This window comes from Archocentrus centrarchus, chromosome 12 (genome assembly GCF_007364275.1).
Source record: "Archocentrus centrarchus isolate MPI-CPG fArcCen1 chromosome 12, fArcCen1, whole genome shotgun sequence".
Lineage (NCBI taxonomy): Eukaryota > Metazoa > Chordata > Actinopteri > Cichliformes > Cichlidae > Archocentrus > Archocentrus centrarchus.
Window position 1 is genome coordinate 9,155,785 of NC_044357.1, and position 70,150 is coordinate 9,225,934.

At 40.7% G+C, this 70,150-nt stretch overlaps 1 protein-coding gene and 1 pseudogene across 1 annotated transcript; both read right to left on the reverse strand.

Moving 5' to 3' along the window:
- Positions 1–23,206: 23,206 nt before the first annotated feature.
- LOC115789005 (uncharacterized) lies at positions 23,207–25,979 on the reverse strand. The gene is made up of 2 exons (XM_030742152.1): positions 24,253–25,979; positions 23,207–23,909 (listed from the first exon to the last, which is right to left on the reverse strand). The coding sequence occupies exon 1, from the start codon at positions 25,874–25,876 to the stop codon at positions 24,650–24,652; it is 1,227 nt and encodes a 408-aa protein (XP_030598012.1). The 5' UTR covers positions 25,877–25,979; the 3' UTR covers positions 23,207–23,909; positions 24,253–24,649.
- A 12,157-nt stretch (positions 25,980–38,136) lies between these two features.
- LOC115789576 (fibroblast growth factor 10-like) lies at positions 38,137–55,621 on the reverse strand (annotated as a pseudogene).
- Positions 55,622–70,150: the final 14,529 nt, after the last annotated feature.

The window sequence follows — 70,150 nt, forward strand, 5'->3', positions numbered from 1 at the left end:
TAAGTGCAATAATATACAGTAATAAAGTGATAAAGTGTCTGATCGTATAAGGACTATTGTGTGTCCATTCTAAGCATTATCTTATCACTCATTAAGAAGGATCCATCCTTGCTAGAGATCATCGCTCACAGTCAAATTTCTTGTCTTCTCCTCTTGGGCTGACAGATCTGAGGGCTATACCACAAAGAAAGTTCAGCACAGCCAGGTTTTCCTTGTGTTCGCTATCTCCCAGTCTGAGATATCACAACGGTGGTTATCAATGTTCTCTGTTAAGTTGGGCTTTTCTGCTCCAGGCTCTGTGCTGCCTACTCCAATCAGAGACATTATCAGATGATGTTGATAAAAGGGTGATTAAAAATCTATAAAGAACATAAACAAATATAAGAAAAAAAATGCAACAGTTGCAAATAAAACAGGATTAATGCTGCAGAAAATCTGCAGCATTTGTCACCTAAGTGGATTAAATTTTGGTAATGGGAGAAACACCTCCATGTTTTCATAGCTGTGGACGCTCCCACATGAATTTATGCCATTTAGACTACAAGGAGTTGTTCCAAATGCACGGCAGTCTTAGACTTTGCACATTAACCAAGCAGCAGCTGGTGCATTTGATGAATTTGGACATTTGGAAGACTTTTTCTAGCTTTGCTCCTTTGCCAATCATTTGTCCCATGACCAATCTATGACAACCTATGTCACTCCTTGAGCCAGCAGAGGCACAAAAAAATTTAACAGGACAGTGTAAATTCATAGTTTTCTATTAGGTGACATAGGTTGCAGCTTGCATTTGATCCAAAGTATGTTTAAATTATAATTTCTTTGAGCTTCACAGCCTCTTTATGTGTGTATACTGTTGGAGGCATGCTCACTATTTTATTTTAGATTTTAAATACATTTTAGATATGTGATGTCTGATTGCAAAAGAAGTTTGTTCAAAGCAATGCTTAAGTGTGTCAGGACATAAAATTTAATCCGATTTATGTAGTAAAAAATGGTGAGCCGTGAGCGTCTGTCTGTGAGCGATTTTGCTGTCTGAATGTGTGTGTTTTATCTTAAATGATGTGGCAGGTCCTTGTTGTACTCCAAAAGCAAACACCTCCACACATTTCCCCTGAGGTCCAAATAATAAAGTCACCTGCTAATACAAAGTTTATTAGTGCAGAGAGCCGCTGCAGACTCAGAATCTTTCACAAGTGATGTGTTATTGTTTTTAAAGCTCTGTTTACTCTGCACAGCCCCTCAAACCCAGCCTCTCACTGGGCTGTGACCCAAAGGCTTTATTAGCTAGATGAGCGGGTGGCCAAATCTCAGTGTGATTTTGTGTGAGTGCACGCATGCAGTGTAAGAAACTGTACAGCATTGCTCACTATCTATATATTTATGTGCTTCCCTGCTGTGTGTATTGTTATGTGTGTGCGTTTTACTGTGTGTTTTGGCCAGCTGCTGTGGCTGTTGGTGTGATTGAATTCATCTATTAAAATGCTTGTGGGGAGGTGATTATTGCACTATTTGTTTGTTCCTTTTACAGAGTCTGCAGTGAAAACTAGGCAAGTGTTTAGCTCGGCTAGCTATGCTCTGACCTGCTGACAGATGCAATGCAGCACTACATTAAAACATTTTGTTATTTTTAGGGCTTTAGGTGTTTTACCTTCTTAAAATAGTATATATTTTGAGAAAAAAAAACAGTCAAACACACATCAGAGAGTTGGAGACTAATATGGCAGGCATTCATGCTGTCTCCTGAACAAGTCAAAGCATAATCTAAGTCCTATTTGTTGGTTATATATTGAGCTGTTACAACAGTAGTGGGTTTTGATGAAAATGGTACAGCATTACAACTGCTTTTTGACATTTTTGCGCTGTAAAAAATGTCTGAAAGCTATTTTTAAGGAGTTGTTGTAACTCGATGACTACAGCAGTGTCACAAAGTTTCTGGTTGCAGTTGCAGTTTCACATCAGTACAACAAGTCCTCTAGCTGAATCCCTTCATATTCTGAAGTTTGATTGCACCATGTGATACGACCTTTCAGTAAATACAACCATTCCCACCTTTAAGGAACAACAAAGTCTCTGTTAGGAAGCAGGGTGTGAAGGTGTCCTAACACACTTGACTGTAAATTGGAAGACTGTGGTTTGTGATACACAATCTACCAGCTAGATTATCATCACTGCGCTGGTCATGATCACGTTGTGCATGAACAGTGATGTCATCATAGCCCTGTCACCGTTTATACTCGTGCTGGAGGCATGCCAGACTCACTGCAGTATTCTCCTGAGTTGTGCATGCATGAAACAGATCAGCTCTTAATCGGATGTGCAAGACTGAGTGGCAGGTCACTGTTCAGGGCTAAGAACGCTGATGCATGGCTAGCTGATTGTGCATCTGTCATTAAGGGATGAGTCCTACGCCAAGCCTATGCAGAGCTTTAGACTGCAATGTCAAAAATAATTTGAAACAGCCAGTCTGTATGCTACTTGTGTTTGTGCTGTTTTTGGTCCTTCAGTCACACATGGAGAAGAGCAGCTTTGGTCACTGTATACACAAGTGAGTACATCACTTTCTATAGTTAAATATTGTACTGTAATAGCCACATATATCCGACATATCCTACCTAAAAAGATTATGTAGGCAGAAGATTAATTTTTTCCTGCCAAAATTTGTGTATTGTGACCAAAGGGGTTATGACAAAGAACTGAAGTGTAACTGTTATTTGGAGTCAGTGTTAAGAACTAAAGAATTATAAGTGTCCACTGCAGCCACTTCTGCATAACATGCACATCCAAAATGCTTTTGGCTTTTTTGTAGCCAAATAATTGTACAGACACAAATGCACTATCATGAATCCCACGTTAGGATGAGATCATGGTTTGGGTTAACATCCAGTCTTTGAATGCTCCCGCCCGCTCTTCATGTGAGGACACTAGGGTACATTTTACATGCACTTAATCACACAGTTGTTTTACTTTAACGTGTCGCTGTAGGTCGTAGCAACAGCTTGTACAAGCAACCTCTGCTGTCGTTTGCACAGGGACGACTGTATCTGTGTTTTTACCCTGACGCATTTGCGTTATCCTGCAAAGAAATGGAGAAAAAAAAATAAAAAAACTTCCCAGGCTAGTTTGGAGGTTAGCCCAGAAGACATTCTTACTGAACTAGTATGGAATGCTTGATATAGAGATGAGGAAAGCAAGCAAGCTTTGGGACACAAGAAATGACTCAGTTTCTGGTGGTATTGTGGCCTCATCTGCAGTTTCTTCTTTGCAGACTTGTTTGTGACCAAGCAGGATTAGTTGTTTGCGTGTTACTTGTTCATTACTTGTTAAGTGTCTCATAAACTCAAATTGTTTCTCTGTACACAAACAAATACAATATGGACAAGTAATGGAACATAAAATGTTAAGAGACTTATTCCAGGATTCCCACCACCACCACCACCAACTTGTGATTAGCATGTTGCAGGTTTTCTTCTCTTAGACCTTACTAAAGGTTAAATGCTGAAATCAAATTCTCATAAATCTTGTGTGTGAAATAGTGAGTCAAGACTTGCAAACTTTAAGTCAACATTTGCTCCAATGACATAATGAAAAACGGATTTCACAGGCACCCACAGTACTGAGAGAAACTTTGAGTTATATGGGTAGGTTTGGGTTCATGTCAACACTGTAGTGAAATAAAGGTTGCAAAGTAAAGTTCAAACACAGAAACATTTGGCCTTCAGTTCTTTCTTAATTCATCTGGCTTCAGGCTTTGCAGAAATGTATTCGTGTTGACTATCTGAGCCGTGTAGGCCTTTCAGAATAACACACAGTAATTCTGTTTAGAGTGGTTTGTCTCTTCAGTGTGGAGCATGTCTAGAGTGATTAAGCTGATGTTGTGTTGAGTGATTTGTCTATATGAAGTCTCTTTTTAATGTTATAAAATAAATGTCACATATTTAGATTAAGATAGCACACAGTGACCTATTAGAAACTGACTAACATATTTAGAGTAATCTTACACCAGATCCAAACAGCTGCTATTTTTTTTCTGCTGTACCTAAGCAATTTTATGTCTCTCTCTGGATTTTTTCTCTTCTTAACCTCTCTTTCTAATGTCTCTCACCTTCCCTCCATCTTTGCATTTCTCTCTTTCATGCTCTTTTTCTCTGTTTAGTGGGTCAACATGTCCTGCCTCCTCTTCACATTAATTGTTGTCTTGCTGTATCACGCAACAATTCATCACAGCTGGGATTCATTAAACCTGTGTCTTTGTGTGTGTGTGTGTGTGTGTGTGTGTGTGTGTGTGTGTGTGTGTGTGTGTGTGTGTGTGTGTGTGTGTGTGTGTTCACCAGGCCAGGGTAATTCCCCTTCTGTTTTTGATGAGCAGGTTGGTCCAAGGCTCCAGGCTGAGTTCTGAAAGATGCTTCACACTTGGTTGATACGGTGATGTTTGTAGTTTTCCACACATTGCTTCTGTCTCACGTGCGTCGTGTCAACACTGCAGCTGGGAATGCTGGGAACTTGAGGAAACATGAATGTATGTTTGCTTGTTTGGTTTTTTTTGATGGCCTGTGGTTCATTTATTAGCAGCACAAGGAGACTGTCGTGTCACGGGACTGTCTTAAGGGTAATGGGGAAGAAAAAAAAAAACTGTATGTGTTGAAAATGTCTACATATTGTTTCACTTTTTTTTTTAAGTTTCATACAGCAGGATCTTCTCTGCTGTAGAAATGCACCAAACACAAAGCAGAGTTGCACCCAAACTGAGGACAGGCAAGAATAATAAGATTCAAATTTACCTGAACCAAAACAGACTACACTGACTTGAAATTCAGGCTCAACTTTCCATCTGTTTCCAGCTTCATTTCAGCTTAACATACACTATATGAACACAAGTATTGGGCCACACCATTTAATCTTTGACTTCAGGTGTTTTCAGTCCCATTGCCACAGGTGTATAAAATCAGGCACCTAGCCATGCAGTCTGCCTTTACAAACATTTATGAAAGAATGGGTCACTGACTGACTGACTGAATTCAAATGTGGTACTGTAATAGGATGCCATTATTGCAAGAAGTCAGATCATGATATTTCTTCCCGACATACCACAATCAACAGTAAGTGGTATTATTGCAAAATGGAAGCTTTGAGCAATCGCAGCAATTCAGCCACAAAGTGGACGAACATGTAAGGCTACCGAGCAGGTTTGCTGAGTGCTGTGGTGCATAGTGTGCAAAAGTCATCAACACAGTTACTGCAGAGTCCCAACCTCCTCTGGCATTCACATCAGCACAAAAAATGTGCGCCAGGAGCTTCATGGCATGCTTATTACTCCTCCGGTGTGAGGACTTGCTTCATTTTGTAACACTAATTTAGAGAAAATAAGACATTTGGAGTTGGCAAAATAATGACATTTTCAAAACAAACAATTTAATTAAAACTAATCTTTAGTTGCAGCCGTACATAAAATATAGGTACTTTATTATAGCTTAGAGCTAGCTAACCAAGAAAAAAAAAACAAAACACAATTACTAGCATGTTGCCTTCATGATCAAACTGTTAATTATTTTTTAGCTCATCCAGCTGAAGGACTAATAAGCTTATGCAATGGTGATTTGTCTGTGAGTCTGTCCATCAACAATTCACACAAATAAATTGCAAATAAAACTAAATTCAGCACAGAAAGTAAGGAAACTTGAATTTGGTCAATTATTTCTTTATTGTAACAATGCTTCTTGGCAATAAATCTTATACTTTTGGAAAGCCTGTTTATTTCCCCTTAAATGGTGCCACATTTGGAAGGAAAATGCATTTGTGGGCTGAGCAGCAGAGTCGAGTATGTGGGTTGAGCCCATGAAAAACTTGTCAAATCTTCTCTGCCAATGCCATTGAAAATTATACTATGGCTCATCTTTTGTACCCCTACCTATGGATCCCAAATACAAAAAGTAATCACAGAGGAAAACAGAGAATTTGGCAGTGCGTGCACAGGTTTGTTTGCTTTCACCACAAATGCTGCTGACTTAATATTATGCTTGACCTGTGGCTGGACATTTATCAAAATTAAGGTGAAAATGGCCTTTTACTACACTGCTCAATGGGGGGAATAAACATGCTCTCTCTTTACTGATATGGATTGGGTAATGTGTTGGGAACATTGTTTATCAGCCTACAGATGGCTGAATTCAAAGACACCCTGAAAATCAAAGGAAAAAAAAATATGTGGCAGTCTAGTCTATTTTGCTGAAATTTCACTGAACTCAAAATGGCACTCAGTAGTCTGTATGGACCCAACATACACATCTGTGAAAAGCACAGAGCACCAGTGGTGGACCTGCCAATTCTGGCATTATATGGCAAATGCCAAATGCCAGCATATTGATGGCATATGGGCACTGGCAATGGCACTTATTGATGTGCCATCCTGGAGGAGCTGGACTACCTGTACAAGCTCTGTAGGGTCCAAGTATCACCTCATGCTACCAGTAGTGACACTGACTCTAGATAAATGCAAAACAGCTGGTGTTAATTTCTTTAACACCAAAGCAGCTGAAACTGATTAACAACCTCTTCTGCTACTTAACTGACCAGATCAATATCCCCAAAGTTAAACTGACTTGATGCTTTACTCTGATTAAAAAGTATCTGTTGGGCTGCCAATTATTTTATGTATTATCAAATAGACTACTACTATGTTTGCACAAACACAGTTTATCTACAATGTCAAGGTCATATTTGTTGTTTTTATGGGCACTTTTTTTTTCTATTTTCACAAGAATCAGAGTAAGATTCATTTATTCTGAATGCGACTGTTTGTGCGCCTCTTGACTCCTCAGTGGTTTTAAATTCTCATTAGTTTATACAGTACAGATGGCTAGTTACAACAGAAATGATAACGTTTTGCTCGTAAAACATTACTGTAACCTTAAAATGTCATTGAATGCCATTGACATTCTGTTTTTTTTTCTTTCTTTTTTTTATCTGTTGATAAAAGTATTGCACCATTTGAATAAAGTAGGGTGTTAAATATTTATATGTTTGTAATGTACATTAAATTGGGTCTGAGCAGGATTACTATTGCAGCAACACATCATCAGTAGGGTAAAACTAACCTGTCTCACAACAGTCTAAATTAAATTATCCATTATCATTAAACGGATAACTGTAAATAATGATATTTAAAAAACAATACTTCTGGATAGGTGTAGTTAAATAATTATAGACTAATTTATAAAGGTAATATAAAAAAGGACTGTGTATTAGGAATATTTATTCATAACGTATGTAAAATGATCACATGTGAACATGATGGCTTTCACTGATTTCATGCTCATTTGTTTTTTTTAATGTATATTAACACTTGTCATGTATATGTTCAGATTTATATGTTGTTGGATTGTCATGGTCACTGGCTCCTCCTGTGCTGGCCTGCATTCTGTCGTTCTTCCCTGTGTATGTGTGTCAGTGGGTGTGTGACTTACCTGTTTCAGAGGTGTTCCAAGCTCTCACCTGCAAGAGATTCATTGATTAACTCACCTGTTCCTCATGTCATCCTCAAGGCTGCCTACTTAAGACTGAAGTGAGGCATCAGTCACTGCCAGATTGTTGCGTCAGTAATAGGTATTGAGGTCTGGTGCCAAGTTTGCGCTTTGAAAATTTGTGCGGACCACGCCTATTACACAATCCCTTCTGTGAGTTAGTGGAAAATGTGTGCCCAAGGACCCTCCTGGGTTTCTCCCCTGTCATTCTCTGGCCCTGTGATTGCTGCCCAAATTCTGTACCCTCCGAATCTGTGAATAAACTTGCTTGAATGTCTTTCTATGTTCCACCAGTGAGTACTCAATTCCACCAGTACATGACATTGATTGAGTGATCTCTTAGTCATCCTTTCATGTGCACTCAAGGGCTCAAGGGCCAAAACTATTACATTCATTCATCATTATCTTGTACAGGTGGAAGGTTGGAACTGCAAATATAAAACTCAGTTCAATCCAATTCTATTTATATAGTGCCAAATCACAACTGTCGCCTCAAGGTACTTTATGTTGTAAGACCCTACACTAATCACAGAGACAAGCCCAACAATCAAAACGACCCTCCTATGAGCAAGCACTTGGCATCAGCGGGGAGGAAAAACTCCCTTTTAACAGGAAGAAATCTCCGGCAGAACCAGGCTCAGGGAGAGGCAGTCATCTGCTGTGACTGGTTGGGGTTGAGGGGAGGGAGACAGGACAAAAGACATTCTATGGAAGAGAGCCAGAGATTAATAAGTAATGATTAAATGTAGAGTGGTGTATAAACAGAGACTGAAAAGTGGTGTGTAAAGAGGAAACACTCAGTGCATCATGGGAATCCCCCAGCAGCCTAGGCCTATTGCAGCGTAATTAAGAGAGGTTCAAGGTCACTTAATCAAAAAGGAAAGTTTTAAGCCTGATCTTAAAAATAAAGAGCATGTCTGTCTCCTGAATCCAAACTGGGAGCTGGTTCCATAGAAGAGAGGCCTGAAAGATGAAGACTCTGCCTCCCACTCCACTTTTAAAAACCCTAGGAACCACAAGTAAGCCAGCAGTCTGAGAGCAAAGTGCTATATAGGCGTGATGTGGTACTAGGAGGTCTTGAACATAAGATAGGACCTGATTATTCAAGATCTTGTATGTGAAGAGATGGATTTTAAATTCAATTCTGGATTTAACTGGGATCCAATGACAAGAAGCCAGTTTCTTGTCCCTGTACTCAATTTCTTATTTCATTTTGTTTTTGCACTGAGTAGGAACTGAATATGCAGCTGTATATCATTCACATTAGAAACCATGGTGGGCAGCACGGTGGCGCAGTGGTTAGCTCTGCTGCCTAACAGTTAGAATGTCATCTGGAAGGCCTAGGTTCAATTCCACCTTGGCCCAGGCCTTTCCCTCTCTCTGTGTGGAGTTTGCATGTTCTCCCCGTGCTTGCGTGGGTTTCCTTGGACAACAGTCCAAAGACATGCACTTACTGGGGTTAGGTTATTTGGCTACTCCAAATTGCCCATAGGTGTGAATGAGGTTGTGAAAGGTTGTTTGTCTCTCTGTGTTAGTCCTGTGACAGGCTAGCGACCTGTTCAGGGTGTACCCTGCCTCTCACCCTATGACAGCTGGGATAGCCTCCAGCCCCCCCCGCGACCCTGAACAGGATAAGCGAATGGATGGATGGATGGATGGATGGAAACCATGGTTGTGGTGCAGTTTACTGTGGCCATACACACTAGAATATTTATCTTCCTTAAACACAGCAGCAGTTTTGCCAGAATTACACAACATTTACCCTCCTCCAATTTCAATAAATTCTTGCTTTCCCTTCTTTTACCCTCCGTTCCAGTCCTACATCTATAAAGCCTTTTCTTGATAACCAACCTAAGGTTTCATTTAAACTCACACAGGTACTCGGACAGAAACAGATACATGAGATGAATTTTAATCAGAAAAAAATTCTTGGCCTCTACCAATTGGCGTTAACCATTGCACCGACCAGATGGTTCTCTAGATTTGCATATTATCACTGTCATTTTCTGCCAACAGACATCCATGTTACAGTCAGCCTGTGTGTGTGTGTGTGTGTGTGTGTGTGTGTGTGTGTGTGTGTGTGTGTGTGTGTGTGTGTGTGCGCGCGCTGCTTGGTGCACTAAAGAGATGCTGGATTTCAAAGGTTGAAAACGATACTTAATCAGGCCTGTAACCCTCATTATTCACAAGGATGGATGTGTTGTAAAATTTTCTACTGTACATGCAGCTGCAATTTGAGTATTTGTGTACTCAAGGCAATGCTTGCTGCAGGTGTGTGTGTGTGTGTGTGTGTGTGTGTGTGTGTGTGAGCCTAAACATACAAGAACTTCTCCACAACATGTTCAAATGTACCATATCGTCCAGCAGACAATCAGCATTTAGTGTTAAACTGATTATAAAATATTCAATCTTGAGCATAAAATGTGCACCAAAAGTCCACACTTAATCCATACAATAACATTTTGCACAGCAGTGTGCCAAGCAGTTGTGCTGGAGAACATTAACAGAGCTGCAACTGTCACTGAGGCATTCATCTGTTACTCCCATTTTCAGCTCTGCTTCCATTTCACTTGAACAACTTTTAAGCTTGTGTTCAAACAGGAATTAGGAGGAAGACCACATCAGAACCCTGTGGGGAGCTTCAGTGGTGCGGTGGTGGTTGGACATTTCATTCACCCAGCTTTGTTTAATTATAGGTCAAACACACCTAAAGGTTTGTGGCCACAAACAATTCAAAGGTGGAAACCCCCCGGAGGGTACCTCCTGCACTGTAAATAACAGAGCCTGAAAATTTTCTCTAGCTGCCCTTGTACATCTGTTTGTGAAGCACTGTAGTGAAACTTTTTTTTTTTCTGGCCCATACTTCCCAGCCCTAGCGCTGGTTCATTATCTTTATATGGTTCAGTTAGCACCACCATAGACAAAGGATGATGATGATGATGATGATGATGATGATGATGATGATGATGACTATTATTATTTTTATTTATTTATTTATTTTTTATCTGCAGTAATTTATATTTGGCAATGTAGTTCTGTTCTTGTACATACTTGCCCTTTAAATGTGCATACATTAACGATAATAGGTGTGGAGGGCAGCACCAAGCCAATATCATTGTCAACAAATATAAAATTAACTTAGTCACATTAGGGATGCACTAATCCAACTTCTTTCAGTTTCAATTTGATACCAATACCCTGGCTTCAGTTTTAATTCATGTCTATTTTAAAATTTGACAGGGCAAATGCTGCTTGCCTTGCTTGCCCTAACAGGACATCACTGGTGAAATAATATTAATCTAGTTGATGACAACATGTTATTGCTGCAGTAATATTGCAATAAAAGCCTCCCAGCAAGTGCCACACTCAACATAAGTGTGAGCTCGAGCTCAACTGATGAAATTCTTCCAAACTACTGAACCTCTACTGTTGGCTTCCCCATGCTATGTTAGCTATCCTGGTAGGAACCAGTGCACTGCTGCTGATGTACGGCGTAATAAACACAGAACAGCGTATTGAAAAGGATCTCTCTTTCTTTCATTCATTCATTCATTCATTCATTCATATGTGTGTAAAAGAGGATCAGCTCCTTTTAACCATTAAGTACCATTTTCAGTCACTGCTGTCAGTATCTTCTTAATCAGCTCAAAATAATTAATTCATTGTTATCATTCATGGAAACCATTTTTAAATGTGGTGTTTATTTACACTGCATTGCGTCATTCTTGGAAATCCTGGGAACTGGCCTGAGCCAACTGCAGCCCAGACTAAACTGTGATGTAACACACTGCATGTGGTAAGAAAGGAGCTTGAAGCTTTCATTTCATGGTTTAATTCCACCAAATGTAAAGTGAACATCTGCTGTAAAGCCCAACCCTGAACTTGTTAAGAACTTGACAGCAGCAGGAATATCTCTATACACTCATTGCCACTTTCTTAGGTGCACCTTGCTAGTACTGGGTTGGACCTCTTTTGCCTTCAGAACAGTCTTAATTCTTCAGGGCATAGATTCAACAAGGTGCTGGAAACATTCTTCAGAGATTTTGGACCATGTTGGCATGATAGCATCACACAGTTGCAGCTGATTTGTTGGCTGCATATCCATGATGCAAATCTGGTCCACCACATCCCAAATATGCTCTACTGGATTGAGATTTGGTGACTGTGAAGGCCATTTGAGTACAGTGAACTCATTGTCATGTTTAAGAAACCAGTTTGAGATGATTTGAGCTTTGTGACATGGTGCGTTATCCTGCTAGAAGCAGCCATCAAAAGATAGATATGCTGTGGTCATAAAGATGGACATGGTCAGCAACAATACTCAGGTAGGCTGTGGTGTTTCAGCGATGCTCAGTTGTTACTAAGGGTCAAATCTAACTGCCGTATAAGGGGCCCTTGGTTGTAACTGGTGGTTATTTGAGTTACTATTGCCTTCTAGCAGCTTGAAGCAGTCCTCTGACCTTTTGCCATTGAGGTACTTTTTGCCCTGAGATCTGCTGCTCGCTGTATTTCTTTTGTATGTATTTTCTCTTTCTCAGAACAGTCCCTGTAAACCCCAGAGGCGATTTTGTGAGGAAATCCTAGTAGATCAGCAGTTTCTGAAATACAGAGACCAATCTGTCTGGCACTAACAATCACTCTGCATTCACAGTCACTTAAATCCCCTTTCTTTCCCATTCTGATGCTGAGTTTGAACTTCAGCAGGTTGTCTTAACCATGTCTAAATACTTAAATTTAATTTCTATGTGATTGATTTGATACTTGGGTCAATGTTAGTTGAACAGGTGTATCTAATAGTGGTAAGTGAACAGTACACTAAATGGTTATGAATTCAGTAAGAGACTATTGAAAAACATCAGTAAAGACATCAAGAGTAGCACTTTTATTAGGTACTTAAAATAATGTGTTCTAGTTTTAAAATATACTGTAGGTAGTACAGTATGTTTAAAAAGGAGGGAGAGTTTACTCTTCTTGATAATTTTGGCAAGTAGCATCAGTGCAGCAAGTAAGTGCACACTAAAAAAAAATATTATCCTTAAGTATTCAGCCTTTACCTCTTTCTCCATGTCCTTCTCTCCCTGAGGTGCCTCATCTTCTTTTGAAGTCTTTTCTCAGTCCCTGACTCATATAGAAGAGCAGAGTTTTAAAGCCAAGGTAAGATAAACTCTGAATATAGAGTACATCTGGCTAGAAGAGCTTTGCTAGTAAAACAACAGGAGACAGAAAGAAGGAGAGAGCCAGTAAGATGTCAGGGCAAGGGCAGCTGCCAGCAGAGCAGGATGAGCAAGACAGGAAGCTGATTAGAAAAGTAGAGTATACAAAAGATGACTAGAACATCGAACGAAGGAGAAAATGGGAACTGGAAAAGTGAGCGTTTTAAACTTGCATCACATTGCTTTTAGATCAGATGCATATTATGTATCATGTTTTATATACAATCTTATTCATGGCGCCATGTCTAAGCTAAAATGAAACCTAGTAATGGGGATTTTTCTCCATATTCGGAGACAAACTGCCATCTGGTACACCATAGGAAACTGAAGCTTTGAACAAGCTGAACAACAATTTCCTCTGCATTTTAAATTTTAACATTTTGCTGACCAGGTACAGACTCAAATTTTAGTATGGTTTGGATGTGTCGGTATCTCCTTGTAGTTTAGTTGCAGAAGCAAATTTAACAGGTCTCCTTCAGTTTGCTTGACAGGTTATTCTTTTCCAATGAGGTTTCCAACCTTGCTGGGACATTCTGGTTAAATATATTTAAATAGAAATGGTGCGGTAATGTATCAGACTATATAACAATGAGTTATGCATGCAGCAGATGGACGGATGGATGGAGTTTTATATTCATGTTGATTTTTAAGAGAGGATAATTTGTTATGCCAGCTGTGAAGTTTAAAAAGCTTTTTTGTCAGTTCACTAAAATGCCTTTCAAATGAAAGTCATTTCATTATAAACATATATGTTAGGATGGCTGGATTAGTAGGGATAGACCTGCCTTCCCAGAGATGTATGGAAGTGGAACCGGCAAGCACTATTTGACTGAACGTCCTTTGTGTGTTTTGAATGCTAATTGCGTGTAATGGTATCTCCTTCTAGTTTCTTGTACATTTGCCAATAAATGACAGGATATAACTGTATGTGATATAATAACTGTGTGTGATCATTAGCTTTCTGATGCCTTTCATGCGAGAAAAGAGAGGCCCAATACTGTAGCGCCTGCCATATGGAGGTTGTTATGATGGAAAGCCAAGTAAAGGAGTCTGCTTGTGAACACAGGTTGCACATACTGGACTGTGCAGGAGAAGGAGCACACATGCACACGCACTCTCTCTCTAAGACACTAAGGATATTGGACAGTTACCAGAGAGAATCAGAGATAAGGAAATTGAAGAGTCTCTTTCCTCTGTCCCATTCGGTTTGTTTTCTCTCTAAACAAACAGCCAGCAGCAGCGCAGTATTTAGGAGCCCTTTATGAAATAGTCCTACATCCTTTATAGGACAAGCACACAAGTTTTTTGATAAAATCTATTCTGACACATTTGCAGCAGAGGTTAACTAATTCCAGCAAAATTACACTTCCTGCCAAATTCAGCAACTGCATACTCAAAACACTTAAGCTGCTGGAGGTCCCCAGCAGACGCCACCAAAGCCATGAGCTATCTGGAACTGAAGGTGACCGGAGGGGATAGACAAGAATGCCAATCTAAACCACCACTATTATTGCACCGTGAAGTGACAACAAAAAGTGGGTGGTTAGTTGTCCCACTGCAACTTGAGGTGATAGATTAGAGATAAAAATGCACACATGCTGTAAAAGCACAATTTTAGAACACACAGAAGTGCGTTTTTTTTTGGTTTTTTTTGCACTCGCTCATCCATGTACCCGCACAGAGTCTGGGCACAGTGTTGTGAGTGACATTGTGGTTGCCCCTCCTAGTCTTGTTCTGCCATAACCACTGTTTTAGCCGCAGGAAAAAAGTCTGCGAGGCCGACTGCACCAGACTCAGGCCGCAAAGTCTCCAGTGACTGTGGTTCCTATTAGCTGGTCATCATTTTTGACAGACTAATAAAGCCAAACCTTTCAGGAAGGGCTTTTCCTTTTGTTTTAAGCTTTAGGTTTGAAGTTAATGTCTGGTGCTATTGTCCACAGTTCCTAGAAAAATATGGGCTAGAATGTAGCGTGGAAGGGTTTTTATTTGTTAAAGCTGTGGCAGTAATGATTTGTGTGTCTGTCTGAATCAGGGTGCGAGATGAAGGCGACACCACGAGGGCATTAGCCAGTCAAGAACACAATATAGCTGTCAGCGAACACACCAGCTATGGTGAAGTCACCTGAATTGTCACTTTTTTAGAAAGGTTAATGTCTGACTGCTGTTAATGTAGGAAAACTGTTATGACATAGTAAGAATGATGGTATAAAAACTTCACTATAGTCATATCACAAGAAAAACTGAACTCATTACTCAGATCATACCAAACTGTTGCACATGACTTTGGTTAGGATTTCAAAATGTGTGATTAGCAGTGAATGATTGAGTCTCGTATAACCTAAAGGGCTGGAAAGCACCATACTAAAAAATTAAATATTATAAATGTTTGTTGGACACTCATCTTTGGACGCCCTGTATGATGGCTGGGATTGGGGACATGGGGCCAGAAGCTGTTTATTGCTTTCATATGGAGCCAACATGTGTTTCACATTTGCCACGATTTTTTTTTTTTTTTTAACTATGTACACTCACGGTACCACTGAGACATCATCACAGCACCTTTACAGCAATGTTATAATTTGACAGTAAAACTAACCATCAACTGCACTATATTGTTTCCTCCAGTATAAATTAATTACAGAGTTTTGTAACAAATAGGGGCAAATCAGCTTTTGATGCATGCAAAGAAAAAGCTGCAAGAAAGTCAAAGTGTAGCATTACAATGCAATGCATGTATCATCTACACAAAGATGGCTGTGGTTTCTTTATAATGCATAGGCTTCTTTTGATTAGCCTATTGTAATTTATAGTGTAGACAGTCTGTGGGATCTTTACATAGCTGAGATGATGCAGGGATGCACTAGCATGGAGCATGTGCAAACTATGACATCAATGAGACATCTTCTACTGTGCTGAAAGGCTAAGTGCATCGCTGAAAACCTCATCAAGGTTCCTGTGTGCCCTGCACTGGTGAGGCCACATCATTCATATGCGCACATGTGTGCACTCAAACACACCACAACCAAACCATCACAGAGCTCATCTTCTCCATGATTAGCCTTCTGTGAGGCCCAGGTTGGCATTGTTTTATTTTGAAGCTGGAGGGAGATAAATGGATTAAATTATTTTTCTCTGTGCCATGTTTCACTTAACTATGTGACATTAGTGGATTTACAAGTTAACTCAAGGCTCAACCCTGGCCTTTTGGTCTTGCGGTGGTGGTTTGTGTTGTAACAGATCATACAATTATGGTCACTGAATAACTAATCTGATTCCAAACTTTGAAGAATTTTAAAGAAATTAAATAAAATTTTAAAAAAATGATGATAACTGGGGCTGGACTGGGGCTGTGTCTGCAGTAGTACAGTCTCTATATCTCTATATCTTGTGATGAAGATTTAAGCGAGAAAGAAAGAAAGGCTGTTCATTTGCCAGTTGATCTACGTCCCTATCCTCAGCTATAGTCATGAGCTCTGAGTAGCAACCAGAAGAATGACACAAGAATTGTGGTGGAAATTAATTTCCTTCGAAGCATGGCTGGGCTCTGCCTTAGAGATCGGGTGAAAAGTGCAGTCATTTGGGAGAGACTCAGAGTAGAGCCACTACTCCTCTACACTGAAAAGAGCAAGTTGAGATGGTGCGGGTATCGGACTAGCATACCTCCTGGGCAAAGGGTTACTTGCACGTCCTACTGGGAGGGGGTCCAAGGGTAACCCAGGACAACCCAACACACACTGGAGAGATATCTTGGCTTGTGTGGGAACACCTCTGTGTTCCCCTGGATGAGCTGGAGGAGGAGGCTGGGGATAGGGAGGTCTTAGCTTCTCTTTTTAGACTGCTGCCCCTGCGACACAGTCTGGAGGAGCAGAGGATGGATGGATGGATGGGTGGACTGAAAAAAAAAAGCACGTATATCCATTAAGATCTGAATATGACATAAGAAATGTTGGGTAAAGTTACTTTTCAGTCTGGTCTGAAATGGCAGCAAACTGCCCTCACAAGTAATTTTACTTCAAATGCAGTTTGTAGAGCAGTGTTGATTAATCATGTTTGAAGAGCAAAAGAGGAAAAACTCAAAACAACCACTCTGTTTTTCCTTAGGATCAACTAATTGAATTTGAAATGAATTGAGGATTAAAGCCTGTCCTAGTGCTGCTAGCTTTGCTGCCGTCAGACTGATTGCCATGGTCATCTGTAGTTTCCATGGGAGACACTTGTCTGCAAACACTTGTTAACTACTGAGCGGTAGTGAAACTTGAAAAAGTGCAACACAAACTGGAAACAGAGTAAAATTTGTGCCTTACTGTTACAACCAACACATCTCAAAAGGTGTAATCTTTACTCCATTTCTGGTTTGGATTACACTTTTGACAGGTTTGCTATGGCTCGGCAAGTAGTTGGAGAGTGTTTGCAGACAAGTTGGCATCTTCCATGCAAACTGCTAGTGACCAAAGCAATCACAAGAAGGTTTTTGGTCCAGCATCCTCTTTGTGACCAAACAGCCTGCAACCTCCAGCAGCCACGTGCCAAACATTCAGGGAATAGAATTTTTTCTTAGCAGTCTCGTCTCTAGGCTTGTGCGATTGTGAATTTTACATGAATTAACACGTATTGTAGACTTTTCTGCAAGCAAAGCCATCTTTTATTCTCCCTTCTACTTACGCACTACTTGCGCTACTCTGCCCCTTCCCACTGATGACAGTGGCACTGTGCTGAAGTGAACTGTGGGCAAATGTATTGGAAACATCTTCATCTGTTTATTTTTCTTTAACACAAAAATTTGGCTTCATTATGCCATCCAAACACCTGAAATTGGGCAGCCAAATAGTCATATTCATACTAATAAACCATCTAACACTGTTTTACATCAAACAATTTTTATTCTGACTCTAAACCCAACTAAGACAAACTATCAAACTGGATCCTGGTTCAAGGGGACACTTGCACCTAACAGCCTGTGTAAATGATCATGTATGACAGGTTTCAAGAGTGTGCTGGACTCTCTTTTTTTCCAAATGTGTTGATTTTCTTGGCTCGTGTGCCATGAAAAACTTCAGGAGCCTCCAAGAATGAGCTCAATTGTAGCAACAGCCAAAGTGAACTTAGCTAAGGAGGGAGTAATTGAGAACAAACTAAAAAAAGAAATCACTTAAGACCCACCCTCACAGCCACAGAGATTTTCAAGTACATTATGTAATTTTTAGCACAGTTTGTGAGGAATTGTATATTGTCGGATTATTAGGTAATTATTAGTACCATTAGGTAATTATATATCCAGACTTAGTTTTTGAGCAGAACATCAAGAAAATATAAGAGAAAAATTGTGGATAACATTAGGGCAGAAGCATTTCCTTGGGATGCTGAGTAAAGGGAGGATATTGAACACAGACATTTCAAACTCAGAAGGGAAACAAAATGCATGAATATCAAGCCCCCTGTGGGGGACCGAGTCAGAAAACCAAGAGGAGTCACAGGAAATACTAGAAAAATAGGGTTTTTTATTTTAACCCAAAAAAAATCAAAGTTACAAAATGCTGAGCTCATAAAAGAGGTCAAAGAAACAAAACTGAAAAAAATGTGCACAAACAAATTCACTGCACAAACAAAACATAACTGACCCACCTAAGAAATGACACACAGGGGTATATATGCTGGCTGATCAGACCATTGACACACAATAGGTTTAACTAAACAGAATACACCAATTAAACCAAACACCACAGTACAGCTAAGCTTGTTAATAAACTAAACACCAAAAAAACACTAAAAGCAAAATCTTAAAGCTCCCATACACAAATTATTCACTTAAATGGAAAGCTTTATTTAGCTAAAGAAACTAAGTCCCTCCCCTCTACAAGAACTGGTGGTGCAGTCCAATTTATCCAGTGTGTACAGGTGTGGTCAGCCCTGGCCAACATCTTGTCAGGCAACTCCCCAGGATCAGAGCAGGTAGTACCGGTAAAGAAAAAACAAACTAATTATGAGCATAAACAAAAATGAACCATGGGTTGAGAAAAATACAAGTGAACTAAATGTGCGCGCTTACAAACAGAACAAATTCATTTAAACCAACCAATGTATTGCAAACTAAATAATGGTATTTGTATGAATAGTGCATAAGGGAGTTATCAACTTTGCTGGAGTGTGGCCATAGGTTTGGCCATCACACCCCTTATATATTTGTACAAAGTACAAAGTGAGATACTGTTTTTTGGAGAATACATGAATGCTGAAAATATTGGATCATCATACAAGTTCTAATTGTCCAGATTTGAATAAATGGATTTATGGCAACTAAGTGATGGACTGTTTTACATTTTACAGCAGTTGTTGGCCCATTCCACCTCACCACACTGCTACTAACTTGAAGTCCATTTCACTAGATGTAGACTTTTCAAAACCTTTTAGCAACTTTTTTCAAGAAAACGATAAACTGTACTGTGCAACATTTTTGCTCTTGCTGCATGCAAGTCTCTCCAGCTGCTCTGTTCTGCAAGGGAAAGAGCAGTCTATGGGTGGTGAGTGTTTTGATGGGTAGATGTACTGTATGAGACATGCTATCGCTCCTGGCTATTTCTGAGTGATACTTTTTCCATTTTTATACATAATCTACCATTCTCAGAGCCTCAAAAATATTCGGACAATTGACTGACAAGAGGTTTTGTGGCCAGGTGAGGTCTGTTTACATAATTCATGGCAAATGAAGCAAACAAAGTGTCTGAAACTGATTTGAAGTGTTGCTTCACAGTGCTGTTCACTGTAATTTTAAACACGACACCCAAGGAAATGTCGGTGTACGTGAGGGAGGCCATCATTTGGCTGAAAGAAAAAATCAACAATTTGGTACATTTTTGAATGAATGCAGTGAGCAGCTCAGTAGTGCCAAAAGCCTGAAAGACCACAGACAAGGGCATTAGGAAAGAATGACTTCCATGATTAAAAAACACAACTTTACAACATCTAACCAAGTCAAGAATACGCTTGAGGAGGTACATGTAGGTGAATCATTGCCAAGATATGCCTTCAAAATGGAAATGAAACAGACAGGAAAAAAAAAAACTGGTTACACTCGAGAACAAGAAGGCCAGATTAGACTTTGCCAGAAAACATCTAGAAGAGCCTGCACAGTTCTGGAGCCTCTCACAATAATGGCCTAAGTCATTTTTTAAAGAAGATTATTTTTTGCCCAAATCATAATATTTTCAGTGTTTGGTTCCGTTTTTTTGTGTTTTCTGAAAAACCTGAAAAAAATGACTTGGGCCATTATTTTAGGAGGGTGATGTGGAAGCAATGTTATGGCATGCACATGCATTGCTGCCAGTGGAACCAAGTCACTAGAGTTGATTGATGATGTGACTGCTGATAGAAGTAGCAGAATGAATTCAGATCTTCATGAAAAGTGTACAGGGACATACTCTCAGCTCAGATTCAGCCAAATGCTACAGAACTGATCAGACAGCGCATCACAGTGCAAATGGTTAATGACCCAAAAATACTGCAAAAGCAACCCAAGAGTTACTCAAAACAAAGAAATGTCTTCAATGGCCAAATCAGTCACCTGATCTCAACTCAACAGAGCATGTTTTCCATTAAAAAAAAAAAAAAAAAAAGTACAAAACTGATGACAGAGACCCACAAACAAGCAGCAGCTGAAGGCTGCAGTAAAGGCCTGGCAGAGCCTCTCATGGGGAAATACAGCATCTGGTGATGTCCATGGGTTCCACACTTCAGGCAGTCATTGACTGAAAAAGATTTTCATCCAAATATTAAAAACAATCCTCATATTTAAAATTATGTTAGTTTGTTCACTTATTTTTGAGCCTCTGAAGATGGGGAACTGTGTAAAAAAAAAAAAAAAAAAAAAAAAAGTTAATGCTAAATCTTTTGTTCAACCCCAGGATTAATCATCAAGACAATCATCTTGATTGTGTGACTTAAAAGTCTCTCTGGTGGTGTACAGAGGCAAAACTACAAAAATGTTGTCTTTGTCCAACAAATTACTGACCTAATTGTATGTTTAATACTGTGGTCTTTGTTTCATGTAGTAGATGATGAGGAACAGAGACAGCATTAGAAATACAGAGACCTTGTATATGTTTGCTATTATTGCTTTGTGAGTGTCTGGTATTGCGGTGTCAGATTGGATTAAACACATCCTACAAACTCCTCGAGTTCACATTTAGTTTGGAGGTCTGTGCAGGGGAAAACAAAGTGAGTGATATTGTGATTTTAAACCTTTTGAATGACACTTTTTTTACATGAATCGATAGCAGATGTTCAAGGCATTCTCTATCATAACAGCTTCAGATGCTATGTACCACAATCTTTCCCCCTACAATCCAAACATGACATTCAACTAAATCCTTCTTCAAAATCAGCAAATGCTTTCCAGTAGTAAAAAAAAAAATTGTTGCTAGTAACGTTGCCTTTAAATTAAACCAATATGATATTCACACAAATCACTTATGTAGCAGGTGTTGTGTAACAGTTCCCTAACAGACTGATAGGTTCTTTCACTGTTAAATTTAAAAGGCGTTTATAAAAAGGTATGAAACAAAAATCACAGTTTGAAACTTTCCCTCTTGTTTATGTAATCATTTCAACATATTTAACAAAAAAACAGGAAAAGCAATGGTTAATGTGGTTTTACCGTATACAACCAACCAATAAATTAGTCTTTATTTGATCCCATGTCAGGCCCTAATGCCCTGCATGTTGACTCGGCTGTCAGGCAGCCAGTGATCAAGGACTAATAGAGCCTTTCTGCTGCCATAGCTGCTTCCAGCGACCCTGGGTCTTAGGCTGAATCACGCCAGTGGAGTTTGAGGAGAGAAGGCCAACGAAAACAACAAATATATTTTCATTTGGGCTACAGGCATATTCCTCTGGAGAGCAGGGGGTGGGGGAGTGAAGGTGAGGAAAAGGGAGGAGAGGTAAAGCAGAGCAGAGAAAGTAGAAATAAAATGGATTAAGTGAGGTCGATCTAGAGGATGAAAGAAGAGGACAGGAGTATAATTTGGCCCTGTTCTGGCTCTAGCTCTGGAAAATGTTTCATAGGTTTATCAAAGCCGTGACTATTAATACAAAATATATGTTTACATTCTTGATTTTATCTTCATGTAGCAAATGCATTAAGATGAAACAAACTCTGCTTGGCATGACTCACATGTTAGGACTCTTGCGTCAAGATGATTTTTCCTAAATGTTTCTTGCTTCTGCTGACAGGCTTTAAGTTTATTTTTTTATTTTTTTTATTTCTGTCTTTCCCTTCGTCTACCTTTCCTCATGCTTTCTGATTTGATATACAGAGGCCTCACCTCAGCGCAGGCCAAGGCAAATGTTTGAGCCACCTGTTGCAGGAAACTTGAAGCCCTCAGGAGATTTTTAAGACGCTGGAGCTGAGGCTGCGATCCAGGTACAGGTCACCTCTGAACCTGCGAGTTTGTGTCAAGGAGCAAGAAAGGGGTAAATTAATGATGTGATGATGCATATGAATCACATTTACAAATAAGATGAAATTACAAATTTTGTCTTCTATAATTTAGACATCAGTTATTTATGCTATTAACTTAAAGTTTTGACGTGCTTTTCAACACTATCAAGTGTCTCTGCAGCTTGAAAAAAGGCAACTGGTCTTCTCGAAGACATTTCACCTCTCATCCAAAAGGTTTCTTCAGCTCTTGAATCAATCAGTTCTCGAAGGACAATCAAGTGTCCTTAAACAAAAAAACTAAATCAAGTCTGCAAATGTTGGCCGTACAGTACTTTAGTTTCTCTGTCGGTGCTCCTTTTTGCTTGGGGGACATGCCTATTGCTGTCTCCTGTAGGGAATGCCCTAAAGGCTTAAAACTTTCCTTAATGTTAAAGCTTATAATTAGGGCTAGATCAGGTGACCCTGAACCCTCCCTTAGCTACGTATGCTGCAATAGGCCTAGGCTGCTGGAAGAGGTTCTTGTGATGCACTGAGTGTTTCTTTTCATTCACCTCTTTTTACTCTGTTTATACCCCACTCTGCATTTATTCACTAGTTATTATTAATCTCTGTCTTCCACAGAATGTCTTTTCTCCTGTCTCTCTCCCCTCAGCCACAACTGGTCGTGGCAGATGGCTGCCCTTCTCTGAGCCTGGTTCTGTCGGAGGTTTCTTTCTGTTAAAAGGGAGTTTTTCCTTTCCACTGTCGCCAAGTGCTTGCTCGTAGGGGGTCGTTTTGACTGTTGGGTTTTCTCTGTGATTATTGTAGGGTCTATACCCACAATATAAACTGCCTTGAGGTGACTGTTTGTTGTGATTTGGCGCTATATAAATAAAATTGAATTGAAATGAAATGTGGATAAGAATCACATAGAATCCATCTTCATAGAAACTGAGTTTACCAAGGAAAAAACATTTTATTTTAAACATCATAAAGAAATATGTCAGATGTTTCCTGATAACTGCATACAAAATACTGAGATTAATAACTGCCGTTGTAGCACTTGTGTCACAATCAGACAGATGTATGAGCTACTGGACCAGTTCTAGGTTCGCTGGAGCAGTGGAGCAAAGCACAGTGAAGAGACCAGAACCAGGGACCCTTAAATGGAAAGCCGGCACTTTTAATAAAACAAAAAGCATTAAACAGGAACACTTACAATTAATGTCAAATAGATCGCACTCAACTCAGAATACCAATTGAGTATGAGTAGAACCCACTTTAACACAACAACAGCATGAAATATAACAGTATTCAATACAATAACTTGGATTCAGTTCAACAGTTTCAGATTAATTCAGTTCAGTTCAATAGTTCGATTCAGATTGATCCAGTTCAGTTCAATAGTTCGATTCAGATTGATCCAGTTCAGTTCAATAGTTCAATTCAGATTGATCCAGTTCAGTTCAATAGTTCAATTCAGATCAGAAAAGGGGAAATCCGGAATCCTGCTGCCATAAAGCAGCAAGCAGAAGCACACAAAATTGTCTCACTATATGAGCAATATCAAACCGTATTCTGTCGATCCGGTTGCTGTCAGTCTTTAAGCTCGAGTCTCATGGGTCAGGCTCGCCATCCAATATCCTGTGTGTGTGTGTGCGGGTCGTCTGCAGCCACCGCACGAAGAAAAGGGAGAGAGAGATCCAGGCCTCGTCCGACACCCAGAAAGCTCTTCCCGACAACTGAAGCACACACTAAAAACCTGGCCTGCATAACAGGCCATGCAGAAAACTTAATTTACTATATAGGAATCATTACAAGAACAGAATACACTCTTTCTGCCTCCTTGTGAGAAGAGAAAGGAAAGGAAAATGGCGGCAGCTTTTTTCCTCTCGCGGCTAACATCGTTTGCAATGAAACGCACACTTAAATCTTAACATAAGCTATACACATATTCACGTTTGGTTATGCACATTAACTCAAAACACAACGTTATCATTAAAGCGATCAGTTTTCCACTTTTACCGATTAACTTCGGGGTCTCGTTTACTCCATTTGCTCGTCTAAAACACACTTTTCTCAAATACAAAAGAAACATCATGAAACTCACCAAAACTTCTCTGGTTATTGTTCTTAGGCTCTCAATAGTCACTGATTTCCCTTTGGATCAGAAAACCTCCGTATTTCCAGGGAAAATGTTCTCGATCCACACAGCTACATCACCTCTCTGGTATCGCTAACTGTTTTTTCCTCCAACACTACGCTCACAGGAAGAGGGGGGAAGGGCACGTTAAAGGGGCATACCCACAACTCACTTTTTGTTTGGTGAGCTTAATACTAATGTTTCAACCTTCTTTTACAAGTTATCTGCAACATAAATTATATAATTAAAACTTAATATTTAATGTAATTTAGTGTGACGATTTTCTATTGCATTACTGCAATATTTGTAACCTGGGTTACATCCTCCCCTCCTTTTCCCATGCACGTCCCTGTGCATGACATAATTACACTGTCAACACTCTAGATTGTGTAGGCTCATTCAAAGAGTCTGTAATCACTGCACTTAAACTGTGGAATAATGATTGGACTACTGTGACCAATGGGTTCCCCAGCTCGGGATAAGTCAGTCTCTGTGCAGGTACTCTGCGTCTGGTAGATCTCCTTAAATAGTCATTGTCACAGTCTCCAGTATGATCAGTTTGTCTAGTTTCATCATGGTTTGTGTCTGGAGGAGTGCTAACTCGATCTTCCTCAGATTGGCTGTGTGTTTCAGCATCTTGGCCTGGGAAAGTCCTCTCGTCAGAGTCTGTTCCAAGTGTGTCGTTCTCGACTGGATTGGTTTCTGGTGGATTTACCTCCAAAGAACTCAGTTTGTGCAAGGTGCTATCCTCTAGGCTCACATTGGGTAGGTTAGTCACAGCAGTTGCTCTTGGAGTGGTGCAATGAGGAACTATGTCTGAGGCCTGTTCAACTACAGGCACATGAGGTGGTTCAGGTGTGCTGCCAACCATAAGTGATGGACCAACCACAGGGGTATGACGGGGGTCTGCAGTTTCCACCATTATATCCCTGTAACCATAGAGGAAAGGGTAGCTATCTCCTGAATCAGATTCTCGCTCCTCTGAGTGATCTGAATTGTCAGTCCTTGAGTACTGACGAGTCTTTGGTCGCCTGGGTTTTTCCTTTACAGGGTTCTCAATTTCAGCTGAGGTAGCAGAAAGGAATCCACAAGGTAATAACAAATCACGGTGGAGAGTTCTTAATGGGCCATCTTTAGTCTCAGGCCTCACAACATAGACTGGAATGTCACCTGACTGTCTCACTACAATATACACATCTGACTCCCACTTGTCAGCCAGCTTGTTCTTGCCTCTGAGCCGAACATTTCTAACCAAAACTCTGTCACCTGCTTCCAAAGTGGATTCGACAACCTGTTTGTCAAATCTTGCTTTATTGCGATCTGCCGTTTTCCTTGCCATTTCTGTTGCTACTCTGTAGCTCTCTTCGAGGTGTGATTTCAGACTGCGAACATATTGTGAGTGTGACACAGACTGATGAGTGACTGGTAGGCCGAAGGCCAAATCAACCGGCAATCTTGGTTGCCGCCCGAACATAAGTTCATAGGGGGTGAAGCCAGTGACCTCATTTTTAGTACAGTTATAAGCATGTACTAAAGGCTTGACATATTCCCGCCAATGGCTCTTTTTCTTGTTATCAAGCGTACCCAACATATTCAACAGGGTCCTGTTGAAACGCTCAACTGGATTCCCCCTTGGATGGTATGGTGTAGTACGTATCTTTTGAATACCAGCCAACTCACAAAGTTCCTTAATCATATGCGACTCAAAGTCTGGGCCTTGATCACTATGGAGTCTTTCTGGAATACCATAATGAACAACAAAGTGCTCCCACAAACACTTGGCAACAGTCTTTGCCTTTTGGTTCGGGGTAGGTATGGCCACTGCATATTTTGTAAAGTGGTCTGTGATGACCAGAATATCTTTGGTGTTACTTGAGTCTGGCTCTAAGGTGAGAAAGTCCATGCATACAAGCTCAAGGGGGCGTGTAGCTATGATGTTCAGAAGTGGGGCAGCCTTTTCTGGTGAAACCTTGCGCCGTATGCAGCGGTCGCAAGTTTTGATTTTGCTCTCTACTTCAATGGCCATCTTAGGCCAGTAAAACCGTTTGCGAACTAGGTCTATGGTTCGCTCTACACCCATGTGTCCCATGTCATCATGCAGACTCTTTAGGACTAAGGATCTCAACTCTTCAGGCAACACTAACTGATATTGTGTTGATGCGCCCTCTTGTCGCTTTCGGTACAGTACACCATCTCTGACTATAAGTCGATTCCACTCTCTCAATAGAAGACCCAGCTCAGGGGCTTCTGTTCTGAGGGATGGTGGAGGTCTCTCCCCCGACTCCATCTGGTTGAGCACTGTTCGGATGCACACGTCATCCTGCTGTTTGCTCCTCAATTCAGATGCTGTAAAGTGAGGGATGACAGGCAAGCCACCAAGCTGCTCTTCATCCTGAAAGCTTTCTGGAATGGCTTTCGGATGGTGAGCGAGTGATAAGACTAAAGAGGTGCTAGGCACTGGCTCTTCAGGCCTATCAGCCGAGAGATGATGGACTAGATGCTTCTCACATATGGCTTTGACTGCACTTTCACTAAGATGTCTCTTTGTGAACTGCTGTATTCTTTCTAGCTCTTTCTTTGACAGCATATCATCAGGTTGGATTTCATGGGGTCGTCTGGACAGCCCATCTGCATCCTGGTTTTGCTTTCCTGCTCTGTACTGCAACTGGAAATCGAACGTTGACAGAGCTGCTAACCATCTGTAGCTTGTAGCATCAAGCTTGGCAGAGGTGAGAATATATGTTAGCGGGTTGCTATCAGTGACAACCAGGAATGGACTGCCATAAAGGTAGTCTTGGAATTTTTCAGTTACTGCCCATTTAAGGGCAAGAAACTCCAACTTGTGGGCAGGGTACCTTGTTTCACATCTAGACAAACCCCGGCTTGCGTAGGCTATAACCCGCTTCTGGCCCTGTTGCTCCTGGTAAAGAGCGGCACCAAGACCTGAAACGCTAGCGTCTGTGTGCAGAACATAAGGCAGTTTAGGGTCAGCAAACCCTAGAACAGGAGCAGTAGTTAACTTCACAATAATGGAGTCAAATGCTTCTTGGCAAGCCAGAGTCCATCTATTCCCAAAAGAGTCTTTAGGATTGTGGTATTTCCCAGCTGCTGCATGGGCACCAGAGTGTTTTCGTGAGGGTGGGTAACCTGCAGTGAGTTCATTGAGGGGTTTCACGACCTTTGAATAGTCCTTGATGAATCTGCGGTAATAACCACAGAAGCCCAAGAATGTTCTCAACTCCTTCAGATTGTTTGGTTTTGGCCAGGTTTTTAAAGCTGCAATCTTTTCAGGATCTGTCTCAATGCCTTCTTCGGAGATAATGTGGCCTAAGTATTTCACTGAGCTCTGGAAAAACTTGCATTTTTCTGGAGACAGTTTCAGGCCATACTCCTTCAGACGGGAGAGAACCCGCAGCAGTCTTTCCTCATGCTCCTCCAATGTTGAGGAGAAGACAATGAGATCATCCAGAAAAACCAATGCTTGTTTCAAGTTCAGCTCCCCCATGCAACGCTCCATGAGCCTCTGGAAAGTGCTTGGGGCATTCGTGATCCCTTGAGGCATCCTATTGAATTCAAAGAATCCTAGGGGGCAGACAAACGCAGTTTTGTGCTTGTCTGATTCTTCCATTTCTATCTGGTAAAAACCAGATTTGAGGTCCAAAACAGAGAACCATTTGGACCCAGTCAATGCTGAAAAAGATTCCTCCAAGTTAGGCAGGGCATAAGAGTCCTTTACCGTTTGGAGATTCAGCTTTCGGTAGTCTATACAGAGTCTGACATCACCATTCTTTTTCTTGACCACCACAATTGGAGAAGAGAAGGGTGATTCAGATTCTCTGATGACTTCTGCATCAAGAAGTTGCTGTAGGTGGTTACGTACAGCCTCTATATCTTGAGGGTGGATTGGCCTTGCTCTGTGTTTAAAAGGTGTCTCATCGCAAAGATTTATGTGATGTTTTATTTTATTGGTGCGGCCAAAATCGAGATCGTGGTGTGAAAACACCTCTGGCATGGAATTCAATTTGTCAGTTATTCTCTCCTTCCACTCACTGGGTATGGGAGAGTTTCCAAAGTCAAAGTTCAACTTTGATTCGTGCTCAGGATTGGCAGAAAGGACTTTGCCTTGGTCAATAGACCGAACACTCTGAATGGCATGTATTTCTGCTATCACAGTCTTTGGTGAAAGAGTAATAGCATGGTCTGACTCATTTTTGAGGACCACTGGTATGCAGCATGGCAGTTTGGATGGCAGGGTTGCTAGCCCGTCAGTGACTAGTAAGCCGCCAGGTAGGGAGGTTGACCTTGGAGATTCGACCATCACCCACTTCCCAACATTTCGGATTCGGCAGCTTATTGACCCCTCCAAAACTGTTGTCTGACCAGCCTCAATGGTTTGAGGGTCCGTGCTACGCAGTTTCACTTCCGCCAGGCTACAGTCAGCCTGATGCCTTTTCCTGGCTTCCAAGGTCTTTAAGACCACTTTGTAGCCATAGGGAAGTAAATGATGGGTTTGGGAAGCAATGTTTGTGTACTGCTCATAAAAGACATCTAAGGCATTGGTGCCGATCAATGGTGATGAAAAACCTGGACGTACATCGGGTACGATCAGGGCTAGGGTTGGCACGTCAATGTCTGCACCCAATAAGCTCTTAGGAAACCGGACTGTTGTTTCAACGTACCCAAGATAAGGCACATTCTGACCATTTGCTCCCTCTACTTCTAGCAAGTCATTTAAGGGATGAATTGGTAATTTGGACAAGTTCTCCTGGTAGAACGATTTAGGGACGGTTGTGACTTGAGAACCTGTATCCAGTAGACAGCTAGATTCTTGATCTCCTATGATCACCTGTGCTGTACATTTTGCGCCAACCAATCCTTTTGGCAAAGTTACCAAATGTCTGTTGCTCTTAGAGCGCACACTAGATGAGCGTCGTCCTTTTTTGGGACATTTTACCTGTGCTTCAGTCTCCATTTGTCCCTCAATGGAAACTGCTTCTAGTTTAAAGTGTCACAATCTGTGATCCCTTTCCTAGTGTCCCATGCTAGTTGTCTTTCCTTCAGTTGCCTCCTTTTTAAAGCCACTAAAGAGGGATTTGGTTCACTTTCACATTGTGGTTTGATATGCCCATCTTCACCACACCTAAAGCAATACCAGGCTTTAGGTCGGTTTCTTGAGTTGTTTGTGACTTGGTCAGGGGCTTGGATCTTATGCAACCTTGAGCTGTCAAGCGGGGGTTTGACTGTTGTTGAGTTGGGAGCTTTTAGCTTGAGAGGTTGTGTCTTTTCAGCTCTTTCACTACTTTTCTGAGTGAACCGTGTGAGCTGAGACTGCAGATCAGCAATCTGCTTCTTTATTTGCTGGATTTCAGGTGTAGAGTGGTCTACTGAAAGTGACGGAGGGTATGTTTCTAGGCTACATGGAGCAACGCCTTGGTAGTGCGAAAGCACTCTTGGCCTTGAAGCACTTAAGTGCTGTTTCATGCGGGATGCTTTGGAAGCACGCTTATCTTCTGCAGTGCGAAGCAGGAGAAGCAGTCCTGCAAAGGTGGGTGGATTTTGCTTCTTTTGCTCCAGCTGTAGTTCAGCTATTAAATGATTGTCCCAACATCCTCTTATAAACTGCTTGAGAAGTTGTCTGTCAAGGTCTCCTGCACCTACACCTCCCCTCCTGAAGGTGGTATTCAACATCACCTGTAATCGCTGGAGGTAGGTTGAGGGCTCCTCACCATGATTTTGCATGGTATTGAGGTACTTTGCAAAGAGATCATCACCATCCTCAACTGTACCATAGGCAGAGTCGAGGATTTCTAAGTACACACTGGGAGGTGATTCGAATGTCAGATGTTTCACTATGTCAATAGCAGGGGACGACAGACTTTCCAAAAGTCGCCGTGCCTTCTGAAGATCTGGTTGTCTGGTATCTTTTAAAAGAAGTTCAACATTAGACCGCCAAGTCTCGTAATCTACTTCATTGCTGGGACGAGGGCACCGCCCAGAAAAAGGCCTGAGTCTTGGGGAGTTGTGCATCATCTGTGTAGCAGCATCTTCTGTCCGCACTATATGCTCCACTATTACCTTCTGTAGTTCAGGCGGACTGACATCAGCAAAGCTTAGAGCAGTTGTCCTTTTCTCGCTAGGCACTGGTGGTGGGGACCAACTCCACCCCGGTGGCTGAATCTGCTGTTCTGGAGCACCACAAGGTTGAGAACTAACTTGCACAGCAGCCACTGGGACATGTGAGTCTGGAGTGTCAGGTAGGTCTGGTTCCATGTGCTCTGCTTGGGTGTCTGTGTTGTCAGAGTCAACAGCTTTACCGATGGAAGTGAGTTCTTCTCTTAAAACAGTGGCAAAATCTTTACCAGTCTGTTTGGCTATGTCTCTTAGCTCTGCAAGGTAAGTCTGTGTAGCTGTCTTACTGACTACTGGTGTGTATACAGCAGGTAGGGCCTCAATAAGATACAGAACGTCTGTCAGTGTCTTAGATAACACCTTGTGTGGCAACAAAGATGATAATGACTGAACAGCTGTGCCATGTACATATTCCACGATGACCTGCTTACCTCGATCTGTACCTGGGGTGTTTACTGGTATTATTCTTTGTATGGAACCATACTGCTTGAGGAAATCAAACAGTTCTTCATCAGCTTCTGTACCAGACAACCCACTGACCATCACTGAATTGGGAATTTTCACATTACTCTGCTGCACGACTTCCATGTTTTACTCACTTTGAAGGTCTCTGATCTCTAGCACTGTACTCGCTGAACCGCTCCTGGCTGGCTCGCCACTTTATATGTAGCACTTGTGTCACAATCAGACAGATGTATGAGCTACTGGACCAGTTCTAGGTTCGCTGGAGCAGTGGAGCAAAGCACAGTGAAGAGACCAGAACCAGGGACCCTTAAATGGAAAGCCGGCACTTTTAATAAAACAAAAAGCATTAAACAGGAACACTTACAATTAATGTCAAATAGATCGCACTCAACTCAGAATACCAATTGAGTATGAGTAGAACCCACTTTAACACAACAACAGCATGAAATATAACAGTATTCAATACAATAACTTGGATTCAGTTCAACAGTTTCAGATTAATTCAGTTCAGTTCAATAGTTCGATTCAGATTGATCCAGTTCAGTTCAATAGTTCGATTCAGATTGATCCAGTTCAGTTCAATAGTTCAATTCAGATTGATCCAGTTCAGTTCAATAGTTCAATTCAGATCAGAAAAGGGGAAATCCGGAATCCTGCTGCCATAAAGCAGCAAGCAGAAGCACACAAAATTGTCTCACTATATGAGCAATATCAAACCGTATTCTGTCGATCCGGTTGCTGTCAGTCTTTAAGCTCGAGTCTCATGGGTCAGGCTCGCCATCCAATATCCTGTGTGTGTGTGTGCGGGTCGTCTGCAGCCACCGCACGAAGAAAAGGGAGAGAGAGATCCAGGCCTCGTCCGACACCCAGAAAGCTCTTCCCGACAACTGAAGCACACACTAAAAACCTGGCCTGCATAACAGGCCATGCAGAAAACTTAATTTACTATATAGGAATCATTACAAGAACAGAATACACTCTTTCTGCCTCCTTGTGAGAAGAGAAAGGAAAGGAAAATGGCGGCAGCTTTTTTCCTCTCGCGGCTAACATCGTTTGCAATGAAACGCACACTTAAATCTTAACATAAGCTATACACATATTCACGTTTGGTTATGCACATTAACTCAAAACACAACGTTATCATTAAAGCGATCAGTTTTCCACTTTTACCGATTAACTTCGGGGTCTCGTTTACTCCATTTGCTCGTCTAAAACACACTTTTCTCAAATACAAAAGAAACATCATGAAACTCACCAAAACTTCTCTGGTTATTGTTCTTAGGCTCTCAATAGTCACTGATTTCCCTTTGGATCAGAAAACCTCCGTATTTCCAGGGAAAATGTTCTCGATCCACACAGCTACATCACCTCTCTGGTATCGCTAACTGTTTTTTCCTCCAACACTACGCTCACAGGAAGAGGGGGGAAGGGCACGTTAAAGGGGCATACCCACAACTCACTTTTTGTTTGGTGAGCTTAATACTAATGTTTCAACCTTCTTTTACAAGTTATCTGCAACATAAATTATATAATTAAAACTTAATATTTAATGTAATTTAGTGTGACGATTTTCTATTGCATTACTGCAATATTTGTAACCTGGGTTACATCGTGTTTCACCAGCAAGACTAAAAACACCAATATCATCATGATATGGACTCATTGATTGAGGTTGAGGTTGTTGCATGCTCAACCTCTTGGCAACCACTTTCATTTGCAAGACAATGTGGACGAAGTGGTTAGCAACCTGACTCCAAGCAATCCTGGTCTGATTTGGACTGACTGCCCTCAGTCTAAGACAGATTGGCAAACGTTTGCAATTGCCACCTACTTTGCAAATGGAGACAGATTGCCAACATGTTGCAATCAGTCTTAGCCACTCTGTGCCTAAAAGCCCAACCCAAGCCAAAACTCTACAGCATGTAGCTCAGTGTGGATGACACTATGCACTGGTCAAACACTGATGGGTGGAAACGTGGATCCATCAAAGATAAAAATGAAAATAAAAACAGAATGAAAAGCACAGACAGTGGCTGCAGATGGACCAATCACAGCAAAATAGCCCACAGGCTGGTTGGTTGTTACACTGCTACCTGGTGAGATTAAACAGCTACAACATGCAGGTAACGGTGTGTAAAGCCATGTGAAGGTCATGTGTAGGACCAGCGCAGAAGAATGTTGGAGCCCTGAGTCGATCTTGTTGCCGTCTCCACATAAAATTGCTTTGAAGACAGCAACTGACTACTACTGGCCGCAGGTCAGGTCCATGTCTTCGAAGCAACCATTTCAGAGCCAACGAAATCCCAAGTTCATTGTACACAGTCATAATAATTTTGGTCATGTTGGTCTCCAACTGCAATTCTTTCCAAGTGTGACTGTAGCATAAAATATTGAACTGAGTTTGTCTGCATTTTCTCTCTGTCTTTTAAATAACTGTCTCAAACAAACAGGGTAACTATTCAGTTTTCAATTAACAAAAGGCTGCAAAGTTTGAGGTTTTTTTGTAATATACAGTAAGTCATGCATTTCACACTATTCCAGGTAATTGAATTAATTTATTTGCAAAATATTGTTTTGAATCAACGTGGATAAGGACCGAGTAGCTGAGGTTTAGAGGACTCAAAGACTGAAAGAAAGAAATGAGCTGAACATGAGCAGTGGAGAACTCCTGGTTTACCTTCTGAGTTCCAGGAACTCCCTTGGACTGCTTCCAATGATTGCCCCCAAACTCCTTTGCCCCCCCAGTCCTCTTTACGCCTGCAAAAACCCCTTCAAGTCACCCCCTACCACTGCTCTCCAGCTCCAAATTTTCTAGCAGCTCCTTCCTCTCACCCGCTCACCCCCTCTCCTCTCACCCTTTGGCATCCCGTTCAAACTGCTGCCCTCTCAGCAAACATCTCCCCTCCTCCTTCTTTCTCCCCCCCCTCGGCTGCTGTAAATGCCCCCAGGACTGAGGTTCTTTCAGTTATTCACCTCTCCTCCAAACCCACGTCTTTCCGAGCTTGCAACCTCTCTCTCCCTCCATCTCACCAGGATGTAAAATATTCACAGCTGCTGCTGCGGTCAGGTAGCACAGCCACAAGACTCTCTGAGCAAACAGAGGAGCTGTGAACGTGTGAAGCTGATGGTGTACGTTTCATTTGAGGTCCGACACAGGTCCGATAGATCCCGATGTAGTCAAAACAGAAACCGCATACTGAGCCTCACCACATGCCTCAACAAACCAAAACTCTAACCAAACATACCCAAGTACAACACTGAAAAAATGACACAGCAAACAGATTTCAGAAACATGTCAGGCGCACTGCAGAAATAGGAGAAACGATGCGTGGCTTGGTGCCGCTGAACACAGTAACTGAGATATCACTGAGGTTTATAATCAGTGTGAAACATCTGTCTTGAATAAATGCCTCGCTTTTAAAGTCGGGCCTCGTTATGCATTACGGGTAAAGGCAAGAGCGCATTAAGTCATGTTAGAGTTGCAATAAAAATACATCAAGCTCTTCCAAGAGGTCTACACGTGTTATATATGCAGACTTGATTCCAGGTTCTCTGAATGAAGAAGTGTACAAATTTGTCTCAGTTATCCAAGTTCCAATCCAGGTTTCCTTGTTCAAATATGGACTTAAATGAGATGTTTTACATCTCTGAAGCTGTACCACCAAATAATAAAGACATCTTGGCCTAGGAATGCCAGCCCTTGAACTTTATGAGGGAGGGCGAAAGGGGGAAAGAGGAGGGGTATCAGTGTCTTGAACACATTTCAAAGTAATTGTACTTGATATGTCGTTTACAGAACACCCAAGTAATCATATAAACAAAAGACTAGATGCCCTGGGAGGATGAAAAGGAAATTTGAATCTCCCACTGATGCATCATACTTACTCTTTTTTTTTTTTTTTTTTTTTTTTTTTTACATGAGTTTGACACAACGAGGGTTCCTGAGCACAATAAGAGGATCGCGGGTCTTTTTAGTAATAAGCACAGTGGAATGGACGGACTCTGGTGGATTTCATCATACTCAAAAATGAACTTACACACATAGAAACAGATGGTAGAGAGCTGAAAGTGATGGATGCAATGTACAAATTAGGACTGCTGCAGGCCTGGGCACAGGGAGACTGTGTGTGTGTGTGTGTGTGTGTGTGTGTGTGTTTGCTCTGTTTGATCCTGCACCTCAACCTTACAGAGACATGACATACATTTTAAAAAACATTAAAAAAAAAGTGACTATGAGGGAAACTGCAGAGCCCAGACAGCAACAACACGAGAGAACAAGTTAAGGAAAAAGAGAGGGAAAGCAAAAGAAGAATAAAGCAAACATGACGACATAGTTAATTAGAATCAGGTGATAAACAAAGGAGTGATATTTACGTTATACCATATGCCCCGCTCCATGTGTCTTTCTATCTCGAGGGGTACAGCAACAGGTTTCAGACACGTAAGGTCAAGGAGGAGGCTTTTCCCAGCTGCTAGACCACACTGATGCACACACACGCCCCTGCCCAGCCGCCCAAGTCTCCCGGCCATTTCTAAAGCCTGTTTTATCTTTGTTATCACATAAAAGACAGTGTTTATCCTCCAAGAAGCCATGTTTGCCATATGTACTTGTAAGAGAGAAGATTTTGCAGCTAGAAATGAAACCAATCAGGCAGGTTGTCTCCTGGGCGTCTCTTCAAATTCTAATCTGTTGCAGATTCCTGATTCACGCCTTGGATTTAAAAGTACTCCGGTGGCTTACTGTTGTTTGTTACAAACCCTGATTATTTTTGGCAGACTCAAGTCAAGTATTGTCTTACTTAGTCATGAAATGCCGCAATTCTTGATCTCTGAAATATCAATTAAAAAAAAAAATAAATCTCGTGATGATTTGTCAGCTTTGAAGCTTTCAGTGACAAACTTTCATCACTGAATGCTCCATTCATGTCGGCCACAGAGCACCATGTTTATCTTACTGTAACACAGCAAACCTGTCTATCTGCAGTCTCCTACACAATCAGGAGCTCAGCAACCCGGGCACATAGGAACTGCACATCTTGAGGACCTGAAGGTTCTTATCTACCTCAAATGTTATAATGCGATCATGTTGCCTAGCAACCACATACCAAAGGCCTAAAATCCTCAGTTTTTAGCATTTATGCACCTCATAAAAGCATATTTTTCTTTTCTACAACAATATCTAATTTATATCCACAAAACATGATTATGATTTCTATAATATGTCATCATGTTGCCTGGTCATGTCATTTTTGCCAGGTGCATGTTATTGACATGTATAGGTAAGCCATAAGGCATGTAAATATGGAGCCATAATGAAACTTAAGTTATTAAATCCTCTTCTGTGTGGGTGCATGTTTGATAGAACAATATCTTGCATACCAGTTTTTCACTATACACTTAATGGGGGTGGACAGTGTTTGGCTGATGAGTGCAGCAGTGCACTTTTATTTTAGGTAATGGATGACTAACATGGTCCCTTAATCACATATAGATGTAAATGCCTTCTGCTGTATATAAACATGCAATCAGTCCCACACTTGTCTTCTATTTATCCATATAAACATCTACCACCCCCATTTTTTTTTTTCATTTTTCTCAATGTGATTAAGTATAGGACGAACAGGCCAAAAAATACTGTAGCATTGGCGTGTACAAGTTTATAAAATGTATAATTTATTTAAACCCAGTGTTTTTCTTCCATTAAGCATCTTTATCTTACAACAATACATAAAAATGTCTGTCTTACTGTCTCCATTTCCTACATGACCAGGGGTTAGGCAGCCAAACTTGGCACACAGGTACAGCTTAGGCCCCTGAAGGGTCTTATCTGTATCACACATTATGATGTCCTCAAGTTGCCTAGCAACTACCTGCCAATGGGCTAAAATCACCCACTTGTAGCATTTATGTACCTATAATACCTTTTAAAAGCACTGTATAATTTTCTTTTCAGGACAATAACAAGTCATTTATATCTTGACTACTGACTAAATTGACTATTATGATATATATGATATGACTCCACATTCTTTATCAACAGACCAAATAATAAAGAAGCATGGGCATGCACCAGTGATCTGTCTGCCATCACATACGTATGAGCTTGAGTGACCTTCCATTCCATAGGATTTAATGTTGAACCACCCTTTTCAGTTATAACAGCTTCAACTCTCCTGGGAGGGCTGGGAGGAGTGTTTAAGGGAATTTTTAACCATCCTTCTAGAAGCAAGTTTGTGAGGTCAGACACTGATGTTGGATGAGAAGGCCTGGCTCACAGTCTCTGCTCCAGTTCATCCCGAAGGTGTTCTATTGGGTTGAGGTCAGGACTCTGTGCAAGCCAGTCAGGTTCTTCCACACAAACCATAATCCTCCTTCTACCAAACTTTTCACTTGTCACACTGCAGTCAGACTAGTACTGTTCTCCTGGCAACCACCAAACCCAGACACATCCATTGGATTGCCAGACAGAGAAGCGTGATTCATCACTCCAGAGAACGCGTCTCCACTGCTCTAGAGTCTAGTGGCAGCGTGCTTTACACCACTGCATCCAACACTTCGCATTGTGCTTGGTGATGTAAGGCTTGGATGCAGCTGCTCAGCCATGGAAACACATTCCATGAATCTCTCAACGCACTGTTCTTGAGCTAATCTGAAGGTCACATAAAGTTTGGAGGTCTGCAGCGACTGACTCTGCAGAAAGTTGGTGACTTCTCTGCACTATGTGCCTCAGCATCTACTGACCCTGCTCTGTGATTTTAGGTGGCCTACCACTTTGTTGCTGAGTTGCTGTTGTTCCAAATCTCTTCCACTTTGTTATAATACCACCAATAGCTGACTGTGAAATATTTAGTAGCGATGAAATTTCGCGACTGGACTTGTGCCCAGGTAACATCCTGTCACTGTACCACACTGGAATTCACTGAGCTCCTGAGAGCGACCCAGAAGCGGTCTGCATATCTAGATGTTTGATGTTTGGCCATGGAAGTGATTGGAACACCTGAATTCAAGGATTTGGATGGGTGAGTGAAAACTGATGTAATTTAGTTTATATGTTAAATGAAGTGTGCATTTATTTCTGTTTTTACCATGTTTCTGCAAAAGAACAAACAATGAAAATGAAAATAACCAAAGTCAGCCATACAGGTTAAAGACAAATATATTCTTTGTATTTATTCAGGTTTAAATGATTAGTATTCAAAAAGAGAAGCATACATGGTAAAAAAAAAAAAAAAAAAAGACAGGACTGTCTTTTTCGTATTTTTGTTGTTTTTTTGTTAAATATTACACAAAATAAATAAATTTGAAGAAAAAACATGATAGTGTTAGACTTGTTGCTGTGTTGGTACCTCCGTGACTGAACACAACCTTTTTTCCCTGCCTGTCTCGTCTTTTCCTTCTGTCAGTCACCTTTCTGCTAATACTTCCTCTACCTTCCTCTCCTTTCCCACGTTTTCTCTTTTGTCATTTCTTCCCAGTCACTGACTTCACATGTACACAAATCTAAAAATGTGAGTTACTGTATCACATTTTGGCACAGAAGTAATTTCTTTTCATATTTTTACCATGCCAGTGTACTTTATAACTTAAAACAGAAAATAATATATACATTGTATAGTGATATATCTTATTTCTTTCTTTAAAAATAGAAATGTCTTTATCCAACTGAGATAAAATGTCCATTTGTTTCCTTTCTTTTCCTCCTCAGTGCATCATACTGGTCAGGTTTGGATCTGTCCAATGTAGCCATCACTGTAGTTTCAAAAACGTCCACTAGCCTGCAGTCTGCACAGCTCTCCCTTGGCTGGTTTGCCCAATCATCGTGGTTGTACCACGATAGGCAGGAAGTGAGTGGCTGTGTTTTTCCTCCGTGTCTTCTTTCCTTTCATTGGCTTTCCCTTGGCGTTCAGTCCCACAAACATGCGTTTGTCCTTGTTGAGCCACTCAGCTGAAGCGTAGGTGTTGTACTTGTTCTCCTCGATGCGTTCAATTAGACGGCAGTCTGGACCATACTCCCTCTGCGGAGGAGAAGATTATAGATTATATTTAAAGTCTGGTTATAAATGTTGCTTTTTAAGGTTTTCTTCTTTGCACCTCTACTCTGTGGACAGTGACTTGAAACTTCTATGCCAGATGTGTCTGTGTAGGTTTTCAGTCATCCAGATCATGGTAGCCTTAAGTGCTTGAGTTGAAGGTAACTGGACATTGGGTGGGTCAAACACCACCAGCTTTTAGAACTGAAATAACCTCTTGGATGAGAAGTGAAATGTCTTCACAAACAAAGTTCAATGTGTAGCTTTTTTTTTTTTTTTGACCCTTGTACAGCCATAGCTACAAGATAAACTGTACTGGTTGGTCAATTTGCTGCAATTCAATCAAATTTTTACCAGTCAATCACCAAGAATGCTTTCACATCTACATTAAAAGCCTTCTATTACATTATTTTTGGCAGTGGGAGGGAAAAGACTACCTGTTTTTCACAGCTTAATATGCTGCACAGACAAGCTTTTTATATTTAATTTGGATGATATGACAAGCAGGGACATTGTGGACAATTAAATTGATTTAGAGATGAGGTGCAACATTCTTTGTTTGTTTGTTTTCTTAATGGATCTTCAGGGCTTTGTCAGAGCACAGCAATAACCTGGCAATACTTCTTATGACAACATGCAACAACAAATGGTCAGCCATTGCTTAAGAACAATCTCCACTGCCTTCTCCAATTGTAAAGGCTGGACATGAAATCTGGATTGTTGTAGTTTGGATGGTTGTATGGTGGTGGGATGGGTTGTGGGCTGAGAGGTTAGTGTAACTTCTCAAAGGTTCAGGCTTAGTGCCAAGCAAAGAGCATCGTGACACTAACTTTGTGGCTTACATTACCGCAGTGGCCACCCACTGGTAAATGAAGAGAAAATGATCTGAGAGGGATTCATTTGTAAGTTTACTGGAAGCTGCCCTCCTGCTTAGGGCTAACAGTTGATATTCGCAAGCAAAAATGTACTTGCTACACACACACACACACACACGCACACTCTCTAATGGCCAGTATCTCTCCCTCGCGCTCTCTCCACCACAGCTGTTCAAATTGGATCCAGAAGTAAAACTGAATGTTCCCAGAGCAAACTGAGAATATTTTATGAACAATATGCAGTACAGTTAAATAGTGTGCGTGCGCGTGATGTAGGAATCTAAGTCGGTTTAAAGTCACATGGGTACAAAAAGTAAGTCCCCATATTGTAAATGGTTTAGTTTTAAGATGAAGATGTGTTTAAAGGCTAAGGTTAGAGTTAGGGAAGTAGCAGCTATGGTTAAGGATAGATTTAGTCTCAAAATGAAATGAATTTTTATTTCAAAGTAATGAAGTGATAATTACATCAGATCTTAATAGACAAGAAAATCTTGTGGTGGTGTCACCTACGAGCTTTAATCTGCCGATCTGAAACAATGAATTCAATTGATTACCACCGGATAAAGAAGTCACTGTGTAAACCCATCAAGTGTAATCGAATGCCTGCCCTTCGCCGCTGTGCTACTATGGCTTGTGTTGCGCTGAGGAGAAGACGTCATGGGAATTCAGTTTCAGGCCATGCAACAAAATGCCTCTTTTTATTTTCTGTCTTTTCTACCGTGTGTCATTTCATCTGTTGTGCGGCTCCACAGAGACATGCTGAAAATCAGGTCTTTCAAAGTAAGGAAAAGAGGGGTGGGGGGTGGGGGGAAGGAGATAGAATCAAATGAAGAAAAGAAGGGAGAGGGAGAGGGGACAGATAAAACGAGGGCTGCTGTACCCAGAGAGACTGAAGCAGAACAGAGAAACTGAAGGATTGTATTTCCTGGTTCTGAATGGAGCGGAGAGGAGAGGTAGGTAGAGGAGAGTAACTGTGGTTCCTATTTCTGGAACAGTGAATCTTATAGCCTTGTCCATTGTTTTATAAAGCATTCACGAAACTTCAAAGCCACAGAGCCACCACTTTAGAGAGAAAAATGTCTTTTTTCTTTTTTTAATTTTACCATCATCAGTTGAATTTAACAATCAGAAAACTGCAGAAATGTTATTGCAAAAAGTAAATCTGAAGTAAAGTAAATCTCTTAAAGTGGACTCGTATACAAAGGTGATTGAGTTGCTCTTAAATGTAGTTAAGAATTTCATCCAAACCAATTGATGGGCATCCTTGTGAATTACAGGGTACAGCTCTCTTATTGGGATATGCAACTTTTTGAATCTTCTGAAAAGTTCTGGCCTTGTAGACTGTTGCTGGACCATATTTGCACAGGGGCATAGCATGGTAAAGTGCATAGAGGTATGATATAAATCATATTGTCTAACATCTACAACACTCGGTTTCAGTTTTTTCTACTTTTACTGTGGATCTACATTATTTCATAGGGGTATATCCTTAAAATGGTTTTCTCGGGCATCTCCACCCACCAGCTGTTCAAACCTTCTGTTTGTGAGAAACAACCAATCAGAGGAAAGTTGGCTTAAAGGGAGAGGAGGTGAAACGATTTGTTGTAGAGAGTGGATGAACTGATTGGCTGCACCAAGGCTCAGTATGAGATAAATAAGGATGTTTATGAACTTTGACTCTAAAGCTACCCTATTAGACTCCAAGAATAAAACATATTACAGGTATGTCTACGTTAAATAAAAAGGACAGGTCAAAAAGTTAAACAGTGCTAAGACTTACCGCTCCATATAGAACTCCGTTCTTCCTGATTGCCAGGTAGTGGTTGCTGCTGAGGCCCCTGATGGCCACCACTCCCACATCCACTGATTTGATCTCCAAAATACCTGGTGCAGCAGGGACAGGGAGACAAATAGGTCAGCTTTTGTGTGGGTTATTTACTCAGATAGTTACATTTTTTTTAGTTATAGTCTGGAACAGGACCATGGAGAGGTTCCAGGTTCCTTTTATTTATATTTGGCTCCATCTGTCTCCAAAAGCAAGAACTTTTCATTACATTACATTTATATTCAAGCACTGAAAGTCTTCACATCTGACACCATAAAGTTGTTACCAATGACAGTATGTAACAGAGAGATGGCATCAAACAGAAGAAAAGTAAGTATTTGGCACCAGTGCTTTTAGTTTGAAATGTGAAAAAAACAAACTGTATTTTTGTCTGCATGCCACAGAAGGCTGCTACAATTGTATATATTTTAATTAATTAATTTTGCAGTATTTTTTTTTTTAATCTCAGATTCTCTCACAAGTGAACTCTAGTGCCCCCCACCCCCACCGTGTGACAAACCTCAGCCCGGCCTCTTGCCCCCTGCTCATTTGCTGGTTAGCTTGTGGGCTGTATGCTCTGGGACCAAGGTGTTAGCCAGGAAAAAACATTTCTGCGTTCTGTGTTTGTTTTTCTGACCAGGGGAGTGCAGGCAGGCTGGCAGGCACACGGACAGGACGGAGAGAGGCTTTCTGCCTGCCAGACTGGCAAGAGGTCAAAGCATTCGTATCAGTTTTCAAGCCTCAACCAATTACTGATTTAAGCTGTGGTTGCCGGCCCTTTCTTCTCACCCTAAAGTCAGTTACACCAGGCCATAAAATGATCAGAGGATGAGGTGATTAGCTGAAGAGGCAGTAGGAAGGGGAGACTGGTTGCAGACATTCCCAGTATAGAAAATTAGAATAACTCTTATAATTATTATAATATTTCTAGTGGTCTCTTTCAGATAAACTAAATTAAATGCATTTTTTCATAAGTTAGCTATAATTTGGTTGTGAGGTAGTTAAAAAAAAAAGCATGAATGTTGTGTCTCTCAGTTTGTCCTCTCAACTGCCTCATGCCTGTCTTTTAACTAGATGACCCTTCGCTGCCCTTAACCTTCTTCTTATATACTCAGAGATTTAGAACTTCCTGCAGCCTTCTGATTTTTATAATGGTCAGATCTGAGGGGATTTGAGGGGAGCCTACAGCTCAGTGTTATACAAAATCTATATAAAGGTTGTATCTCTTTCAGTGACTGCACTTTATCATTTTCTAGTTTCTCTTAATTGTCATTGCAATAGGATTTTTAGAATGAACAAGGCCTAAAATCCACCTGATGAAATGTGATTTTTTAAAAATTGCATTTGGTCATCGCTTTAAATGTTGTGCTTGTCCGATGCATTTATCTTTGCAGATCACTCGCATGGCCGACTGTTAAATTTCAAGAACTTTAAGAAGATTTTTGTAGCTCCGTGGTGCATCATGCAGGCGTGCTGTGTGAAGTCCATTACTCACACAGGCATGTGCCACAACACAGCGCTAATCTATCAGGTTCAAAATGTTCCAGCTGACATTTCTGAGCTGTGATCCATTAAAAAAAAGATCTGTCTGTGCTGTGCTACAGGCCGGTCCACCTGTTCAAACCCTCCTCCTCCCATTTGATGTGGTTTGTCTAAAACCAAAAGCACAGGGCTCTTTTATGGGCCCTGCACCAGTTACCAGAAGCAGCCTGTGTGCCTGTGAGTGAAAAAGCCTGGCTGCAACAAAAGGCTTAAATTGCAGCAACAACAGTTGGCAGTAATGCGAGGAGAAAAAACAGGACCTGAGCTTGTGTCAGACTAACTTTAACCTCTGGGCCTAAGCTGCCCTTAAAATTGCATTTTATTATTTTACCCTCTCACTCAACACCTTGCCTTTTTGGTGTCTTGTTAATGTGCATTTTTTTTCTGTTAATTTTTTTCTCTCTGTTATTTCCCTCCCTGCACCCCTTGGATCTCAGCCCAGCATCTTTATTATAAATTATGTTTTAAGTGCAAAGAGGAGTTTTATGATCTGGCACTAAAAGCAAAAAAAAAAAAAAAAGGCACAAACTTTAATTAATTTAAAAGGAATGGTCATTTGCTGCTCTCAACATTTTTTTTAAAGAACTACCAAAGGCAAAACATTCGTGTGTAACTGGGCAATAGTTCAACTTTCATAACAGCACGCCAAAATGGTCTCTGCTCGTCAGACTGTAACTGACAGAGCTACGAGTTTGAGTAAACACAGCCCGGCCTTCTAACAAGGAAGAAACTGTTCATTAACTGCTTCATAATGACCTTAACAGTGTTTAATTGCCAAATCTGAGCTCACAAGAACAGGTTTCATGAATTTAAGCCATAATGACTGATTTTCCATAGTAATTGCTGAATTGACTGATCATGATTGTTGGTGATGTTTTAATTTTCCACATTTTTTGGGGGGTTTCTATTGTTGTTACAATAGGTCCCTCAGTCTCTCCAATTTCTGCTTAAAAGGCAAGAGGATTTCTCAACCAGATTTCCATCTAAATTTGACAAAAAACTTCAACCAGATTTACATAACCAAAGAAAATGGGAATAAGTGTTGAGTTTTTCCATCTGCTGCCGTTTGTTCACCCTAGTGGACCGACTATCAATCAGCCGTCAGTCGACTGATATAAAACCACCACAGAAGAAGAAGGTGCAATGAAGCAGTAAAGTATATAAAGGACAGACGTAGCATCCAGTTCAGAAAAGTGAAGCCAGCGCTACAGTAAGTGTCTTACACATGCATTTTGGTAATGGTCAGCAATTCTACCATTTGCGAAATGAGGTCTGATTTACTGTAACAGACGTCTGTGGGGAAAAATCCTGTTGCTCACTCGATTCATCATCTCATTACTTAATGTTAAGTTTCGAGTCTGTTTTTTAACACAGCACTGGAATAAGGTCGGGCGTGTCTGTCGTCTCCAGTGGAGGAGAAGCTTTAAAAGACATATAAGCCACATGCTTTACCGATGTCATGATTAACTTGCCATGTCTTTCCCACCTGTCCCATTTCCTATTTGTAATTTTCCACTTTTAAACAAAGTGCATGAAAACAGAAATTAAAGCAAGGGAGATGTGCATTTTCATCCATCTGTTTTCATTTCTTCCCGTCGTCTTTACTACAGTGCTCTTTCTGTTTTCATCTGTTATCACTTTTTCTTTGCGCTAGAACCTCTTGGTTCTTCCTCATCCTCGTATTATTTCCCATACAGGTTGCAGTCACACTTGGCTTTAAAGCTGTGTTTGTTTCCCAGTTAAGTTAAAGCTGTTGTTACTAGTGTGTTGATCTTATAGAATGGAGTCACTGGATAGGTAGCCATAGGGTTATTGGTAATAGAAAGTCTAGGTTAATATGTTAATATGTCAGTGTTTACACTGTAAAATACTTTTGAAATCAGCAGATTCAAGATCAGCTTCACTCTTGCATTACAAAGTACATATTCTACTGTGCAATATAACTCAGCTGCTCTATTGTATTATATAATATATATATTATTATATTGTACTTCTGCATATTACATGTGCAGGCACCTCTAGGATTGATACAAATTTTGTACTCTGTGCAATGACAATAAAATGAATCAAATCTAATCTAAAGATGAAGCATCAGACTGAGAGGTACATTCTGTCCCGATCATTAGGACTTCTAGCTGATGCAGATCAGCAGGGTCACACAAATATTAAAAAGACGCACTCACACACAGGAACACACACACTGGCAGACCTCCCACCGACCCCTGGTCAGCCACTTCTGGAAACATGGTCAGTTAGACTCCAGCTGAACCTAAAGGTTACAGGAGGTTGTGAAAATGTTTCCACTGTTTATCCAGGGGCTTTTTTGAAGATTATACTGTGGTTGTTCACTTTGTGACCTCGACACGGTGACCAGCTGTGAGTGGGTCTACTGCGTGTCCACAGCTTGGAGAGGGCTTGCTCTGCATTGTGAAACATTGTCACTTGTGGAGTAGTTTGTGTCATGAACTCCTCTTTGTGAGCAGGAGTGGAAATAGCTTTTGTTCTTTTATTCTGCCTCCAATGCTCTGATATTTGGATGAACCTCTGACTTTGCTATTTTTACTTCAGCAGTGACTGATTTCTCTCACCCTTTTTAGATAAATGCAACATCCAGGAAACAAAATTCTCATGAAGAAAAAAAAGACCCTATTATGTATTTCTTTTAAAAAAGATTTAATAGGAACCTTTCATGCGCTGAGGTCTAAACACTAAGATCATTTTTCTCTTTGAAACAAGCAGCAGAGTGACTGACGACATTTCGTATTCACAGTGACATGAGAGTTTACATACAGGCAACCACCAAAGACTCCAAAGAAAAGAAAATCCAGTGGGAAAAGATACAAAAGAACAGAAGAATTCAAAAAGGGGGGAAATACACCACCAAATCAGATATTTTTTTGGTCACAAAAATAGGAAAAAAAATGTCCTTTTAATTTGGTGCGGCCTCGGAGGCCACATTTTTATCAGGATTAGACTATTTTGTTTGCATTATTTATTTCTCTCTTTGTTCTCTCTCAGACTTATAAACAACCATCTCTCAGTTGTGCAGATTGCTTGTAAAGATATTGGGTTTAGGGCAGAAACTGCAGTATGTTGTGTATTTTGGGGAGCACTGAGGTATTTGTTTAGACTGATGTGGTTGACAGCAGTATCTTCTTGTGTTAAGTGGCCACATCTAAGCGCGCCGAGCTGACAGACTACATGAACGCTGAGAGAACAGAGGCCTGTTTCTGATTTCCAATATGATGAGAATTTTTCTACAAATGGAACTTTTGGTAAATTGATTTCCTTTCAGATTTTATTTTGCACATATTTGATTTACGGTGTAAACATTAGATTAAATAAATGATGTTTGGCCTTTTCTGTTTGACCTGCACTCGCTGTATTAGATTACTCTCGCCTGGGCAGTGGTTTTATTTCCTTTCCTGACTGAAGCGTTCACATCAACATGTAGAGAAATAGAGAAAACCGCACACTGTTAAAACTACATCTGATTTCACGACTGGCCTTGCTATGATCGCCTGAGTGAAAACATTTAAATGCCAGAGGTCTAGCCAAGAGATAACATGAAGTTTGTAATCAGTGAGACCAACAGCAAGTCACGCCCGCTTAAGAGCAGCCAGGAGAAATTCACGGTGATGTTAACCATGATTTGATTGAGAGGAAAACCACCTGAGAAACTGTGATTCCTTAAACGCGGTTGACTTTGTAACATGATAAAGTGCCTGAGCTGCCAGTTTCTGTCAAAACCATTCACAGGCCTGACACAGCAGGAGTCATGTTTTCAGGCAGAGTGCTGTGACGGTCGTCTGCATTTCACACATTTTTCATTTACAGTTCAGCTGCCAGCGCGGTGTTGCCCAACTGTTGTGGTTAGAGTTGTTGCCGATGGACTCTCAGCGTTTAGAGATCTTCCTTATATTACACCACTAATATTACCCGCTGACATGCACAAAAATTATTCAGCTCGACACATCCGCTCTCTGCTCTGCTCTTTCTTCTTTGTCTCCGCTTGCACATGTATTAATGTTTGTACACATTCAGAACACACACACTTTAATGCACACAAGCACACACAGAGTAATGAGCCGGCATTCCTGACAGCTCTGTTTAAACAACCAGACTGTTCAGATGCTTCTCCGGCCTCAACTCAGAGCACTACCTTTGATGACTCCATTAAGGGGGCTCAATTTTATGCAGTGTGTGTGTGTGTGTGTGTGTGTGTGTGTAGCAGGGTTAGGGGTGAGGTGTGTGTGTGTGTGTGTGTGTGTGTGTGTGTGTGTGTGTGTGTCTTTGGTGGGGGCTTATCCTAAAGCACGTGGTGTCTATATGGCAGCAGCCCTGGATGTTATCTGTCACAGATGCTATTCTCCACCTCCCACTGCTTTACTGGCCGCGAATTCAGCCTGTTCAGAGGCACCAGGCTCGCACAAACATGACACTTTCTGCATTGGGCTTCATCTGAACATTTTACAGCATCTCTACTAGTAGAAAAAAATCTTGTAAAAATATACTATAATATAGTTTCTTAAAAAAACTTTCAGAGGGTAAGTATTCCTTGAGTAAATAATTGGTGTGTTAAATGACCAAAAAGGAAACAAAGAAATGTGTTTTATATCTGTGGATGTCTAAAGTCAAAAAGCCAAAGATATTCAGTGTGATTCTGCATGACAAAGAAAAGTCCTGAATCCTCATCTCACCAAAAATCATGAACCAAAGTTTCATATGTCCAGTCATTTGCCATTTTCTGTCCATCAACCATTCAAATGTCTAATGTTTTTACATCTAAAGAGCTGAATACAAAGTTGACGTGTCCAAAAAAGAGGTCACTGTTAAGCACAGTTGATGGCTCAGTCATGCTAGAGTAAAGCAGGAAACATCAGTGTTTGTCTCATGATTGCACTAAATTTTTTCGCATTTGGTGACCGATTGCAATTAGACAATGCGACCACTTTCATTTGCAAGGCAACTGCACAGGTTGCCTCCCACTAGGTAACCTGTGCAATTGTGGTCCAGGTGACTGCAGTCTCTCTCTGACAGATTGGCACACATTGCAATTAATCTGATCAGTCTGCACCGAATGGGCAACAGCATTGATTTATCACAGTTAACTGTTGATTCACAAAAACACTGCGTCTAATTGCCAAATTGACTCAACTGCTTACTGATACCAGACCAGTTCAGACTGACTGATATCTTATCGCTGTCTTGATTGCAAGTGGTTGCAGATCTAGTCCCTGTCCTTGAAAGGCAACGATACCCCAATTTCATTACACACAGGATAATTTTATTCATGCTATGGTCTCCAAACACTGTTTTTCCCAACTGTGACTGTAGCATAATGGTGTAATGATGGACTGTTCAGCTGTGACTGAATTAATGTGTACAGTAAATGCAGGGTTACCTTATTTAATAGAAATGTATTTTACTGCAGTTTCTGTCCATTTGATAAATAAAAATGTTCTTTATACTTCAATAAAAGAAAAAATGGTTAAAATAATGATATTTTTCTTCAGATTGTGCAATTTTTGACTCAAGTACTTTCTGAATGGGCAATGTGTTTGCATTGATGCTGTCAATTATTCCATATGAATAATATGAACCTTTGAGGGCAGGTAAAATGTAATGTCTCGTGATATATCTAAAACTTCTACCCAAATTTTAAATAAGCCGGTCCACATTGCAGACGATCTTTCAATCAACATATTTGTAACCCCTTTGCCAGTGCATGAAAATAAAAAATTCATCCCAAACTTTTTATAGTCGAGTAAGAATCTGAGCAGTTACTGAAACCTTGTTGTGTATCTGAGTATCTCCTCCTGCTTTTCATTCTGTCTCACCCACTCTCCAGTATACGTAAGATTGTGTTCTTCAGGAATCATCCACAAAATATACACAATGAAAAGGTTTTGCGGATAGTAATCGACTCTTGATGTTTGGCCCTCTCTTCGCTGAGCTGAAGTGCTCCAAAGCAGCGGAAGATCTTACAAAAACATAATTTGTTGCTGAAAGACTTTTGTTTAAGGTGGTGCCCAATTGGGTTTGTGGCAGGACTGCCTTGGTCTGCCTACGGAAATCTGGCTCTTCCATCTTGTTGTAGCTGACGCATTAATCGACAAGGGAGTAAATTTATGGGAAGATATCAAGTGGTGATGACAGGAAGTGTGTAAATAGTAAAGGAAGACAGATCCTGTCATTGTCCTCAGTGACTCTTTGCAAAAAAAAAAAAAACCCAAAAAGTTAAACAAAAACAGCACTGAAACAAAGAAATATCTTAACGAGAAACTTTTATTAACTGTGGAGGTGTTACTGTCAGCATGCATGTGTTACTATTCCTGAGTCAGCCAAACAACAGTGAGTGCTCCAGAAATGACACCGTTTGGATAGTAATGGGTTAAAGGGCACTCATAGTCTTTTCCCTGTATGTGTGAGACCACTGAATGAATGGAATATAAATAGTGAAGGGATTTAATATAGCAACTCCTACCTTTTTCCCCTCTAAATTACAACAAATTTTAAATTCTCTAATCTCTGAAAGTGGGACCTGGAGCTCCCTGGGGGGGTGGATCTGCACCAAAGAGTCTGCAAAATATTAAATGTGCTAATGTGGGGCATTTATCCCAATTAGACGCATATTGTAGCCAGTACTCACACCCACATCATCTCTGAGCAAACGCAAACTCCGATATGACTGTGATACACAAAACTGCTGTGAAAGGGTGCAAAAGCCTTGCTGCTGCCATGTGGCTTTGCTTATTAGCCAGCTGGCTTGCAATATTAGAGAGAGTCCACATCATCAAGTGATGCTAAAAGCCTAAATGATCTAAATTGATAAAATATGCAGACAGTTGCATTCAGTTTGGTTTTCAGAAAGCCAGAATGCGTCATGTGTCATCGGGTGCTGGCACACATGAAGCGAGCGCTGAGCACTCAAACCGAAATGCTTCGCTCAGTTCCCGTGAAACAGGTCTGAAGCCTTTAAGGTGAAAGGTTTTAGAATACAAACAGCTCTAATTGCATCTAACAGTATGAATGGTAGTAGGGAGATGCTTAATGAAGATTCTAAGGGGAGCCTTGGAAATGCTTCTCCCTTGTAAGGGATCCCGGAACGTTTGCACCACAGATTACAGCAAAATGAGTCATAATTCAAAAGTGACATGATTTGATCCAGACTCTTGCTGCATTTGAGATGTTAAAAAAAAAAATCACAGGGAAGATGTGCAGTACGAAACCAAAACAGTTGATCACAGTCGCACATCCACGGGAAGACTCTAATTTCACTCATTTACTGTGAATGCTCTTTTCCATTATTTTTGTGTATAACTAACAAAGGGCATCCTCAGTGGGATCCTGCATGTAAACAAGATTAAAGTTGTAACTGAATTAAAGGTCAAAAGGAAGAAATGTAGATAGTATATGCTTCTTGTACGTTTTCAGAGTACAGCTGAATGTAACTGTTGATGTTGGCCCTTAAGAGCACCCGTTTCAGTTTTTCCTGAACTAGCTTCTTCAGCGATGTTTGCGCGCCCTTTTTATTTACAGCTGCTGGGGAGAAGAGTCCATGAAGATGTCAGAGTAACTTTAAATGAAAACCAATGCTGACATTAACCTCTGGTACTTCCAGTACCTCCTCATAAGTCTCTTTTATGGCCCGCACTGTTACCTTTTCCCACGATGACCCTAAACACGCTCATCAAGCATCCCATCGAGGGACAGACCAAGGCAGCAAAATAGAGAAATCCAAAAACGGAAAAGCAAAAGACTGACTTCCTGGATCTCAAGATCCAGGAAGTGCCAGCACTTGTTGCATTTTTATTTGGCTCTCACCTTGCTGGCTCATTGAAGGTTTATAGATGCAAAGTATGGAGATGAACAAATGCATGTGGTTTTAAATACGTACACAGTTCAAAGCCCAAATTTATTCCACAGAAACAGTCTGATTATTGCATTTCTAAAGCATATTTGCTTTTTTTGCAACACAGAGTGCAACCCCCAGTGTTTTTGTAACAGTCCAGTTTTCCTAATGTTGTGAAAGTGTAGTAAAGTAATTTTTAACTTTTTCCTGTATTATCTGGAATTGCCCTAAAACATTTCTTTACTGTTGCAGAGAGTCCTTTATTTGTCTGGTTTCAGGATACACGCACCTAAAACAAGTTAATTTGAGTGAAGGAACATTTTACCTTTGGCACTGACTTCCAAATAGATACAAAAAGAATATCTGGATATGAATGCATCATTACAGATACAAATGTAGTGTAGACTTCATTATTTCTGTCTCTTGGAGACTTGTGAGCATGAATTTTTTCTCTCTTAGCAACAAAAAACTGACACTGGCAGAGTGCAACCAAAAGTGATACACTACTTGTAGTGCTGACCTTTCCATTAGCAGTGCTTCCTGACTCAGGTCAATAGGTAGAGGTCAAACAAGAGGGGGCAGACCCGTGTAATTATCCCAGACAGAGAAACCCTGCTCTAAATCAGAATGATATCCAGAGTATTAAGAGTCTAAAATTGTGGATTGATTCTTCCATGACAGCTCAGTGATTGATGCGTGATAGATAACCATCGGTGTGTGTGGCAGCTTTTACAATGAGAATCAAAGCTCCAGCTGCTGTCACGTTGGCACCGTTTAACAGTATCTGAGCTACTCACAAGCGCAAGTCTGCAGTCCAACTGCAAGCGCACATCCATTTATTACACTGTGTTAGTCGTTTGTTTGTAAACAAGATGTGACAGTCTGTGGACAAAATGGAGGGAAGGAAACAAGGACAGTCTTGTTCCTTACGGTCAGCGGGAGGATGGATGCTAATCACGTGGCAGCCCCAAAAGTTTTCCAAACTGAGACCAGAACGACTCATTTGAAAAGGCCTTATGAGGTGAGATGGATAGATGGGCATTTAGCTCATAACATATCAGAATGCACGATTCTCTAAGCCTGAGTGATGTGCTGGCCTCAGCTCTGACAAGATCATTAGCAAGGCTCCGCTGTGGAGGAGAGCCTCGACCCCGGAGCTGAAACTAAAACTTCTTCATCACCTCTGACACCATCTAATGACACTCATTTGCGATCTGACTTCCTGAACATTACCAGACTATTAGACTACGATAACCACGGCAATTAACCCCCTCGTTACTTTTTCAATATAATGCTTTCCTGAAGAAGTGCCACATTTTAGCAAAGGAAGTTCTCGGGTTGACTTACACACCTGAGTTTACACTCTGGAGAAACTTGAGTGCACTCTTTTGTGTGTGGGATGTTATATAGGATGTTGCATGTAGAGAAAGTTTGCTTTACATTATGTCATATGTTTCCAATAGATGCAAGCCAGAAACCGGCATCAGAGAACCAATTTGTCCAAAAATCTGCGTGTAGCTTGAAAAGCATCACAATATAAATGAGCATTGTTATAATCTGAAGTATAAAAATAAACAGAAAGTGTGTTTAAAACTTGGATGTGCACAAACACACCAGAACACTTCTGGGCAGGAACAGTCATACGCTGTCTAGAATGTGAAAACACATCCATGATCACCATTAGGGAATAGAACTGAATTATATTCTGTTTGGTTTAGTTTGAAGGGTACAATTATTCTTTGCTTATTTCAGAGTACAGAAAAAATGAGTATATAAAAAATGGCAGTCAGTGGGAGTATTACTGTAAGCATACACGGTGCTCTACTTGCAAGCTTGTGCATAGTCATACTACATAAGAACTAGCACCTGAACATACAGTATGGTTTGATATTGGACAGACACACACATTATTTAATTACCAAATTCACAACCATCTCTCAGTCTGAAACATGTTGAACATCTGCACTTACCATCAGGTCGATACAGCTTGATGAAATGCTTTCTAAATATGCTGCCAAGACAAAATATGGCCTGAAAGGTTAACCTGCATGACCATGTTCTCATATTAAGATTTCCTTTTCTCCCTGGAAGGTTCTTACCTATTTCCTAAAATAATCAAGTGGCAAGAGCTGCTGAAATTGATGGATTGTGCCTCTAATGCCATGACCTGATGCCATTATAGTTAGTGACACGTTGCAACCTAATGGCTGAGCTCTTTCTGTGCATGTGTGCAAAAGGTGTGCGTGTGTGTGTGTGTGTGTGTGGTGTGTGTGTGTGTGTGTGTGTGTGTGTGTGTGTGTGTGTGTGTGTGTGTGTTGTGTGTGTGTGTGTCAGAGAGGACTGCAGGCGAGGGGAGGGAGGAAGAGACGCTAATTGAAATTCCTTCAGCCATGTCTGGCAGAGCCTTGGTGTCTGAGTGGCACACACACGCACACATATTCACACTGGCCCTGGCCCTAATAAAAGTGGGCTTTGCCATATGGAGGCCATGTGCAAGACTGGCCTCTCTGTGCTCAAGCATGTGTATGTGTGTGTGTGTGTGTGTGTGTGTGTGTGTGTGTGTGTGTGTGTGTGTGTGTGTGTGTGTGTGTGTGCAGCAGGCGAGGCTTGTGCAGCACCAGAACCTCGCGTACAGATGCATGCACCGCTGTGACATGTGTATGAAGGTGTGTGAGTGATAAAGACCAGTTTAGAACAAGTACACAGACACTTGACATCATGCATTTCAAAAAAAAAAAAAAAAAAAAGAACTATGCAGTAATGCAGCTAGTGCCTGTTCTGTAATAATAAAGACATTAGCTCGTGTTTGGACATCACCCATCTAATTCAGTGAACTCGCTGGCAGACTGCGGGCAGGTAAATGGTGGGAGCAATGTTCTGTTCTCACTCAACAACTACTGTCAATATGTCCGTAGGCCATGCAGTTATTCTGTAGTGCTCACAGGCCAAAGACTCTGGCAGACTTGGAGAACTTCCAGATGTGCTTAACGAGAAGATAAAACTGTGCACTACAAAATGATAACAGCTGATTTTCTGTTCTGGATCAGTCATAACTGATTATGATGAGCCTTGCAAGTCGTTAAAAGTATTTAGATTAGCTGGAGTACAGATCGGATGCTTTGAGATTTGCATGATACCATCTGGCTATTTTGCATTTTTTAAATATTTTTTTAAAGAAACCAAAATAGAGCCATTGCCATAAATTCGTTTTCCCACTTTACTTGTGTATTTTGCAGTGATGCATGCATTCATACTTTTCTCCCTTAGAAAGTACAATTGAGGTACTTCAAGGTGCTTTTAAAAATACTAGAGTTACTGAGTTCCCAGCAACAGAAGGACTGGGAGTGTGAAAGAGGAACTGTGTGAATGTGAGGCTGAGTGGTGCTGACAAATAAGCATGTGTGCTCAGTGACCCTTCTCAGGATAAATAAAGGTTAAATCAGATTTCCCTGCCCGCAAAATGCACAACCAGGGAAAAAAAAGGGAGCAGGAACCGCTTGGTTATTACTTTATATCTGAGTCAGTACAACCTCATAGTTAGCATATGTCCAACACTATTATAGGTGCAGCACAATAGCAGCAAGGAATGAGTGTACTTGTCATTCTCCGCAGGAGTTTAGTATAGCTGTGTTTTAGATATTTCCTCAAAGGGGAAGAACTTTCTCTGGGCAATTTCTAATTGGTTCCAGTGGATCATCTCTTTTTTTTTTATCTGCCCGGCTTACTTGTTTTTTTCCCTCTTCTCCTCTTCTACTGTCATGCATGCATGCTCTTCTTTCCCATACTCTTTGTAGTCAGGCAATATGCCTGCCTCTACACATGGTGAAAGGGCTGCAGGCATGCAGCTCTGCTATTTGTTCTATAGCCCAGTTACCTGTCTGAAAGTGCATGGTTGACCAGAGAGGAGAAGCAAGGAAACATCAGTTGCCACTGATAAACACACGAGATGAAGTGGAAGACAACCAGTGTGGCTTTTAACACAGAGGTCTCACTGACAGATACTGAGGATGTGTTTGGCCGCTCTTGTATTATCTTTGATTGCCTTCAAAAAGTCTAAAAGAAAGATTTGTCTTGAATATCAAATTGATTTTCACAAGTTGCTGTTTCTGTGGTTAAAAGTTGCTTGTAACAGAAAGGATATGCAGACTCATTTCAGGACCTAAGGGAGATGACTTACTGTATGGATCGTCCTCACTTTTGGTGCCGTTAACCTTTCCCTCCTTGCCAATGCGAAGGAAGAATTTCTGGTAGGAGAACAGTTTCCGCCTGCGCACGTCTCCTTGTAGATGCTTGTAGCTGCTTCGCACGTGCCGGCCGATGACCGTCGCGGACGACGATGACACATTGGTCGCCCGTGGCAACCTTGCAGAGGATGCGTGAAGCGGTGTGGGTGATGAGGACGGTGGCGGATATGAGACGAAGAAGTGAGGAGAAGTCCCTCCTGGTGCATTGTGGCTGTTTTTCAGATGAAAAGGACAACGGAGAGGAGGAGGATGGTCCGAGCAGGAGAAACAGGAGTAGCAAGGTGAGGGAGAGGAGTGAAGAAGGGTCTGCAGCAGGGGCAGGAGGAGAACCAGGCGGCCGGTGCACCTTGTGTCACTGTCCATCTACACATGGTAGTGGAGCTGGGAGAGCTGTGGAGGTGCTCAGGGGCTGGGGCAATGCTGAGCTGGGTGCAGGGAGAGGGAACGAGAGTGGGAGAAACTCCCCCCAGCTAAACCTCCTCTGTTTGGGAAACCCCAACCTCACTGGGACTGTAGGTGTGTTAAAACCTGTAGAACAGCTGGGGTGAAGACAGTGTGACTGCTGTGGCAGATGTAGGTTTATCAGGAATATCAGTGGTGATGTAGCGGGTGGTAATGGTGAAGCCCGCAGCGCTGTGGCTGACTCTGCTGTAGTCCTCAGTGCTGTTTATTCCTCACCAGCGCCACAGGAATGCGTCAACAACCATAACTCAGATCACCTCACAGCGAGAACTACTAGGCGCGCTCTTCAAGGACCTCTCGCCTCCACCTCTTTCCTCTCCTCCTGAGACTGCCACTCTTTGCTCCTCGTTCCTCACACAAACTCACTCAAAATCCCTTTTCAAAGTTTTAACGGGCACTCTCACGTCCAAAGACAAAACACACACCATCAGTTCATTCATATGCTCTTAAAAATCTACTCCACACACACACACGTGTCCCAGATGATTTATCTCCTTCAGTACTGGCAGGAGAAAAGCAGGTTAAGTAAAAGATGTCAAAGTGCTTAGTAAAAAATGAAATAAATAAAACAAGCAAGAAAAAATAAAAATGCTGCTTCTCATGAAATGTCCAGGCAACAAAAAAAAAAAGAAGACGTCACAGAATCCAGACTTTCTTTTCTTCTTTTTTTCTTGTTTCTCTTGTTTTGTCCGAGCTGGTTTGAAGTTACTTCAGTGTGTAACTGACCCCGCGAGCTCTCGTCTTTCTCCCTTCTCTTGCAGTGCGTCTGTCAGTGAGCTGAGCTCCCTGTCCTCTCCTCTGTCCTTGCCTCTCAGAGTCTGAATGCTGGAGCGGCGCGTTGCCTCTCTTCTTTCCTCCCGTGTGTGGCTCCCTCTCCTTTGGCCCCCTCCCTCTTTCCTTTGCCTCTCCCTCTCTCTCCTATCTATCTATCAGCGGTGTTCTCCCTGGTTATCTGGAGTTTCTCTGAGGTGACTGAATCTTGTCTTTCCTTTCACCTTATTTATCTGCTGCAGTTTCCCCAGATGTCATCTCTTAGTGTAATTGGACGCCTATTAAAACCACTTGGCTTTGAAGGGCTGTGTGCATTTATGTGAACGTGTGTGCATGTGTGCGTGTGTGTGGTCTACATATGTTTGTGCGGGAGAGGGAAGCGGGGAGTGGGGGGTGGGGTGTTCTGTCCCACCCTGTTTTCGCCTTCCCTCCTCTCCCCATTTCTCTTTCTCCTCCCCTTCCCAGACCACTAGTTGAGCACAGCAGGTTAGAAAAAAGGAAAGCGAGCCCTTCATCTCTCCCTCTTCATTTCACTGTTTTTGGAGTGTCATCCATCTTTCTGATCTTAATTTCCCCTTGATTAGGGCACTTTTTTTTCAAATGTAACAAACCGTCTGAAATACTAAACAACTGGCCAAACTCCAATGCTCCAATGTTGCCTAAATACAGCCGTCAAATCTGTTTAACAATCTGCTGTAAATGGTCAGCTCATTGATGAATCTCTGACTGAATAAAGGCCAAATCATGACATCAATTCTTGTTTTAAACCAGTGTAAAAACTTGGGATAACAGCTAATTTTCCCTTATTGCATCTTCGTTTAGAGAGAAGAGAGAGAAGTAAAAAACTTACCCCCCCCCCACAACCCACCCATGACCCATGACACATGGTTTCCTGACAGTGTCACAGACTTTCTCTTTCTGATTTAAAAATGCAAAAAAAAAAAAAAAAAATAGTTTGAGATGAGTCAATGTTCCTCAACTTTCCCTCAGCTGTTTTGACTAGTATGTAGCAATTCCTCGACCTCAGTCACTTAAGGCTTAATCTTCGGAACATCTCTCTGTGTTTGGGTAACAATTGGACCTTACGTGTGGTGTGCTGCATTTCACCTTTCAAGAATCCAGGTCTACTGTCTGGTTTCAGCATTGTTTAATTTCCTTTTCACATTGTCAGACAACAACCACATCTCCTCCTCTTCTTCTCTCCTTCTTAGTTTATTTGGTATTATTGCTGTGACAGTTCGCGCCTGTCAGTGGTATGCCACGGACAGATTCAAGGTAGGCGAATTCATCACTTAGATTTTTAAACAATTCCATTTGGGGATGAACCGGTTGCACAGAAATAACCGTGTAAGAACAACCTGTAAACTTACAGTCAGCCAGTATTTCCCTCTGTGGTGGTAACTCTAGCTGAGAACGGACAGATGTTGGGTGCTGCCAGCAATCTGTCGTTCATGTCAGCTTTACAGCCTTGTCTTTCCCACTGAGGTCCCGACTTCCCAGATGGTGAAGACTGATTTGGTGAAGGCCAACCTCTCTACAGAATGTCATGATGAAATGATGATCAGTCACTGTATAAATTAGTACTTATTTTTAGTAATAGGCAACAGACAATCCTGCATGTGCACTGCACTGTTTTCACTTTTCCTCTGGTCTTCTCTTTTTATGACTTGAAAAAGGAAGACTGCAACTAATTATTTTCATTCGTTTTCATTAGTATGTTTTGCCTCAAATCATTTCATCCATTAAATGGGAAAAAATTTTACTCATAGTTTTCAAGCTCGATATAATCTTCTTTGCAATGATGGTAAAAATCCAGCTGGGATATCGTCCACAGCTGGACATCTGACTGGTTCTCACTTTTGGACATAATTTTGTTGTAGGTGCTGCCTGCCTGACATGTGTAATGTGCAGAAAAACACTACATGTACTCATGGCTGAAAACTTAATGGGCAGTTATTCGCACTGTTCTCACATGGATGCATCAGGCATCACAAAAAACTTTGCAATGCTGCAATCGCACAGGCCTAGAGCATACCTGTCAAGTCTCCCATTTTGGCCAAGAAACTACCATATTTTACCCCTCTGTCCTGCCCCCTCCCATATTAACTATTTTCCCCGTAAATTTCCCATACTATCATGGGTAATGCTTTCTTTTAAGGCCCGCCCTTAGGCCGTAACTATCCTGTAAGTAAATTTTAGCTATGTGGAATTACAACAACCGTAATTATTTTTAAATCCGCCGTAATTATTTTTAATTACGCCATTATTATTTTTAAGTCAGGTCGTAGTAAAAATAATTACGGCAGAATTAAAAATAATTACGGCGGAATTTAAAAATAATTCAGCCGTAGTAAAAATAATTACGGCGTAATTCCACATAACTAAAATTTACTTACAGGATAGTTACGGCCTAAGGGCGGGCCTTAAAAGAAAGCATTACCCTATAATGTAATAATTAAAAAAAAAAAACATTACTGTGCCCTGTGAAAATTTCCTTTATTTTTAAATACAAATCTTGACAGGTATGCCTAGAGACCAGTTGGTGGCCCCCTGGCAAACATCGTATGTTTGGGAATCTGTATTCCCAACAGCGGGCGAGTGGTTGCTGGATGTTGATGACTGTTGCCAAGTGAAATTGGTCACAAAGAGGGACCTGCACCAAAACCTCTGTGATTGCTTTGGTTGGTAGCAGATTGCAGCATCTGCATGAGAGACCCCAACTTGTCTGCAAATACTGAACATTTGCTCTCCGAGCTGCAGTAAAATTTGAAAACGCACACAGTTTTACTGGTGAGTAGTTTGCAAGTGTTTGCAGACAAGTCAGCAGCTTCCATGCAAACAACGAGCAACCAAAGCAATTACAAGGAGGCTTTTGGTGCAGCACAGTATAGCTCTTTGTGACCAGTGTCATGCTAGCAACTGCCAGTTACCTCCAGGAACCACTCGCCAGCTGGTCATGGAATAAATTCTTTGCTTTAGTGCTTCATTTAATCCATGTAAGCATGATTAACCCACATTTGTGACTAAAAAAAGATCTGCAATAGAAACGTGTTTAGGAGCATACATGTAAATAAAAAGTATTACAACATTAGACCCAAGCAGTCTCCATTTTCTCCATGAAAAAAATGAGTCAGTTACATTTTAATATGGAGTCTGTCTACACACAAACAGCGAAGAGCAAAGAGGCGGAGCCATTACTGAGACGGTGAGCTCAGGTGGAGTGAAAGAAAGCCTGTTTCTAGCATCCAAAACAGCAGCCCTTGTAACTGTAATCACCATTAAAACCTTTACTGGGAAATAGTTGGTGGGAGTTCTTCATCAAATCACCTGATCAACAAGCACAGGAACAGGAAGAAAAGTGAACATTTTAGCTGCTCCCATCCACCACCGTTTCATCCTACTTCCTGTTGCAGTAATATGTGCAGCAGACAGGGTTGACTCCAAAGGGGCATGGGTTGTACGAAACCATATTATTTTCAAAGCTTTAGTAGAATTATTTTGCACATTTTGATTTAAATAAAAATAGCAATAAATTACATTAATTAAATATAATTATATTTTATTTTTCTTAAATAATCTGACTTTAATGTAGCACATAAATACACTAAAAATGTCTAGTTCTTTTGACAAATGTTGTAAACTATTAAAATATGTCAGTTTTTAAGATGTAAAGTTTTTTCCCACTTTTGAATATTTACTATTGCTCATCAATAAGACAAAAATATTCCTTAGCCGATTACTCGATTATTCGATGGAATAATTGATAGACTACTCAATTACTAAAGTAATCAATAGCTGCAACCCTAGCCTACACATTATTCCCTTGCAACTAGTTGCTGCCAGGTGGTCACCAACTGGTCTCTTGGCCTGTGTGAATGAAAGTCAGATACTGTGTTTGTGCTCTCACGTGCATCTCCATCAGGTGATGTTAGGAAGAGTTCAGTTCAGCAGTGTGTTGACTAGTTTTTCTGATCAAGCAAACTCCAAAAAACAAAAACAAAACTTTTGCGCTCTCCGCTGTTGGCAACATTCAGCACCTCGGACAGCACTTGATACTGCGCTACTAAAATATGCTAATGCTGTAACTGAACGCTGTCATCTTTGAAATCCTACAATTCTTGCTACTGATTGACATTATTTTTCTGTTGAAGATAGAAAGAGGAGAATCTCTGAGAAAGATAGAGTACAAAGACTTCCTTCTGAGGAAGAAACTCGCAAAGTGTTGATACTTAGAAAACAGTGGAACCCCAGCAGCATGGCTTTAGTTGATGTGATGTACTGTACCAAGTTAAATAACTTTTCTTTTCATTCAGGGTAAGTCTCCAGTGATGATATAGTTTTAAGTTATGTGGTTCGGAAGGAAATGTAATTTTTTAAAATTTTTCTGCAGTCCAGCATTATTAATGTATTTTAATAAAAACAATTTAATTCTGTGAAATCAACAATACAACAATAATTTCATTTAGACTTAAAAATTGTACCTCTAAAGTGTTTGATATCACTAATGATCATTTTGGACACATTTTGCAAAGGCACTGTGCAGTTCCAGTTGGCTTTAGGAACAGCTGTGATCACAGAGGACCATGCTGTAAATTGAGCATGCTCCCTGAGACCCAAACGATTACAAAAATTAATACATTTGGCCTTGTGTAGCAAGTTTAGAGAAACTCTGAGGGGTAAAAAATAAACTTAAGGAAAGAAGAGAAAATGCCAAAAGACAGAGCGAGAGAGGGCTCTGACGTCGGGGTGTAGATTGACAATACACAACACACATCCCCTTACACACACACACACACACACAGTGCATCACTGATCCTTCTTTCATTGCACCGATGTTTTAACGTAAGCACACATCACTATTGAACTAATACCAATCAATTTCCGACTGATCTATTCAGTCCCTTGCCCTGCAGTCTCGTTGTTTTGTGTAACGGCCCTAACAAGACACAGATGTTGGAAGTCAGTTGTCTGTGAGGGGAAAAAAAAATGTTTCATCACACCAGAAAACAATTTGCTGGATTGAGTGAAGCACCACATATTGGATTTTTTTTCTAAACTATTTAGGAAAGCTGTAGGGGCTTCCCTCTCTGGAAAGGACTGCCATTCAAATGTTGTTTACTCTCCTTTAAGCAACATGTGATTCAAAGAATAATGTGATTCATTTAGTCCAATTCCTTTTATAGCAAGAGAAAATATGTATATATCCAAATACTGAATGATACATAGTATGATGCTGCTGAAAAAGTCACTTCCTGTCATCACCACAGTAATAAGTCTCATTTAGTTAGCTCATATTGTAAAAATTGTGCTGGGCTAATGATGAATTTTTTTAGATGTGGCCACATTTCTCAAAATCTTTTTCTTTTCTTGCAGGAAAGGAATGAGTCTCGTTGTCTCGTGGTTTTGGCTTAAATTCGCACTGCAGTCTGAGGCCAAACTTCAAAGTCCCGCAGAGCAGAAGTGCTGATCTGGGATCAGTATGCAAAGCTAATGGCTGTGATCTTATTTATTCCCAAAGAGCTGTGCGGATTTTAGAACAGCTAATGTGTGTGGCTTTGCACTCTCCAGCCCACATGAGCTGACGCTGGTCCCCTCCAGCTCCGTTGGTCATGCCTTGGATAAGTCTTGATTGCTCATGCCTAGGAGGAGAAAGCCATTACGGACCAGCAGTTTGGCTCAGTGATTCTAATTGTTTCATTGCGGTTGAGCTGGTGGCTTTGAACTCATTATGGTCTTCAAACTAGCTCTGCAGAAATGACCCTGGCATTTAACTTTAATTACAAGAACATTAAAGCTGTTACAGATAAAAGGAACTCTTGCGATAAGCTAACTTACAGATAAACTATGGCTGCGACCAAGCTGCTGAACAGATAATTCTCAGTGAATGCAAACCATCAGTGACAACTTTAATACTCCCAAGCACTTTGATTACAATCTGTTTTAAACAATCGTTTGAAACTTGGGGTCGCCATTTTAAACAAATCGGCACTCAGTCCCCTTTTAAAGCTGTTTTGTTGTCCCGCCCACTGAGAGAGTTCTTTTTTTCACTTCATTGTAATGCACTTGAAACGCAAACAAACATGGATCAGTGGGTTAACTGAATCAATAAGAAAAACATGGGATAAACACTTATTTGTCAGGCAGTTTGAGAAAGTACGCCAAACTCCTGACCAAAGACATACGATGTTCAGATCGCACAAACAAAGAAGTTCTGAAATGGTGGGCGGGGGCAATAAGACTGGTGCTTTCTTTAAATGTGTTTTATGATTCACACACCCCAGTCCTTCCTTGATGCTGATTTCAGGAAAGCAAAAAAAAAAAAAAAAAAAAAAGTCAGGTTTATAAGTATGAACAAAAGGCAGCACTGTCTTCAACTAATAATTTCCTTCAGTTAACGTCACAGTTAAAGATCTGATGATCTGGTTTTTGTCATTGAGTGGAATGTTTTATTGTTTATAAATTAAATTATACAACACCATATGAGCCACACATGAGGATTTTCCTGCAAAGGGAGCATTTTTGCCCTGGAGGGCCGATCCAGCTGACTGTCAGATAAAGATATTACAAACGGATTCGTAAGAGACTCTACAGCCCGTTTCACACTGGACAGAAAAGCCTTCAAACACCCATTAACATCGAGCTTTTGTCATCTTTATGAAAGGGAACAATCTGCAGTGATTCCCGGGTCAAATGGCTATGCAGTATTTATTGGCTCCAGCTCCAATAGCAATAACAGGATCATGACGCGTGATGAGGTTGTCACCTCTCTTGGTAACTTCAGTGACTCTTTGTGATCTCAGCCAAAAATCCCATAGAGCAGACAGAACATGAAAGGAGAAAACAATTCACTGATTTTGTATCACATGAAAAGGTTTCTTTGTCAAATCTGCCTGTTGTAAAAGCTCCTCAGTGGTGGGATGTGCTACCAAGAGAGTTAAGAATTTTATTTTTTTTTAAATAAGTTACCAAAGTGAAAAACACAGCAAAATGCGGTGAGGCTCAATCAGCAGGAAGTTACTGACACTTAATACTCGCCGGCCACTTTGTTTGACATTCAACTGCTCATTAATGTAAATATCTAATCAGCCAATCACATGGCAGCAGCTCAGTGCATTAAGGCATGCAGACATGGTCAAGATGGCCTGCATCAAAATGGGGAAGTTGCAGCTTTCAGATAGCAGGGTCAGAATTTGGTGTAAACAACATGAAAGCATGGTTCCGTCCTGCCTCGTGTTCTGACCGGTGGTGGTGGTGTAATAGTGTGGTGGTTATTTTCTTGGTATACTTTGAGCCTCTTAATACCAAATGAGTATTGTTTAAATGCTACAGCCCACCCTAGTATAGTTGGTGACCATGTCCATCCCTTTATGAACACAGTGCACCCATCTTCTGATGGCTGCTCTCAGCAGGACAGCGCACCATGTCACAAATCATCTCAAGCTGGTTTCCTGAACTTGACAACGCATTCACTGAGCGGTCTGAAGGTCACCAGATCTCAATCCAATAGAGCACTTTTGGGGTGTGGTGAAAGTAGAGAGTCACATCATGGATGTGCAGCTGACAAATCTGCAGCAACTGTGTGTGATGCTGTCATGTCAATATGGACTTGAATCTCTGAGGAATTTGAATCTGTGCTATGAAGAATTAAGGTAGTTCTGGAGGCAAAAGTGGGTGCTAGCAAGGTGTACCTAAGTGGCTAGAGAGCGTATTGTGCAGCTAGCATTTTGTCATTAATAAGTCAGATATTCACATTTTTTATACTAATAATTTTTTCAATGTTAACCTAAAGCATTTTAACTTATGTGTGTTTGAGTGGCATGCTAACATTAGTTTACTTACTGGGCATGAGGTGATAAAATAATCCTTTGACATGGTTAGATCAATTGTTTTCAGCCAGCTATACATATTCTGCCCAGCATTGTGTAGATGACTGTTTTCCCCTCCTGTGTTTTTTTGTTTTTGTTTGTTTGTTTGTTTTTTGAGTTTGGCACATACTCAGTGTCTGCCTGTTTCCATCAAGTGACACTCAAATATCTTCCATTCAGCACTCAATTAACACCAAAGGATAAGACTGAAAACTATGACCTTAACAATGCCAGCAGCCTCCCTGTCTGTTTGTGATCTTTTTTATGATTGAATGTGACACACCATAAATGGTGAACCAGTCTCTCTATATGTTCTGGGCTTTTGTCCACATGTAAATGCTGCTTCAACTCACTGAAAACAGAACTTTTGAAAAACTTCTTCCAGGGTGAAGAGTTTTTCCCAAAATCCATCCCTTTGGAACGGAAAAGGAAAACAAAGATTTTGTCTTGCAGCATCAAAGGTGGGCACCTTTTTATCTTTTTTAACTATTATTATTTTAAACAGTGCTAAAACAGGATCATTTTGGTGTCTTCAGGTGGCAAACTTAAGATTCTTTACCAGTGGATACAAAACAACTGAGAAGTGATCTGAAACAGGACTGCTGTTCTTCATCCACAACTGTCCTCTAACAGCAAAAAGGTGATATTTTATTTCTTAGGGCCATGCAAAAAAAAAAAATAAAATTATGACCCAATATGAAGTCATAGAGGAGCAAATTATACATTTGAAGGAAAGTGCTGCCATATTTTGGTTTTCAGACACCAAACATCACATCTGTGAAACAGACATGGCCCTCTGACATCTGCCGTACAGATAATATCCATACACCAGCAGCACTGATGCCATAATGAGCCAGTCAAAAGAACAGCGCTGACAAATATTAACTTCACAGAGCAAGTGTGCTCAGCAGGTGTTGGGTGTTCCTCCTCAATCGGAAGTATCCGTTGCTTCATTTGTGTGTTGGCTCTCTGATGTCGGTATAAACTTCATTATTTAACATCTTCATTAATGTTTAATGTGGTTAAGCATAAAGAATTACTGTCAGTGGAAATGGTTCGGTCTGGCTTTAAATAGATGAAACCGGTCCTGGTTTGTTATGACAGAACCTTTACGAGTGAAGAAGCAGTAATTGTTTAGGAACGAGCAAAGTCCACATTGGACCACATTCAAGTTTTAAATGTGACGTCACAAAGTCTCATCAGATCCGTCTGTTTCACACTTAATTTATCACGTGTTGATTTAAATTATAAACTGTTATTCTGTATTTCAGCTGGTGCCAGGTCTGGGATTAAGTTTACATTCTTAAATGTAAACCCAAATTTTGAAATGCTGCCCAAAGCTCTGCTGACAGCTCCTTGTCTCCTTCTAGGAGCTGGGATGGCGTCCATATTTTAATAATGTTACCTACATGGAAGTAATTATTGTGTGGTCTATGCAGGAGACTGTAAGCAGGAATGTTAAACACAACTGCCACCGGAATTGTGAATCTTGGTAGCGATGCTCATTTTTCCATCACATGACTGGCATTCACTTACTGGCAGCCAACTTAGTCGATGAAATGCACTCTGTGATATGACACCTCATTTATAATTGTTGCATATGCACAAAAACATGGCTTCAAAGATGTATATGCCATTTCCAATGGAGGAGAGGAGAATTATAAAAACATATTTAATGGGAGGACATGCCTACCTTTATGGAAACTCTGATCAGCGTGTAGATGTGACACGGATGGTGAGGCAGTGAACTTGAGGGTGAGACTTCACACTTTTTAAAATTTCTTATGATTTCCAAATAAGAATCATAGTGTTTTTATGTGAGTCTTTTTAGTGGTGCACTCGTGTGCACAGTTAGTGTTGTGAGTTTTCAAGGTAAATATGTTCTCACCAGAGATCTGGTGACTATGGAGGCCATTTGAGTACAGTGAATTCTTGTCATGTTCAAGAAACCAGTTTGAGATGATTTAAGGTTTGTGACATGGAGCATTAGCCTATTGGAAACAACCATCAGAAGCTGGGTGCACTGTGTTCATAAAGGGATGGAAATGGCCAACAACAATGCTCAGTTGGTGCTAAGAGGCTCAAAATGTACCAAGAAAATTTTCCCCACACTAGGATGCATCCATGCTTTCACGTTGTTTATGCCAAATTGTGACCCTGCCATCCAAATGTTGCAACAGAAATTGAGACTCAACAGACCAGGCAACATTTTTCCAATCTTCTATTGTCCAATTTTGGTGAGCTCAGGTGAATTATAGCCTTAGTTTCCTGTTTTAAGCTGACAGGAGGGGCACCCAGTGTGGTCTTCTGTAGCTGTAGCCAATCTGCTTCAAAGTTCAAAGTGTTATGCATTCAGAGTTGCATGGGTTGCAACAGGTGGTTGAGTTACTGTTGCCATCAGCGCGAAGCAGTCTGGACATTCTCCTCTGGCATCATTAAAATATTTTTGTCCAGAGAACTTGCTTGCTGGATATTTTTGCTTTTTCAGACCATTCTGATTATTACTGTGGCATGTTTAAAATCACCTTTCTTCCCCATTCTGATGCTCAGTTTGAATTTCAGCAGATTGTCTTGATCATGTCTACGTGCTTAATTGCACTGAGTTGCTGCCATGTGATTGGCTGATTTAATATTTGTATTATGAGCAGCTGAACAAGTGTAACTAACAAAGTAGCCGGTGTAAATGCACTTGCCCAACTACATTATTTTTTATAGCTCACTACAAAATGTAATAATGTCTTCATACAGTAAGCAACTATAAGGGCTCTTTTGATGTACAAACAGAAGATGTATGACTGTAATATATAAGAAAAATTATAAATATATAGAGGAGAATTTCCTTCCAGTTACTTATATTTACATTGCAGTATTGTATCTTTTTTTTTTTTTTTTCTTTTTTGCATCTTAATGCTAAATGTGGGGACATTTTGCATTTATAAATGTGCTATAAGATCAGCAACACTGCTGGTGTTGCTGATCTTATAGCACATTTAAAAAAAAAAAAATCCACCTCTCTGTCTTGCTCATTTTAGCAAGATCTGTCAAACATACATCTTTTAAATATCGTCATCTCTCTTATTACGATGTTTCAGCAAAGTCCAGTGGGGGTGATTGGTCTTCACTGAAATATTGATGAGGGGACAGGGAGTGTTGGTTCTGGGTGAATAATGCAACAGGTGGATTAGTTCTGGTTTCAGAGAAAGCAAGTGGGTGGATAAATTAATAATTATAGCTGCTCCCATTGAGGTTTTAGAGAGAATTAAAGGCAAAAAGGGGGATAAGAGGATGATGGTAAAAAAAATTTTTTACTCCCATTTCAAACATTTTAGTTGTAGCTTTGGAGAAAGCTACTAATTCTGTTGCATTCATGATCTTTTAGCAATTAACACAGTTCATCATTGGCACTTTGCAAGCAAGTTTTGTGAAGACCTTATATATATCATGTTGTTACGCTGTTCCTAAATGTAGGCTATTCCTTTTAAAGTTTAGGGATAAGTCTGTTAACGGAGCACTTTTTACGTGACTGTAATGAAGTTTGGCATTGAGCATAAACTGGCACATCTGTCACAGTCCAGACATGTATGTAGTTAAAGAGAAGTGACAGGAAAGCGGCTTACAACAGTGAGAAGGGGAGAGCGTTTGGGGACTGGGGAAGGGGTGTAGCGAGGTAATTGTCTTTGATGACTGATGATTCTCATGGCTTTCTTGTTTATTTCACCAGGCAGGAAGTTGCAAACAGAGTAGGCCTGTGACCAATCAGTGGTTATCATTAAAAGGTGTGATGAGTACCAGAACCAATCAAAAGCTGATTCAGTAGAAGGAGGGACCAGTATGAGATAATATCCAGTGTACCGGATTCATTTCATCAGTATTCATTACTGCTTAAACGTTTGGGGTTCCAAGAAAATGTCCTTCTTTTCAAGGAAACTAACTTACATTAATAAAATGTACTGCAAAGGAAAGTAGAGGAAAATATAACAAAGACATTAGTAAGGATTTAAATAATTATTTATTATTTATTACTTACATTTTTTTAAGCTCTGATATTGTACATTGCATCCCTCTAGATCATAACAAACAATACAGCCACTGTTCATAAACGCGCATGATAGTCATGACAATTATACCACCTTACATTAGGGTAATTATTGGAATGTAGTTTCCACCTAGAATACATCTGTAGTCAACAGCAATTGAAAGACCCTTAGTTCCCTATAGATGACTGTCCATTGGGGAAGGGCAGCAATTTGGAGAAGCAACAAGTTGGAACCACCAAACTTCTTCTCAAATGGAAGAAGTTTGGTGGTTCCAGACTTCTTCCGTTTGAGAATCATGGATGCTAACGTGATCCTGGGCACTCTTGAGCCTCAACAAAATCCTGTGCACTAGTTTTCAGACAGTTCTATCAAACTCTTGCCTTGGTTTTAACTCCAAAATACACAATCAGTGGCTTTCCCAGTGCTGTACAGTGACCTTAGACACAGGTGGACTCTGAAGTCATGAAAGTATTTAAAGCTGTGGTTCCCAAAGTCAGGGGGCAGCGGCCCACACTTTGGGAACGACTGATTTAAGGGCTCACTCACAGAAGTAGAAACGTTAAATAAAGATCACCTCTTTAGACTGCGCAGCACAGTATGAAAGGGAGCTAAATGGCACACTGAATGGCTTTCTAACACTACAACCCAATATCACATTGAATCACATGTGGTTTAGCTCCTTCAATTGGTGCTGTTTAACAAAGTCTGAAACCTAATCATGTTGAATTAACCTTCTCCAATAAATAATTAAAACCAAGTAAAAAAATACCTGTTAAGATGAACATTTATTTAGCAGAGAAAAGTCAAATGTGCATGAGCAAAAACTAAAAGATAAAACTGGGGCTAACAAAGCAGCAGAGACACCCTGCAGTAATAAAAAAACAAACAAAAAAACACAACAAAATTACAAAAAAACTGTTTAACATGGTTCCAAGTTAAAAACAAAAGGGGTTTTCAGGCTGTACACAGAAACAACCCCATGGGTCTGGTTCTCAATTCCAACTCAAAAACAGCTGCACTGTAACGTAGCATTTCTGTATTATACACACGCACACTTGCGCACACACACCCACACACTTGCGCACACACACGCACGCATATACACAAAAAAAACAAAACAAAAAATCAATGTTTCACTGAGCTCATGGTTACGTGTACCTTGCTTTCAAAAAGACTCAGCAGTAGCAATGACAAAACAGGAAGAGGAAGCATTAGGTAAGACTTCTGTCACCAGTATTTTTGTCTTTGGGAACAGTTATGTTCCCAGTCGGTGTAACCACCATCAGTATTGTGTAAACCAATGAACAAAAGGGAATCAATTTAAGATCTCTGTACCAAAAACACAAAACACTGTGGAAAATTCCAAATGAACTGTACATCCCAGTGTGTGAAACTTATTAATCTGCTATGCCTATACAATCTTGGGTTATAGAACATAATTTATTAATAGTAGCAATTTTCTAATAGTTATTAAAATATAATTAAACTGAATAGTTTAACTTTAACTTGGACTTTTTCTTCCTCTTCTTTCTTTTGGATGTTCAAATAGTTCAAGGTGAATATCGAATATGTTTGCTTACACACACACAACACACACACACACACACACACACACACACACACACACACACACACACACACACACACACACATCCAATTCCACGATTTCTTTTTTTCTTTTTGGCCACCACCAAAGTTCACACGAGAAATCCTCAGTAGGGGACATCTGAGTAACTCCCATGACATGCAGGATTGTATCAGGCAG

Coding starts and splice junctions, on each gene's coding strand:
- LOC115789005 (XM_030742152.1), bottom strand. CDS start 25,876: ATGTTGGGTACGCTTGATAACAAGAAAAAGAGCCATTGGCGGGAATAT.